General features: G+C 39.3%; 2 protein-coding genes across 10 annotated transcripts; one reads left to right on the top strand and one right to left on the bottom strand.

Moving 5' to 3' along the window:
* Nucleotides 1-426: 426 nt before the first annotated feature.
* HINT1 (histidine triad nucleotide binding protein 1) lies at nt 427-9,857 on the bottom strand. The gene is made up of 3 exons (XM_032259732.1): nt 9,464-9,857; nt 7,294-7,398; nt 427-747 (listed from the first exon to the last, which is right to left on the bottom strand). Exons 1-3 carry the CDS (start codon nt 9,572-9,574, stop codon nt 583-585), a joined length of 381 nt encoding a protein of 126 aa, XP_032115623.1. The 5' UTR covers nt 9,575-9,857; the 3' UTR covers nt 427-582.
* Nucleotides 9,858-14,529: 4,672 nt separating this feature from the next.
* Nucleotides 14,530-47,046, top strand: LYRM7 (LYR motif containing 7). Of its 9 annotated transcripts, XR_004263422.1 has the most exons (6): nt 14,561-14,732; nt 15,016-15,217; nt 25,891-25,963; nt 29,190-29,257; nt 34,147-34,228; nt 45,972-47,046. XR_004263422.1 is itself a non-coding variant. In XM_032260031.1 (5 exons), the coding sequence occupies exons 1-5, from the start codon at nt 14,715-14,717 to the stop codon at nt 46,040-46,042; spliced, it is 315 nt and encodes a 104-aa protein (XP_032115922.1). In that variant the 5' UTR covers nt 14,530-14,714; the 3' UTR covers nt 46,043-47,046. The 9 variants fall into 9 exon arrangements, 6 of the variants coding, with proteins under 6 accessions (XP_032115922.1, XP_032115728.1, XP_032115988.1 ...); XM_032260031.1 differs by lacking the exon at nt 15,016-15,217 and having other exon boundaries at nt 14,530-14,732; nt 29,187-29,257; XM_032259837.1 differs by lacking the exons at nt 15,016-15,217; nt 45,972-47,046 and adding an exon at nt 43,232-43,529 and having other exon boundaries at nt 14,549-14,777; nt 29,187-29,257.
* The last annotated feature ends 13,902 nt before the right edge of the window (nt 47,047-60,948 follow it).

Below are 60,948 nucleotides of genomic sequence, written 5' to 3'. Positions count from 1 at the left end.
TGACCAACAGGAGAAACCCCATCTCTACTAAAAATACAAAATTAGCCGGGCGTGGTGGTGCATACCTGTAATCCCAGATACTCAGGAGGCTGAGGCAGGAGAATCGCTTGAACCCAGGAGGTGGAGGTTGCAATGAGCCAAGATCACACCATTGTACTCCAGCCTGGACAACAAAAGTGAAACTCCATCTCAAAAAAAAAAAAAAAATTCTAATTTGGACCTATTTTAGCCTGGAAAAATATTTCAAAGTTAAATTTATAATCTCTCATAATTTGTCTTCAAAGACTAACAACACCATTAAGACAATGCGATGTTTATAGAGTCCTCCTTGGGAAGAAACCTCCAAAATTTATAAACCCACTTTCACATATTCCAACAAATATATTTCTAAAATAACAAATCAAAGGCAAAATGCAGAGAGACTACAAACCATGCAACAATGTCTTTTATTATGTATCCAGTTTGAAAATTATTTATTGAATCTCTCCATACACAGGCAAAAATAAGTGTGCCACTTAACATACTGGAACTTGCCCAACTTAATCATTGCCTAGAGAAGGGAAGATTTTCCCCAAAACGTGCTTAACCAGGAGGCCAATGCATCTGCCGACCTCCAAGAACATGGAGATGAACGTGATAGACAGACTGTCCACCATCTGAACCTTCATTCACTACCATTCGGTAACCCTTATTCAGGCCCAGATCTGCAGCACATTTCTTGCCAACAATCATTAAGTGTCCAAGAAGCTGGAAAAGAAAAAAAAGTTTCTTAGGCCCAGGCAATTTATAACTTTTTGCTATTACATAACAAACTGTCAAGCTGAAATATCAAATCTTAAAACTCTCCTTGAAACACACTCCTTTGAGCAAATACTTGGAAACTCTTAATCCCAACAGAGCATAATCTACAATTGGAGACCCATTAAGATTAGGTATTTATTCATTACTAATTTCAAGAAACAAATTAGACATAAAATCTGCTATTCAATTAAAGTTCGCTTTTTTTTTTTAAGAGACAGGGTCTTGCTCTGTCACTCAGGCTGGAGTGAAGTGGTAGGATCTCAGCTCACTGTAGCCTTGACCTCCCAGGCTCAAGTGATCCTCCTGCCTCAGCCATCCAAGTAGCTGGAACTACAGGCGCATGCCACCACACCCAGCTAATTTTTGTATTTTTTTGTTGAGACAGGGCTTCTCCATGTTGCCCAGGCTGATCTTGAACTCCTGAGCTCAGGCAGTCTGCCCACCTTAACCTCTGAAATGCTGGGATTACAGGCACAAGGCACTATACCCAACCAAAAAAAACTTTTAAATTATATTCCAAGTGGTGTTTAAGTTTTCTTCATAAAGCAAGACATCTTGCTTTCTTTATGACTTCCTTGTGACCATTATGGATTTTCTATGAACACTACCAGATCTAGTGCATTGTCTGGTGACTTGTAAGATCCTGTGGCAAATACCTAGTCTCATTCTGCGTCATCCTGTTTGTTTTTTGGTTCTACCTATAGTCAATTTGTCTCTATTTACACATGGAGTCCACTTGTGTGTTGCCAGCTTTCTTCCCCATTAAAAGTTAAAGCAGAGAAGGCTGGCAAGAGAAAAAAACTTTACCATTTCACTACTTATACTTTCCCACGGTGAGGGAAAAAAGTTGGGAGGGTTAACTTCAACATTCTAAAAAGCTCTCAGGAGAGAGAACTCCTTTAATTCCTATGGCAAGAAAAGAGGGAAAAGAGAGTCTTACATTTCTATTCCTCTTACCTTAGTAAGCCCCAGGATAGTGGACTCTGCTGCTCATGCAGTAAGGCCCATTGCACAGATGGACAATGGACAAAAATCGTTAAGTTGGGGAAATTATGATTTTTCAACTTTACATTGGTATGGAAACCATACTTCAAATTTTGATCTTTTTCCAGGCTGGTGATATGCAGTAAAATACTCTTACATGAGATATTCAACACTTTGTTACAGAATACACTCTGTATTAGATGCTTTTCACCAATTGTTGGTTAATGTTAAGTGTTCGGAGCAAGCTTAAGTTAGTGTAGGCTAGGCTACAATGTTCAGTAAGTTGGGTGTATTACATGCATTTCAACATACAATATTTTCAACTTATGGCTTTATCAGAATGTAAGCCCATCTTAAGTTGAGGAGCATCTATATAAAATTTTGTACAGCAGATATCTATGCTGGTCACAAAATTTAATTATGAGTTAGCACAGTTTTAAAGTTGGTTCAGTAAATATTTCCTGGCAAACGACTGTCTTCTATGTAAAAGAGCTGATCTTAAAACACTAATTTAGAATGTTAACTGAGTAAAAATTAAAATTTTATCTATTCTTACAGAAAAGAGTTGCATCTGAGTAAGAAGCTCTGACCTTAAAATGCGATGATTGTGTAATTATACTAAATGTTAAAATTTGTATTCTGGGGCTGGGTACAGTGGCTCACGCCTGTAATCTCAGCACTTTGGGAGGCCTAGGTGGGTGGACCACCTGAGGTTGGGAGTTTGAGACCAGCCTGACCATCAAGGAGAAATCCTGTCTCTACTAAAAACACAAAATTAGCCGGGCATGGTGGTGCATGCCTGTAATCCCAGCTACTCGGGAGGCTGAGGCAGGAGAATCATTTGAGCCCGGGAGGCAGAGGTTGCAGTGAGCACAGATTGTGAAATTGCACTCCAGCCTGGGCAACAAGAGCAAAACTCCGTCTCAAAAAAAAAAAAAAAAAAAAAATTGTATTCTGAAGTTTTAATGTTACTGCATATAAGACAGTATTTTACCATTAAGTACTCACTCTAATCTTTTAACTCTGATTTGTACAAATATATTGAATTAAAAATTAATGTCGTGAAGTTTCTAAGTTTCAGAAATAATGTCTCACTTTAAAAAGGTATCCCCAAGTAAATACAACTGACCCTTGTACAACATGGATTTGACTTGTGCAGATCCACTTATATTCAAATTTTCTTCTGCCTCTGCCACCCCTGAGAAAGCCAAACCAACCCCTCTTCTTCCTCAGCCTACTCAACATGAAGATGACAAGGATGAAGACCTTTATGATTCACTCCACTTAATGAACAGTAAATATATTTTCTCTTCCTTATGATTTTTCTTAACCACCTTTTCTTTTTTCTAACTTACTTTAAGAAGACAATATATAATGCATATAACATACAAAACGTGTTAACTGTTTATCGTAAAGCTGTTACTGTAAGGCTTCTAGTCAACAGTAGGCTATTAGCAAGTTTTGGGGGAGTCAAAAGTAATATGTGGACTTTCGACTATGTAGACTAGCATCCCTTACCCCTGCGCTGTTCAAGGGTCAACTGCAATTAAGATACTAAAGAGGCAAAATGTCCTTTTCTTAATTGCAACATTTTTTTAAATTTTATTGTAAAATACTATATAGAGATAATGTATAAAATATACAGTTTAAAGAATAATAAAAAAATATTTACATACCTACCAGATCAAAGAACAGAACATTACCATACTCTAGAGGCTTCCAAATGACCCTATTCTGTTACTTTCTCCACCTTCTCCCTTAATTCAGAAGCTACAAATCTCTTCTCAGTTTGTGGTTTGCCTTTTCACTCTCTTCATAGTAGAAAAGAAGTCCTTAACTTTAATGTGCTTAATTTAATCAATCTATTTCTTTTATGGATGGTACTTTATATTTATTGTTAAGGAATCCTTCCAAACCCTAAGGTCATAAAGTTATTCTCTAATCTTGACTTCTAAACAAAATCATTCTTAATAGGTCTTTAAGGTACCTGAATTGATGCTTATACGAAGTATGAGGTTAGGGTCCAATTTCATTTTAATATGAACAATAATTATCTTAGCATAATCATTTACAAGTCCACCCTGAAATGATATGTCTATAACTTGCTTTAAGGAAAAAAACAAAAACAAAACTAGGGATCAGGGAAAATATGGATTAAGGATGAATATATTAATAAATGTTGAAGTTGGATGACACATAGCTGAGAACTCGTTACACTTACTATTCTCCCTTCTCTTAATGTCTGAAACTTTCCATCATAAGTAAGAAACAAAACAAAACGCTTCCTTTCCTCAGTCCTGATCTGGAATAGAACTGTCATACTGAAGATACACATATGTGAAGGTCTATGTTTGGACTCCGTGTTTTGTTCTAAAGGTCCACTATCCTTGCGTTGATACCACTCTGTCTTAATTACTGAAGCTATTAAAAAAAAAAAAAAAAATTCAGACCTATCTTGTTCTTCAAGGTTTTTTACTATTGTTGAACTTTTGCACTTTCCACAAATATTCTGGAATCTGAATTTTGACAAGTGGTTGTCAAAATTCAAAATGTTCATTTTAATTGAATCTATAGTTTTAAACTGAGGGAAATAACATCTTTTTTTTTTTTTGAGATGGACTCTCACTCTGTAGCCCAGGCTGGAGTGCAATGGCGCGATCTCAGCTCACTGCAAACTCCACCTCCCTAGTTCAAGAGATTCTCCTGCCTCAGCCTCCTGAGTAGCAGAGATTACAGGTGTGCAGCACCACGCCCAGCTAATTTTTGTACTTTTAGTAGAGAAGGGTTTTCACTGTGTTGGTCAGCTTGGTCTCGAACTCCTGATCTGACTGCCTCAGCCTCCCAAAGTGCTTGGATTACAGCCATGAGCCACCACACCCAGTCTTACCTTTTTTTTTTTTTTTTTTTTTTTCCCCCGTAAGAAGCAGTGTCTCACTCTGCTGCCCAGGCTGGAGTGCAGTGGCATGATCATAGCTCACTGCAGCCTTGAACTTCTGGCCTCAAGTGATCGTCCCATCTCAGCCTCCCAAAGTGTTAGGATTATATTGAGCCACTGCACTTAGCTGACATCGTCATATTTAAGTCTTCTAATCCAGGAACATAGAATATCTCTCCATTTACTTAGACTGTCAACAGTCTTTTAATAAAAAAAAAAAAAAATTGGCAGTAAGATTTGATATAAAATGGACTTTCCATCTTGCCTATCACTCCTAGGTTTCAGTAATAATGTAATGAACTCTTTTACGTCCCAGGTCTGGAGCCTTAATAACTCTAACAGGTTGCCTCTATTCCTACCTCAGGCCACATAACTTTCTTAAGAGTCAATAGTCGTAGTGTAGCTATATTACTTATGAAATTGTATGCAAGATTGAGTCCAGACTAAGAAATAAATATACATGGTTAACCCCAGACCACAAGAGATAAAGGCCATATCCAACAAGTAGGATGTCAGATAAAATGCTATTAGAAGGCTGGGCATGGTGGCTTATGCCTGTAATCCCAGCACTTTGGGAGGCCAAGGCAGGCAGATCACTTGAGGTCAGGAGTTCAAGATCAGCCTGGCCAACTTGGTGAAACCCCGTTTGTACTAAAAATGCAAAAATTAGCCAGTTTTGTGGTGTACAACTGTAGTCCCAGCTACCTGGGAGGTTGAAACAAGAGAATTGCTTGAACCTGGGAGGCAGAGGTTGCAGTAAGCCAAGATCACACCACTGCACTTCTAACCCTGGGCAATGGGGTGAGACTCTTGTCTCAAAAAAAAAAAAAGACAAAATGCTATCAGAAAACTGAATCACTCTTTGACAAATTGTTAAGAAGTAAAAATAGAGTTGCCTTATTTACTTGCTTAGAATAAGAGTATATGATTGATAAATACTAAACATATAGCTGAAATGAGACATCAAAAACATATCAAAGAAAATTTAATATTAAGAGGTCTCGAGGCCAGGTGCAGTGGCTCACACCTGTAATTCCAACATTTTGGGAGGCTAAGGCAGGCAGATCACCTGAGCCTAGCAGTTCAAGACCAGTCTGTGCAACATGGCAAAACCTCATCTCTATAAAAAAATACAAAAACTAGCCAGGCATGGTGGCATGTGTCTGCGGTTCCAGCTACTTGGGAGGCAGAAGTGGGAGGATCACTTGAGCCCAGAAGGTTGAGGCTGCAGTGAGCCATGACTGTACCACTGCACTCCAGCCTGGATGACACAGCAAGACCTGTCTCAAAAAAAAGGATCCCAGCTACTTGGGAGGCTGAGGCAGTAGAATTGCTTGAACCTGGGAAGCAGAGGTTGCAGTGAGGCAAGGTCATGCCATTGCATTCCAGCCTGGGAGACAGAGCAAGACACTGTCTCAAAAAAAAAAGGAGGTCTCTGTCTTCTTTTTTTTTTTTTGAGACAGAGTTTTCCTCTTGTTGCCCAGGCTGGAGTGCAATGGCGCAATCTTGGCTCACTGCAACCTCCACCTCCAGGGTTCAAGCAGTTCTCCTGCCTCAGCCACCCACGTAGCTGGGATTATAGGCATGTGTCACCATGCCCGGCTAATTTTTTGTATTTTTAGTAGAGACAGGGTTTCACCATGTTGGCTAGGATGGTCTCGATCTCTTGACCTCATGATCCACCCGCCTCGGCCTCCCAAAGTGTTGGGATTACAGGCGTGAGCCACCGCACCCGGCTCTGTCTTCTTATACAGTGTATTTCCCTAACTTTCGAGGCTAGAATCATGATCCTCCTTAATTAGTATCATCCCCCGCGTCACTGGTGTGCCAAGGCCTGACTGAAATGCAGACTGATCTATCTGCAAAGGAATGATTGAAATTTAGCATACATTTTAACTTCAATTAGGACAAACTGAACATGTACTGGCTTTTCCAAAATAAACTGGAATTTCAGTACTTTCTACAATTACCTAGGAGTAATAATAGAAGAACTTGTGTGTCAAAGATATTGCCAATACAGGCAGGCCACTACTTTTAAGGAGACAGAGACCCAATTAAGTATACACCATTTGAGTTAAAATTAAGAAACAGGAAGAATAGTATCTCCTTGGCCAGAGAGACTGAATTAAACTGGGACACTCCTGAGCTCATAGATTATATTAATCTGGATTAAACTAAAATGTCTTATATGATACAACATAGATAATTAACACAAGAAAAAAGATAGTTTGGAAATAGTACCTTAAAAGTCTACCTACTATTAAGAGAAATGCAAATCAAAACAAAATGAGATACCATTGCACACTTAATAGGATGGCTAGAGTCAAAGATAATAGCAAGTGTTGATGAGGATTTGGAGAAATTGGCACCCTCATTCATTGCTGGTGGGAATACAAAATGATGCAGCAACTTTGGAAAACAGCTGGCCAACTGAAGTCCTCATCGTTTTTCTATTTCTCTTTAGTAATGACCTTAGGAAGATGAAATTTATCTTTAAGGACAGCACTTTAAAGATAAAATTAATCTCCCAATTTAAAAAGCAAGAAAATAAACCATGTTAGAAATTTACTTACACTTTCATCATCATCTTCTGCTGCAGAAATTTGGGATATATGTTTCTTGGGTATCACCAGAAAATGGGTTGGTGCTTGAGGAGAAATGTCGTGGAAAGCAAGGCACTAGGGAAAAGGGACAGTAACAAATAAATCAAAGTTTTAGCATATTGGTAGGCTAAAACTTATTTCAACAAGTATTTACTGAGCACTAACTATATGCTAGAGGAGGCACTAGATGCTAAGAAAACAGAAATGTACACATTATGAATGGTGCCATGGTCCTTTCCATAGAAGTCTTATGGGAAGACCAACTCTAAATAAAGGTAATAATCACCAAAGGTCATACATATTACAAAGGAAAAGTAAAGGATAATATGAATGATTATCACAGGAAAAGCCTGATTTTGATTAAGTGTTTAGGGACGACAACTCTGAGGCAAAATTGGGAGACAATGGATGCATAGAAATTGGCCATGCTAATCCTTGTCTACCTCTCCACATCTTCTGCAACTCTTCACATCAAACTGTCCTGAGATCTCTGCCCTCAGGACTTTTTCAATGATCCTCTCCCCCTCCAAACACCAACTTCTGTCTAACTTAAACTGCTGGTCATTCCTCCATTCCATTCCCAGCACATATATTATTTCTGGGAGGGAAAAAAAAAGAGAAAAAAAAACTCTGCTTCCCCTCCCCCTCCCATTATTCCCAGGTCAGAGCAGAGTCCTAGTTGTGCAATTTCCTGGGTTTTTTTCTTTATGGTAGCAATAAGTTTTGTAACTACATATTTGTCTGATATTTGATTAATATCTATTCTCACTTAACTAAGAAATAAACCTATTATTTGTGTATTTAAATTATTTAGCATTTAGACAAATTATTTACCACAGTGTCTATAAATACACATAGTGCATGAATATTTTTGCATTTCTTGCTCCCTGTTGAAATGAAAGCTGTTTTAATAAAACCCATCCACACTTGTCTCAGGAGTAATTCTACTGAGTCCTCCCTACAAAATGCTGATTCATTTAGAATGCTTCCTGCTGTTATACTGTTGGACTTCGGTGGTTCGAATGTAAATTTTTCAACCATTTCTCAAAGGCAACTACAAACTTTACAAATAAGTATTTCTTCTAAAAGAAAAGAATTTTCCCTGACTAGCGACAAAGTATTTTTTAAAAATTCACCTGGAGGAACCTAATTAAATCTTAGATAATGTTATCCTAGTAGAATAAATGTTTTTCTATTTCATATTTCCTAAATTTAACAAAATGTTTACAAAATTTTTCCTATCTAAATCAGCCAATCTTCTACCCAGCTTTATCTGAGATCCAATCCCCAAAATACAACTGTCCACTAAATAATTTACACAAGATGTCTCAAAGTCACATCAACTGGGATTTCACCTACGAGGAAGTCAACAAAAACTAGTCTTAGCCTCTTGGCATAAAATTACTTCCTGTTGATAAAAGAAATCATTCCCCTGTTTGTAAGTCCAAAATGTTGAGCTGGAGAGGTCAACGGAAAGCAAATCCCAGGCGGGCCCGCTTATCGCAGGAGGGAAATCGCCTCGCTGGCCCAGGGTGGACCTTGGGGTGGGGACAGGGGTATGGGTAGGGGTGAGGGTGGCAAGCCGCAACCCGCGAAATAAGCCGGCAGGCCCAGCAGGTCCCCGCGCCTTCCCGCGACCCCGGGGCCCTCGAGAACAATAACGCGCCGAGCAGCGCCCAGGAACCCCAGGCCCTGGCAGGCCGGCTGGCTGTGCGCGGGAGATTGCGGAGATTGGCCCTGAGTCAGGGCGCGATCGGGTTTCTCTCTGTCAGGCAGAGCGCTGGCGAGATTTCGAGATTCCTGACACAGGCGAGGTCTGAGGCAGCCGGGAAGCCGGCGGGCTTCCACGCGGGGGCCCCAGTGCGCCCCGACACGTGCCCAGGCCCCGCGGTGCGGCACCCAGGGCGCCCGGCGGCCTGGCCCGCGCCCGGGGCAGATAACGCGTAACCGGAGCGCTGGCACGCGCCAGCAGGCCGTCTCCGAGTGCCCGGGCCCTGCCCGCTGGCGGGGGGCCCGCTCGGCCAGATCGGCCGGGTCCCCTCGGTCCCCTCCCTTCACCGCGGCACTCGCGGGAAACCAGAGGATCCGCGGGCTATACCCCCCGCCTCAGCAGGCGAGCGAAGCGGTGCCTGGTACCCACCTGGTCATCCTCAAAAATGATTTTGGCTGGGATTTCCTTGCGGATGATCTTCCCGAAGATCGTGTCGCCACCAGGCCGAGCGACCTGAGCCTTGGCGATCTCATCTGCCATCTCTGCCTCTCTCCCGCGCGGCGGCCAAGGGAGAGGCTAGGAAGAAGGGAGGAACGCACGGAGCGTGCGGCGCGAGAGCGCGCAGCCAAGCCTGCGCAGGGAACCGGGCTCGAGAGCTCCAGCGAATCCTGCGCGTGCGCACTGGCGACCTGGGCTGCGCGTGCAGCCAGCGCGCGAGAGCTCTGCAGGAACTGCGGCGGGGACTCACTGGAGGAAGGTCCGGATCTTTAGCTCCAAGGAGATTCCTGAGTCGTTTTTCTATCTTCCTTTCTTGTCTCCTGGGGAATGGAGTTACTGGTATAAACCCTTCGTCTGCCTATGGACGCTTGTAGGAAAAGCTGGATACTGTAACTGACAAGATTTGATCATTCAAGTGGTGCTGGCTGACAACTTAGCACTTATTTATTTAAGGTCTTGCTCCGCGGCAGATTTTTTTTTTAATCCTCTCTTTAGATTTTTTTCTCTCTCTACCAGTGGTTTACAATCTTGACTACACATTAAAATCACTTGGGGGGCTTTTAAATATCCCCGTGAGCCTGGCTGATCCATTAAATCAGAATCTTTGGAGATGAAACTACTCCAGGCATCCGTAGTTTGTAAACCTCCCGAGACTGCTCTGCCAAGAATTGTTCCAAGAACCTAATGTATTAATGGCCCACCTTAAAAGAACAAAACCTTACTTAATCCCACATCCCCCTCTGTATCTTTGCTCCTTTTAAAAAGGAGTTTTCTACATGCTGTGTCGGCTTTCTTATCTTTCTTTTTTGAGTCCATTTCCCTCTTGTCAAGGTCACTAAGAACATCAATTTATAAAATCCTATGGACAGTTCCAGTTCTCGTCATACTAGACCTTAGACTTCTAAGTATACGTATTAAGAAAAAGTTTACCTCTTCAATGCCTTTTTTTTCAGACAGAGTCTTGCTCTGTCGCCCAGGCTCGAATGCAGTAGCACAATCTCGTCTCAGTGTAACCTCCGCCTCCAGGGTTCAAGTAATTTTCGTGCCTCGGCCTCCCAAGTAGCTGGGACTACAGGCACACACCACCACACCCGGCTAATTTTTGTATTTTTAGTAAAGACAGGGTTTCCCTATGTTGGCCAGGCTGGTCTCAAACTTCTGACTTCAGGTAAGACGGCTGCCTCTGCCTCCCAAAGTGCCGGGATTACAGGTGTGAGCTCAACTGCCTTTTATGATTACACTCTACTACTCTGTCTTGGCAAAATTACTGACTGTGGTTCTCTTTAATCTCAAAAGTGTCCCATTGGTACTTCGGCTATCAGAGACATTACTGGGACAATTGGTAAAATTTAAATAATGCCTACAAATTAGATAATGGTTTTGAAGTCATGTTAATTTCCTTTCACAACCACAGAAAAATTTTCAAAATCAGTTGGTCTGGGGTGGGGTCCTAAAAGTTAGGTTTCCAACTTTCCAGGTGATACACAGTTGCAGCTGGCCTAAGAACCATAGAACTAGTGATACAAGGGAATGACTTTGTAGGAAAAATCCACCGAAGTATTTAAGGGTATGGGTATCATGTCTGCAACTTACTTTCAAACAATTCAGAAAAAAAGTGTCTGTCTATAGATAAGTAGAGGAATAGAAAAGAATAAAACAATTATAAAATGTTAACATTTGGAGGATCTGAGTGAAAGTCATATACAAATTCTATGTATTATTCTTGCAACTTTTCTGTGTCTGAAATTGTCAAAATAAAAAGTTAAAATGTGTGCTGGTTTGGATAATAAATCCTATGGTCAGCTTTCACTCTGTCTGAAGGCTTTATCATCTATGGAGTAGTGACTCTCAAGTATTTGTCTCTTGACCTACCTCTCCCCTTAATTCCATCTAAGTGGAGGTGGTCAGTAGGCTGTGATATACATCACAATGATATACATCACAGCCTACTGACCACCTCCACTTAGATGGCTACCAGGCATTGCAATTTTATTTTGACTCCCTCCACAACAAACAAACCAAAACCTCCTTTCGCAGTATATCTGCTGTACCACCATTCACCCAATTACTCCAGCCAAAAGGCTTGAAATTATCCTTAAATCTTCTCTCTGTACTTTCAGCACACATCACTAAGAATCTAATCACTTCTTACCTCCTCTACCTCCACTACTGTAATCCAAGCTACTAACACTTCTTTCCTGGAATACTTTGAAAGGCTCCTAGTTGGAGAACCTCTCTGCTTCCATTGTAGTTAATTGGCCACACAGCACCCAAAATGATCTTTATAAAATATAAATCATAATGTCACTCTCTTGCTGGTAATATGCTAGAATATACCATCACAGAATAAAATCCAAAATCCCTTCCTTGGCTTATAGGACACTATGTGATCAGGTCCATTGCTGCTGCTTCTATCTCATTTCTTTCCATTTCAACCTTATTTACTGGCATCATCCAAACTCAGTGTGCTAGGCAGAAGATGCCCATGTCCTAATCCCTGGAATCTGTGAATATGTTACTTTACATGGTAAGTGGGATTTTGTAGATCTGATTAAGTTAAGGATCTTGGAATAGGGAGGTTCCTGGATTATCCAGTTGGGCCCAAAGTAATCACAAGAACCCTTGTAAGTTAAAGAGAGACAAAAAAGAGTGAGAGTAAGAGGAGACGTGACCACAGAAGCAGAGGTGAGAGTCTGAGATTTGAAGATGCTCCATTATTGACTTTGAAAATGGAAGGAGCCAAAAACAGGTAGCATTTTTGGAAGTCAAAAGTCCAAATTGAGTTTCACTAAGCTAAAATCAAGTGTTAGCAAGGGTGCATTCCTCCTGGTTGCTGTAGGGAAAAAACCATTCCCTCACCTTTTCCAGTTTCTAGAGGAGGCCTGCTTTCCTTGGTTTGTGGCCCCTTCCGCATCTTCAAAGCCAGCAGCAGAACATCTTCAAACTTCTCCCTGACCTGTTTCCTTCTTTCACTTATAAAGATCCTTATGATTAGAGTCCACCAGACAATCCAGGATAGTCTTCCCATCTCAAAATACTTAATTTAATGACATCTTCAAAGTCTCTTGTCATATATAACATAGAGGTTCCTGGAATCTGAACACATCTTCTGAAGGCCATTATTCTGCCTACTACATAGCTTTGTGAACTTACATGATGAACATGTTGGAATTTCCTGTTCAGTTCTGCAACTTATATTTTGAGATACAAACTTTAAAAAGAAAATGAAATTTTAGAACCTTCCAAATTTATTAAGCCGAGGGAGAGAAGTTCAGCCCTGAAAACTGAGTCGTGTAATACAGCTGTTTTTCTTCTCTGGTACATGACTGTTGTTACTTCCTGACCTTTATGTTGAAATGTTATATATTAATCGGACTCCCTATTCTTCATTCAAACCTAGACTACATAATATTGGAGCTGTAGACCCTTGTGATTGTTACTTTCTTACAAAAAATATTAAGCAACCACCTTAGAGTGTAATCAATAGCAGTCAATCAGATCTTAAATCTGGATGATATCTGTTGTTTGGAAGATGTTGTAATTCTTATCGGCATCTCCATTTTTGTCTTCTATAAACAATCTTCACTTTTCCTCACACTGGAAGCACGTATCACCATTTTTTGGTGTCTACATGTTCCCATGTGACTGCCCTCATACTTTCCAGTTGAATAAACCCTTTTAACTGGTTCCTTAGCCTTTTGATTATTTTAGGGTGACAAGACAAACCAGGCCATGTTCCCAGAACAACTAGGATAGTAAAGAGCCCACCTGGTATGCAGAACAGTTAAAAGAGTCATGCAGATTTATCTAAGAAAAGAAGGGCCACAGAACTAAACTGATTCTGTCATTATACGAACTGTTTTCAAATATCAGCAGATGAGGGGTTTTGGTTAACTACATACAGGACACTAGCTAGCAAGAAATCATCACAATAAGTTATGAATTTTCAGGAAGCTGCACTATTATTCTACAGTGAAAATGGGGGAGCAAGGATGGGACATCTTTTAAATCACTGTCAGCATTCAGGAGATACAATGCAAGGTCCAAGATCATCTAATTTATTGTTTCCTAGATAAAAGACAATATCCAGTACACTTGGTTTAATTGCTTCCTTACGTTAAATGTTCTGCAAATCGAATGCACTTTAATTTTTAAAAAATCAATTATCTTGCTATTCTCAGAATGACTTGCAATAATTCAGTAAAATAACATTGATCACATAGAAGAAAAAGGGCCTTGGAAATCCATTGGTCCAGATCTTTCATTTTCAATAAGAAGTAAATTTTATCTAAAAGTTAACCTGAAAGGCTATAGGGGTAGGGAAGGAGAACAATTACGCAATAGGAACAATAGGAAAAGGTTGTGGCACGTTAGTAACATGCCTAAAGAGTTTTTTCTTGATGCTTGCAAAGTCATAAGTTAAAACGCACTGAAATAAATATGATTGTTTCTGATTATGCTGTTGCTGATTAATTACCTATTTCCTACCTTTTTATCAGCAAAACCAAGAAGTTGAGAGAGTTGAATAGGCAAAATGTAAAAGGTAAGACTAGGCTTTGCGGTCAGGCGTAGTGGATTTGCATCCCAGATGTCCATTTACTAGCCATGAGAACTTGAGAGAGTAATTTAACCTCACGTTCTGGGGAAATAAATCAGAGACTATACGCATACAATTTTTAGGGGTCAGCGTTCCAATCAATCCCTGCTGCAGTTGTTAGGACTTGGCTTTTATTCTGCACATTTCCAAAGAGACAGTAGCAACTGGGAAACGCTAAAATAAGGGTTCTTTTACAGACGATCCTAAACCCTCAACAGAAGGTAACAATAGGCGGGCGCCGATGCCGTCCGCTAAATACAAACCCAGTCTGGGTTACAGAGGCTCCCTGCGCCGGAAGTGACTCTGCCCCAACTAACATGGCGTCCAGGCGATTTCCGCTCTCTTCTGGACAGTAATTGGGCTCTGCGGCTTCTCGCGGTTTTTCCAGTTGCCATCCGTTTAGCATACGCCGCCAGCTTGGTCCTTTTCGAGGAGGGCGGGGCTAAAACGTAGACGCTGCATGGTGATTGGTTGTGGCGCGTTAGAACGCGGCTACTGAGAATTGGACAATTCAGGCTTTGCTTGGTTGCTGAGAGGCGGGGCTCCTCGACTGCTCCGGAGGTAGCGGCCGCGGGGAGGAGAGCCATGAACCAGGCAGCCAAGGTGACAGGGCCCGGGGAAGGGGTGGGTGCGATGCGGACGGGGAGGGTAAGTTCGCGGACTTGAGAAAATTGCCTGAAGTCTCTGGAGGCTGGGGTTCCGGACCCTTTACGGAGTATGTGGCTGTTACCCCAGAGAAGTCAGATGACCAACTCCGAAGGGCAGTTGCGGGTTTGTGCAGGTGCGGAGCAAAGCGGGAGGCACCAGTGTGGTTCAGTACGAGGTACGCAGTGTTTATCCAAGATACAAGCCCGCGACTTGAGTTCTGCCCCCATTTCATCTTCAGACCGAGTATTTGTCTGAGGGACCCCTTTCACATCCCTGGGAAGTATAGGAGACGCCAAAGGCAGACCTAAGCAACAGCAGTTCAATGAAGTGAAAAGTTTATTTGAATAAACAGAAGGTGCACAGAAGTCTAGCAGCCGAGGAAACCGAACCCCAGCAAAATTACTTGTCAAAAGTAACACAGCAAGACAGAGCAGGGGCTGGTGACACCTGAGTTCACTGAATGAGCTTGGCATGTGCTGGCTGTGCTCGGATCATCTCTCTGAGTACTTACCTGATCTCAGATTCATTCCTCACACCCAAGCATGATGCATGTTCCTGCCCGGTGCACAGTTCTCATTGGCAGCCATCCATTAACGTTTACTATCAGCGTGGCCATTTGGGACCTGTAGTTGTCACTGGCTGAAACATAAACAAGGAAATGTGGAAATGGCCTGCTATAACATGGTGAAGAAAAGCAGTGTTTGCGCTTGATCAATAATACGGAGCCACCAAACAGTCCTCGTGTACTTTTGTACATAATGCCACAGCATCAATAGAAACAGAACTGCTCAGGGTTATTCATTAAAAAAATTATTTGAATGTCCATAATAGTTATTATTATAGCCAACAGCCAACATCTAGCCTATATTGTCTAAGCATATTGGATGCCACAATAAACTGAACATCCTTGCCTTCATAAAGAAATCTAGCAGGTAGGGAAACTTTAAACAGTTATTTCATTATGGTTGTAATAAGTGCTTTGATTTGAAAATACAGTGTTTTGTGAGCATATAAATAGGATTTAACATATCTGGAGGGACTTTAAAAGGTCTCTCAAGGGGCCAAGTGCAATGGCTCACACCTGTAATCCCAGCATTTTGGGAGGCCGAGGCGGGAGCATCACCTGAGGTCAGGAGTTTGAGACCAGCCTGAGCAACATGGTGAAACCCCCTCTCTACTAAAAATACAAAAATTAGCTGGGCATGGGGGCAGATTCCTGTAATTGCAGCTACTCAGGCTGAGGCACAAGAATTTCTTGAACCTGGGAGATGGAGGTTTCAGTGAGCCGAGATTGCACCACTGCACTCCAGCCTGGTGACAGAGCAAGACTTCATCTCAAAAAACAAATAATCTCTCAAGGAAGTTCAGACCTGAAGTTTGATTAAAAATTAGCTAGAGGAGAGAAAAAAAGCATTCCTGAAAAGGCAGCTAGCACATGGAAAGTCCTTGAAGTGGGGATTTGGTTGGAAAACTTGGATACAAATGAAATTAAGTAGGATTCGTTCCAAAAACACTTTTGGTAAAGCCTATCATGTATAGAAGGCACTTATGCAACATGTGGAAAGATACAAAAGTGACCAATCCAGCCAGGGTATCAACAAGACCCTGTCTCAAAAAAAAAAAAAAAAAAGTGAAACCCAGCACAAAAATTATAACCCTTAAAATCAAGCCATTATTCAAGAAAATTGAGGCCAAAAGGCTACTTGTCCAAGCTTACATTAAGTGTCAATCTCAGATTCAAACTGATCTGACTATAAAGAATCCACTTTTCATATACACTGCCTGAATTTGTCCAATCAGTATAAGTCAATGAGGAAAAGAATACAGTCTGTGACCTGGCTTTCTGCATTTAATAAAAGTTTATCTGCTCCAAGGTAATGTTAACTGCAGTAGTGCTATGGCAATAATAATAACATTTTCTTATACTAGTCCTCTTAAATTAGGGATGCTAATTTGTTGTACTAATGGAGTCATCTGTCTTCTTTAAACAGCATGTAAAATCATTAGGTTTACTTACTTCTCACTTTTTTTAACCCCATGCAACCTGTGTCTGCTCCTGCAGTATTAAAGTCCCTGGGATTCTATGATGCTTGCAAAGTTCGTATTTTTACCAACAATCTTTTCAAGGCAGTCTTGGCTTTTACTATCAAGCACCTCAGAATTATCCCAGCCTCTTCACATTACTCAATTCCAAAGCCACTTTCACATGTTTAGATACAGGCATACCTAGGTGTTGCGGGTTTGGTTCAAAGCCATGGCAACAAAGCATATATTGCATTAAAGCAAGTAAAACAAGTTTTTTGGTCCCAGTGCATATGAAAGTTATGTTTACACTATAATGTAGTCTATTAAGTGTGCAATAGCATTATGTCTTTTGAAAGTACATACCTTAAATTAAAAATACTTTATTGCTAGAAAATGCTAACAGTTATCTGAGTTTTCAGCAAGTTGTAATCTTTTTGCTGATGAAAGATCTTGTCTAATGTTGATGGCTGCTAATTGATCAGATTAGTAGTTGCTGAAGGTTGGGATGACTGTGACAATTTCTTAAAATAAGATGACAATAAAGTTTACCACATTGATTGACTTTCTCTCTCACAAAAGATTTCTCTGTACCATGCGATCCAGTTTGATAGCATTTTACGCACAGTAGAGCAACTTTCAAAATTGGATTCAATCCTCTCAACCCTGGCCACTTATCAACTAAGTTTATATAATATTCTAAATCCTTTGTTGTTATTTCAACAATGTTCACAGCATCTTCACCAGGAGTGAAGTGATGTGAGTGATGATCTTCATAAACTCAAGAATCCACTTTCTTTGCTTATCCATGCAACCCCTCATGCATTTAAGTTTTATCAAGATTGCAGCAATTCAGTCACATCTTAAGGCCTCACTTCTTATCCGAATTTCATTTTCACTTTCCACATATCTGCAGTTAATTCTTCCACTGAAGTCTTAAACCCCCAAAGTCATCCATGCGTATTCAAATCGGTTTCTTCCAAATACCTGTTATTGTTGCTTTTTTTACCTCCTCTCTTGAATTCTCTGAACGGCATTTAGAATGGTGAATCCTTCCCAGGAGTTTTTCAATTTACTTTGCCTAAATTCATCAGAGGAATCACTATGGCAGCTGTATCCTTATGAGTCTTTTAAATATGACTTGGAAGTCTGGCTCCTGCCTTTAATCCCAGCATTATGGGAGGCTGAGGTGGCGGATTGTTCGAGTTCAGGAGTTCAAGACCAGCCTGGGCAACATGGCAAAACCCATCTCTACAAAATGTACAAATATTAGCTTGATGTGGTGGCATGCGCCTGTGCTCCCAGCAACTTGAAAGGCTGAGGTGGGAGGATCACTTGAGCCCAGGAGGTCGAGGCTTCATCAGTAAGCCATGATTGTACCACTGCACTCCAGCCTGGGTGACAGTACAAGGCCCTGTCTCAAAAAAAATAAAAAGGACTTGAAAGTCAAAATTACTACTTGACCTTGACATGTGGGGTTGCAAAATGGATGTTGTTTTGACAGCAATATTAATTTGAAAGCAATATTAATTTCATGAAAGCAATATTAATTTCCTTGCACATTTCCATCGGAGCTCTTGGGTGATGAGGTATGTTGTCAGTGAGCAGTAATATTTTTAAAGAAATCTTTTTTTCTTCTGAGAAGTAGATCCCTACAGTGGGCTTAAAATATTCAGTGAACTATGCTTTAAACAGATGCGCTTTGTTGATTTGTAGAGCACAGATAGAGTAGATTTAGCATAATTCTTTTTTCTTTTTTTTTTTTTTTTTTTTTGAGACAGAGACTTGCTCTGTCGCCAGGCGCCAGGCTGGAGTGCAGTGGCGCAGTCTCGGCTCGCTGCAACCTCCGCCTCCTGCGTCAAGCAATTCTCCTGCCTCAGCCTCCCAAGTAGCTGGTACTACAGGCATGCGCCACCACGCCCAGCCATTTTTTTTGTATTTTTAGTAGAGACGGGGTTTCACTATGTTGGCCAGGATGGTCTCGATCTCTTGACCTTGTGATCTGCCCGTCTCGGCTTCCCAAAGTGCTGGGATTACAGGCGTGAGCCACCGCGCCCGGCCTTTCTTTTTTTTTTTTTTTTTTTTTTTTTTAATAGACAGAGTCTTGCTCTGTGTCCCTGGCTGGAATACAGTGGCGCAATCTCTGCCTCCCGAGTTCAAGCCAGCCTCTACACATTACTCAATGTAACGTGTAGCACCTGCCTCAGCCTCTTGAGCATCTGGGATTACAGGTGCCCACCACCACGCCCGGCTAATTTTGGTATTTTTGATAGAGACAAAGTTTCACCATGTTGCCCAGGCTGGTTTCAAACTTGCAACCTTAGGTGATCTGCCCACCTCAGACTCCCAAAGTGCTGGGATTACAGGCATGAGCCACCGTGCCCAGCCATTAGCTCTTCTTTGGGTTTTGGGGGGTGTTTTTGTTTTTTGTTTTGTTTTGAGACAGGGTCTTACTCTGTCACCCAGCCTGGAATGCAGTGGTATCATCTCAGCTCACCGCAACCTCTGCCTCCCAAGCTCAAGAGATCCTCCCACCTCAGCCTCCCAAGTAGCTGGGAACACAGGCCACCACGACTAGCCAATTTTTCTGTTTTTTGTAAAGACAGGATTTTTCCATGCTGCCCTGTCTTTACAAAAAACGGCTGGCTACTCCACTACGCCAGACTAATTTTTCTATGTTTTGTAAAGACAGGGTTTTGCCATGCTACCCAGGCTGGTTTGTTGTTGTTGAGACAGAGTCTCACTCTGTCACCTAGGCTGGAGTACAGTGACATGATCTTGGCTTACTGCAACCTCCACCTCCCAGGTTCAAATGATTTTCCTGCCTCGGCCTCCTGAGTAGCTGGGATTACAGGTGGCCGCCACCACGTCCAGCTAATTTTTTGTATTTTTTAATAGAGATAGGGTTTCACTATGTTGGCCAGGCTGGTCTTGAACTCCTGACCTCAGGTGATACGCCTTGACCTCCTAAAGTGCTGGGATTACAGACGTGAGCCACTGCGTCTGGCCCAGGCTGGTCCTGAACTCCTGAGCTCAAGGGATCCACCCACCTCAGCTTCCCGACAGGTTGGGATTATAGGCATGAGCCACCGTGTCTGGCCTGCATTAGCTTATTAAGAGCTAATTAAGCTCTTATTAATACAGATATTTTGCATTTTACCTCCCTGTTGATGGGTTGATGGACATTTAGGTTATTTCTACTTCATCGTTATTATGAATAATACTACCATGAACATTAGTGTACAGGTTTTTGTGTGAACATGTTTTCATTTGTCTTGAGTATGTACTTAGTAGTAGAATTTCTAGGTCATAAGATAACTGTAGACTTAACTTTTTTTTTTTTTTTGAGACGGAGTTTTGCTCTTGTTACCCAGGCTGGAGTGCAATGGCACGATCTCGGCTCACCGCAACCTCCGCCTCCTGGGTTCAGGCAATTCTCCTGCCTCAGCCTCCTGAGTAGCTGGGATTACAGGCACGCACCACCATGCCCAGCTGATTTTTTGTAGTTTTAGTAGAGACGGGGTTTCACCGTGTTGACCAGGATGGTCTTGATCTCTTGACCTCGTGATCCACCCGCCTCGGCCTCCCAAAGTGCTGGGATTACAGGCGTGAGCCACCACGCCCGGCCAGACTTAACTCTTTTGGTAACTGCCAAACTGTTTCCCAGAGCAGCTGTACCATTTTAAATGCCAAACAACAACGTATAAGAGTTCCTATTTTTCCGCATCTTTGCCAGCTCTTGTTATTGACTGTCTTTTTTTATGGTAGCCATTCTACTGGGATGAAATGGTATCTCATTGAGGTTTAGATTTGTGTTTCTGGATGGCACATGACATTGAACATCTTTTCATGGCTTATTGGCCATTTCTGGGGTTTTGTTTTGGGGGGGAGAAATATCTGTTCAAATCCTTTGACTATTTTTATTTTTCTTAATTTTATTTTAGATTCAGAGAGTACAAATACAGGCTTATTAATTACATGGGTAAATTACATAATGGCGAGGTTTGGCCTTCTAGTGAACCCATAGCCCAAATAGTGAATATTGTACACAATAGATAATTTTTCCACCCTTTCCTATCCTCCTCCCTTTTGGAGTCCCCAGTGTCTATTACTTCTATCATTTTATCCATGTGTACTCATTGTTTGGCACCTACTTATAAGTGAGAATATGCAGTATTTGATTTTTCTGTTTCTGAGTTATGGCATTTAGGATAACGGTCTCCTGCAGCTGCTGCAAAGGACGTGACTTCATTTTTTACAGCTACATGGTATTCCATGACACACACACACACACGCACACACACACGCGCGCGCCCACACACACACACACACACACCACATTTTCTTTATCCAATCAGCTGTTGATAGACACTTAGGTTGATTCCATGACTTTGCTATAGTAAACAGTGCTGCAATAAACATATGAGCACAGGTGTCTTTTTTATAAAACCATTTATTTTCTTTTGTGTAGTTACCTACTAGTGGGATTGCTGGGCTGAATTGTAGTTCTATTTTTAGTTCTTTGAGAAATCTTCGTACTGATTTCCATGGAGGTTGAACTCATTTATATTTCCACCAACAGTGTATAAGTGTTCCCATTTCTCTGCATCCTCACCAACATCTGTTTGTTTTGTTTTGTTTCATTTTGGGTTTTTTTGAGATAGAGTTTTGCTCTTACTGCCCAGGCTGGAGTGCAATGGCACGATCTCGGCTCACGGCAACCTCCACCTCCCAGGTTCAAGCATCTCCTGCCTCAGCCTCCCAAGTAACTGGGATTATAGGCAGGTACCACCACGCCCAGCTAATTTTTTTGTATTTTTTTAGTAGAGATGGGGTTTCTCCACACTGGCCAGGCTGGTCTTGAACTGCTGACCTGAGGTGATCCACCAGCCTCAGCCTTCCAAAGTGGTGGGACCACAAGCATGAGCCACCATGCCCAACATCTGTTTTGTTTTGTTTTTTTCCTTTTTAATGGTCATTTTGGCTGGTGTGATATGGTATTTCCTTGTGGTTTTCATTTGCATTTCTCTGTTGATTAGTGTTGTTAAACATTTTTTTTCCTTGTTTGTTGACAGCTTGTATGTCTCCTTTTGTCTTTTGTCCACATTTTAATGAGGCTGTTTGGAATTTTTTGTGGTTGATTTGTTTCCATTCCTTATAGAATCTGGATGTTAGTCCTTTGTTGGATATACAGTTTGCAAATATTTTCTCCCATTCTGTAGGTGGTCTGCTTGCTCTTTGATTGCTTCTTTTGCAGCACAGAAGCTCATTAGTGTCATTAAGTTTCATTTGTCTACTTTTGGTTTTGTTGCATTTGCTTTTGAAATCTTAGTCACCAAGGCCAATGTCCAGAGGAATTTTCCCTAGGTTTTCTTCTAGGGTTTTTATAAGTTGAGGTTTTAGATTTAAGTCTTTAATACATCCTGAGTTAATTTTTGTATATGGTGAGAGATAGGGATCCAGTTTCTTTTTACTAAACATGGCTAGCCAGTTTTCTCAGCAGTATTTATTGAATAAGATGTCCTTTCCTCATTGTTTATTTTTGTTCACTGAGTTCAAGATCAAATGGCTGTAGGTGTGTGGCTTTATTTCTGGGTTCTCTATTCTGTTCCATTGATCTATGTGTCTATTTTTGCATAGTACCTTGCTATTTTGGTTACCGTAGCCTTGTAGTATAGTTTGAAGTCAGATAGTGTGATGCCTTCAGCTTTATTTTTTGTTTGTTTGTTGCTTAGGATTGCTGTGGCTATTCAGGCTCTTTTTTGGTTCCATACGAATTTTAGGATTTTTTTTTCTAATTCTGTGAAAATGACATTGATAATTTGAGAATTGTATTGAATTTGTAGATTGCTTTGGGTAGCATAGTCATTTTAAAGATACTGATTTTTCCTGTTGATGAACATGGAATGTTTTTCCAATGTGTCTGTGTCATCTATGAATTTTTTCATCAGTGTCCTGAAGTTCTCCCTGTGGAAATGTTTCACCTCCTTGGTTAAATGAATTCCCAAGTATTGTGTGTTTGCTTGTGGCTATTGTGAATGGAATTGAGTTCTTGATTTGGTTCTTAGCTTGAATGTTTTTGGTATATAGAAATGCAACTGTTTTATGCATTAATTTTGTATCCTGAAACTTTAGTGAAGTTGTTTATCAGGTCTAAAAGTCTTTTGGAGAAATCTTCAGGGTTTTCTAGGTATAAGATCCTGCCATCTGCAAACAGAGATAATTTGACTTTCTCTTTTCCAGTTTGGATGCCTTTTACTTCTTTTCCTTGCCTGATTTCTCTGGCTAGACTTCTGGCACTATGTAAACTAGGAATGGTGAGCGTGGACATTTTTGTCTTGTTCCAGGTTTAAGGGGGAATGTTTTCAACTTTTCCCCATTCAGTGTGATGTTGGCTGTGGGTTTGTCATATATGTCTTCCTATTTTTATATTAGGATTTAAAAATTTTATTACTGTTGAGTTGTAAGAGTTCTTTATATACTCTTGATCCTAGGCCCTTATCAGCCATATGATTTGCAAACATTTTCTTCCATTCTGTGGGATTTTTTTTCTTTTACCCAAGTTTTCTTGATGCTCTCATCTGTGAGGTTTTTTCTTTTTTCTTTTCTTCTTTGACCCAAAGACAAAAGGGTGTTTTTCCTGTTTTGATAATGCTCTTTCCCTTTCTCTTTATAATATAAATTTTTATAAGTATAATAAATGCATAAAGTTTAAGAAGTCAAATAATGTTACATAGAAAACCATTAGGTGCCTATTTCCTTCTACCTACTCTCAATTCCTGCTTCTTAGTGATAAGCACTTTTAATCATTTTAGCTATTTCTTGTGGAATTTATCTCAATGTTTCTAAATAACATATTTAAACTGCTATTTATTGGCACTTCTTTTTAGAGATATTTATCGACTTTTAACTATGGAAGATGAGGACTAGCTCCCCCTTACTCACTAACTCTTCAGTATATAAATATTGGTGAATTAGCTTTTATCTTTGATGTTATTACTATAAAAATTACCCACAGCTGAGCCCTTTAGTACTATATATGATTACATTGTCTTTTTTCCCAGTTCTTCATCTTTAAATTAATAACTGCCTTTTAAAAATTATTACTTTTTAAAAATATTCTTTAATAGATACCCTAGATATCTATTTCCAAATTCTAGACAAAAAGAGCCTGCCAGTTTCATTTTTCCTAGCAATACCTTTTCTGGAGCAATTCAGCCTTTTGCTATAGTCCTGACTAGTTGCTTTCTAGTCTGGCTGCACAAATGTTGACTAACATTTCTCCTTCCCCGTGGTCTTTGCTTCTCCCACATTAGACCACCTGTCTCCTGGGTTCCCATGTCTTTTCCTTTTGTGGTTCATTTCCTTATTTTGGTGGAGTATGTTCTTCTGTAGCTTTCCAATAAACTGTGTATGACAGATAAGAGACTTTGTGTTTCTGAAAATATGTATTTACCCTTGTCTTTGAGTGATAGTTTGAGTATCTATGGTGTTCTAAAGCAGACATTTTTTCAAAACTTGAATAATATTCATTATTCCACTGTTTTCTTACAGTGATGCTATTTAGAAATCAGTTGCCATTCTGATTTTTTTTCTTTACATGTGAATTGTTTTTTCTCTGAGATTTTATCATTATCAGCATCACACTGAACTTACATTATGCTGTGCTGTGGTATAACTTTTATGTTGGGCACTTGGTGGAACCCTTTCTATCTTGTAACTCATGTGCCTTATTTAGTGAAATTTTTGTTCTTCCCTTTTACCCAAACATGAAGTGAAATTTTTAAAATTTCTTTCCTCTGTTTTCTCTTTTTTCTTTTGTTGGCCCTTCTGCTAATCTAACTGTTGGGCCTTCTCCTTAATTTTCTTATCTTTCCTCTCCATAATTTCTATTTCTAAACTTTTATTCTATATTCTGGGCAATTTTTCTTACTTAATCCTTATTCTCACCTGTTTGATAGCCAAGTGCTTTTGGGAGTTTTCTGATTGTTCCTTTTTAAATTTACTATAGCTTTTCATGGATGTTATTCCATCTCTGCAATAACATATTTTTGAGAAGGTTTTTTATGGCTGCTTGGTTTTTGTTCTATTTTTAAAGTTTTTTTGCTCTGTCTTTTGTTTCTGTTTTTGCATCTGCCTTTTATGTTATAGGTTTTCTAATACATGTAAAACACTTAAAATGGTGTCTAGCACACAGTGTGCTTAGTAAATATTAGAAATTATTTGTAGAACAGACTGGAGGAGAGGAGGATGTGGTGGCAAAATGACAAACCTTTGAAAGTAGTCTAAGAGATGGGGAACATCTGAATGTAAGTAGTTTTGTTGATAGAGGATGTGAGAAAGATTATAGAGACATTCCTAAAGTTTCCACAAGAAGAGTAAGTTGGATTAAAAGGATGACCTACAGATTTCTGGCTTCAGAAACTTGGTGGCCTCCAATAACTAAAATAGAGAATAGTGGAGAAGAGCAATATTGGAGAATAGTATTGAGTACTTTTTTGGACTTGAGAACTGTGAAGTGACCTAAGCCTATCACTAAAGCCTCTTCACAATCTGTCTTTTACCAAATGCCAGGATCTCTTCTCTTTTTTTAAAAAAAAATACAGGCTCAGAATATTCATAAGTCTCAACATTTCACTTGTCTTTTATGAAATAGCAATTAAAAGGGCCGGGCTTGATGGCTCACGCCTATAATTCCAGCACTTTGGGAAGCCAAGGCGGACGGATTGCCCTGAGGTCAGGAGTTCGAGACCAGTTTGGCCAGCATGGTGAAGCCCCATCGCTAATAAAGATTAGTTGGGCGTGGTGGCCTGTACTTGTAATCCCAGCTACTCGAGAGGCTGAGGAAGGAGAATTGCTTGAACCATGGAGGCAGAGGTTGCAGTGAGCTGGGATCACGACCAGCCTGGGCAACAGGGTGAGACTCATCTCAAAAAAAATTTTTTTTTTTTTGTAGAGATGGGGTTTCATATCACCCAGGCTTGTCTCAAACTCTTGGACTCAAGCAATCCTGCTACCTCAGCCTCTCAAAGTGCTGGGATTACAGGCATGAGCCACTGTGCCCGGCCTTGAATTCTGATTTTCTTAACAGGTTTTACAGCTCTTTAAAGCACTGCACAGGACCAGACAACAAGTTTTTAGAAATGATGCCAGAGCATTAGAAGGTAAGTATGTTCTTTACCTCTTTGGAGCCAGTCTGCTTTTTAGATGACTACTCATCTATCTGAGAAACCCTGTGTGGTTAAGACCCATCTTAGGGAATGACCTTCACTACCTTTCCCTAATATCCTTTTATAAAGATTAGCTTATATTACACTTTTTTTTTTTCTTTTTTAGAGACAGAGTCTTGCTCTGTTTCCCAGGCTGGAGGGCAGTGGCATGATCTCCGCTTACCGCAACCTTCACCTCCCAGGTTCAAGTGATTCTCCTGCCTTGGCCTCCCAAGTAGCTGGGACTACAGACGCCCGCCACCACACTCATCTAATTTTTTGTAGAGACAGGGTTTTTACAGAGTAGAGTATTTTTAGTAGAGACGGGGTTTCACCATGTTAGCCAGGATGGTCTCGATCTCCTGATCTCATGATCCACCCACCTCGGCTTCCCAAAGTACTGGGATTACAGGTGTGAGCCACCATGCCCAGCTATATTACACTTATTTGAGGAATATCTACTTAAAGAAAAATTTTTAAAGATTAAGTCTTCATAAAGAGTCAGTTAAAAGGCAAGGGACCAGAATTTCAGTGTTTACCATTGCCTGCCTTATATTCAAGTCATTGAACTTTCTGTTACATAATCAAATTTTCACACTCTCTAGGACTATATATTACCATGTTGTTATGTCTTATGTCAGTCTAAAAGAGCAGCTGTAAAAGAGAAGCCATCCCAAATGATTTCAGATTCAGTATCTCACTGTTTTAGGTAATTTCTATCTTACCTGGAAGTCACAGGCTCTGAAATTTAGGTTCTGTGATAGTCATGTTCAATTCCACTCCTCATACGTTTCTATTTTTTATTTTTATTTATTTATTTGTTTGTTTATTTTTGAGACAAAGTTTCACTCTTCTTGCCCAGGCTGGAATGCAGTGGTGCCATCTCAGCTCACCGCAACCTCTGCCTCCCAGATTCAAGCAATTCTCCTGCATCGGCCTCCCTAGCCGCTGGGACTACAGGCATGTGCCACCACACCCAGCTGGTTTTGTATTTTTAGTAAATACAAGATTTCTCCATGTTGGTCAGGCTGGTCTGGAAGTCCTGACCTCAAGTGATTTGCCCACCTCAGCCTCCCAAAGTACAGGGACTACAGGTGTTAGCCACTGTGCCTGGCCCACTCCTCATACATTTCTAAACCTCCTTAAGAGTGTACCTAGGAAAAGTGTCCCCACTGTTTTCCAAGGATTTACGTTTTTGTAACTCGTCAAAAATAATTTCTGAATGATTAAGATATATGTATTGTATGTACTTTACATGAATTCCTCATTTAATTCTTACAACATTTCTGTGAGATGGTTACTATTATAATGGCTGTTTTTGCAAATGAGAAAATTGACAAAATGTGAAAATATTTGTCCCACATCATACGTAGTAAGAGGTGGACCTGGGATTTAGCCTAAGCTGTCTGATTCAAAAGTCCAAACTCTAGGCTGGCCGTGGTGGCTCACGCCTCTAATCCCAACACTTTGGGAGGCCGAGGTGGAGGGATCACAAGGTCAGTAATTCGAGACCAGCCTGGCCAACATGGTGAAACCCCATCTCTACTAAAAATACAAAAATTAGCCAGGCATGGTAGTGTATGCCTATAGTCCCAGCTACTCAGGAGGCTGAGGCAGGAGAATCGCTTGAACCTGAGAGACAGAGACTGCAGTGAGCTGAGATCGTGCCACTGCATTCCAGCCTGGGCGACAGAGCAAGACCCTGTCTAAAAAAAACCAAAAAACAAAAGTGCAAACTCTAAACCACCTTACATATTAAAATATATGCAACTAGGCTGGGCACGGTGGCTCACACCTGTACTTCCAGCACTTTGGGAGGCCAAGGCAGGCAGATCCCTTGAGATCAGGAGTTAGAGACCAGCCTGGCTAATATGGTGAAATCCCCCCTCTACCAAAAATACAAAAATTCACCAGGCATGATGGCACACACCTGTAATCCCGGCTACTTGGGAGGCTGATGCAGGAGAATTGCTTGAACCCAGAAGCAGAGGTTGCAGTGAGCTGAGATCGTGCCACTGCACTCCAGCCTGGGCAACAAAGCAGACTCCATCTGAAAAAAAAAAAAAAAGAAAAAAAAATATATATAACATATATATGTATATATATACACATACAACATAGAAGAAAGTTTTTATGGTAATTATCAACATGGAATATTTTTGTTGCTTTAAATTTTTTAAGTGGAATAGTTATAAGGACAGCTAACAATTTGTGGCATAATTGCTAAACACTCTATATGGATTGTTCCATCAAATGCTCACAGCAGCACAATAGGGCCAGTGAGATTCCACCAAAGTAGGCTACTGTGATGATACCAAACTCTCAGAGGTATATGTGAACAAAAGTTTTATTTTTCACTCGATTTATATGTCAGCCAAGACACTTAAAATTTTATATATATACACATATATCCTGTTTACTACCAATCTTTGTGTATGTATATAGTTTAACATGCTTCTATTATTGAATTTTACCATCTTAAAAAAAGCATTTTAATAGAAATCCTTAGATTTGTAAAAATAAAACATTAGATTTATTAGAATTCAATAGCTATAGGTATACAAATGAATTTAAGAGTAAAAATCAGTGGAAGAAAAAGTATTAGGGTGCCAAAGGTTTATAGTAGGTTTTCTTACAAATTTGTCAGCCTGTCAAAAGTCCTTCAAGAGACTTCATTAATAAACTTCTTATTCTTTTTTTTTTTTTTTCTTTTTTTTTTTTTTTCCTTTTTTTTTTTTTTGAGACAGAGTCTCGCTCTGTCACCAGGCGCCAGGCTGGAGTGCAGTGACATGATCTTGGCTCACTGCAATCTCTGCCTCCTGGGTTCAAGCAATTCTCCTGCCTCAGCCTCCCGAGTAGCTGGGACTACAGGTGCATGCCACCATACCCAGCTACTTTTTGTATTTTTTAGTAGAGATGGGTTTTCACCATGTTGGCCAGGATGGTGTTGATCTCTTGACCTCGTGATCCCCCCACCTCATCCTCCCAAAGTGCTGGGATTACAGGCGTGAGCCACTGCACCCAGCAAACTTCTTATTCTTATGCTTTGTTCTTCATGAGGGCAAAACTATTTTCTATACTAGAGAAGTAGCCATTCATAATTAATAACATGTAAATTATTGAGATAGGAATTATAGATTACAAAAGCAAGTAACTATATGTATTTTTCTTTTTGTAGCAGCCAGAATAAAGATAAATGAAGAATTCAAAAATAATAAAAGTGAAACTTCTCCTAAGAAAATAGAAGAGGTACAGTAATTTTTTCAGTTACAGCAAAACTTATACAATTTTTTTGACAAAGAGGAAATGATGAGGATAGAGAGGTTATGTGAAATAAAAAACATTTCTTGATAGTTAAGGCCATCACAACTGTAGGTAACCTTCACTTATTTGGTGTGGCTCACCTCGTCAGGGTCATCTGCCAGCACCCAAAATACAGCAAGGTGCCCCATAAACAGAACATAGAAATAGCCATGGTCAAAACCAGAGCAGCTGAATAAACCCAGAAACCCATGGAAATTCTATCTTCACCTAGAGCAAGTGACTGAAACTAAAGAGAATGAGTGATGTAGTAACTCAGAATTACAGAGGGAACTTCTACTCTTTTAGCTGAACTAAGCAGATATTTATTTTTAATCCCATCTTGGCAATGACATAAACAGTCACAGTATGAACTGTTCTTGCTTTGCTTTCTGTATTTGCATTTTGGTCACTTGTTCTAGTTGAAGACACTGTACAGACACTACTCTTTCAGCTCCCTAATACTCCTAGTAAAAGTTGATTGAAAAAAATGCCCAATTTTTCTTTTCCTGTATATTATGTGTTCTGGCATATACACATTATCTCTGTCCTCAGCTTCCTGTGTCTAACTGTATAAAGGTAAGGAAAGGAACCTTAGGAAGAAAACCAAAAAATGGAAAATAATTTACAAGGTAGTTATGGTTACAAGAATTGATTTGGTACAAAGGAAGGTACAAACTAGAGAAGTTCTTCCATGTTTAATGTAATTTCCAAATTAAAAAAAATGCATTTATATTTAGTGGAGAAAAGTGCTATTGTTGAAATAGTAAATACCTGTAATAATGAAGCTCATGAGATAGCCTAAGTATTCCCTCTCTGTAAAATAAACAAAATGAGAAAGATTTTGCTGAAACATATGATAGGGCAAATAGGGAATATCTAATTTTTATTCACAGCAGACATAGAGATGACAGTATAATCAAGTCATGACTTGAAGGGAGGTTAAAGGTATATGAAGAAATTTGTACTGTTTGTTATTCAGTAAACTGATTAATAACAATATGGTAATTATTTTTTAATTTTGAAATTATGATTAAAGATTTGTAAATTGAGGTCTGGGAAAATGAACTACAGTCTCGCAAATTGAACTACAATCTCCCAAATTCATTTTACTTACAGAGCATTAGTTTAACATTAAGCAATCTAGAAATTACATATTTGTTTTTTTGAGACAGAGTTTCGCTCTTGTTACCCAGGCTGGAGTGCAATGGCGCAATCTCGGCTCACCGCAACCTCCGCCTCCTGGGTTCAGGCAATTCTCCTGCCTCAGCCTCCTGAGTAGCTGGGATTACAGGCACATGCCACCATGCCCAGCTAATTTTTTGTATTTTTAGTAGAGACGGGGTTTCACCATGTTGACCAGGATGGTCTCGATCTCTTGACCTCGTGATCCACCCGCCTTGGCCTCCCAAAGTGCTGGGATTACAGGCTTGAGCCACCGCGCCCGGCTACATATTTGTTATATACAAATGTATATTTGTACTTTCTGCAACTCTGAAATATTAAGATTTTAGTAGTTTTTAAATAATTGCGTTGTTATTAGAGGGCTGATAGAGTCTTGGTACTAAAAAGGAGTCAGGCATCCTCTCTAGACCAGCAGTTCTCAAACTTGGTGGTCTCAAAGAACCTTTACAATCTTAAAAATTGAGGACCCCAAAAAGCTTTTGTTTATATCAATATTTACCATATTAGAAATATAAACTGAGACATCTTTAAAATATGTATTAATTGATTTTAAAATAATAATTTCTTATATATTAATAAGTAACATAGTATTTATGAAAAATAACTATTCTAAAAAATTTAGTGAGAAGAATGGTATTGGTTTTTTGCTGGGTTTTTTTTTTTTTTTTTTTTTGAGACGAAGCTTCACTCTTGTTGACCAGGCTAGAGTGCAGTGGCATGATCCAAGCTCACTGCAGCCTCCACCTCTTGGGTTCAAGCGATTCTCCTTGAACCCAAGAGGGTTCAAGATTCTCCTTGGGAGGCCTCAGCCTCTCAAGTAGCTGGGATTACAGACGCATACTACCACTCCCAGCTTATTTCTGTATTTTTAATAGAGACAGGGTTTTGCCATGTTGGCCAGGCTAGTCTCAAACTTCTGACCTCAGGTGATCCACCCACCTCAGCCTTCCAAAGTGCTGGGATTACAGGCATGAGCCACTGCACCTGGCCCCCTGCAACATGTTTTTTAGGTTGAAGTATATGAAAAAAATTCAGCCTCACACAGATACGTAGTTCAAAAAGAGTAGAAGTATAGAACAGGCTTTTAGGTAATTGTGATTTTTTTCATTGTATTTATTTTTTTGGTAAAGATGAGGTCTTGCTTTGTTGCCCAGGCTGGTTTCAAACTCCTGGCTTCAAGTGATCCTCCTGCCTTGCCCTCCCAAAGTGTTGGATTACAGGCATAAGCCATATAATTATGAATATTTTTTAATAATATACCCTGACGTGTGGTAATTTCTTGAAGATTAGTTCCAATGCAGAACTCTATCTGTCAGACCAATGGAATTTTTTTTTGAGGTGGGTGGTCCAGGATTCATACAGACTGCCTTCTCCTCATCATCTCTGGTCCCCCCCAGTCCCTTATTCCTCAACTAGCCTTGTTTCCAGCCTTGTATCTAGGACTTGACTCAGTTTATTTACCTCCAGTGGGTGAGGAGACCCATTATTTTCTCCTTCTCTTCCCTGCTAAGCCCCTTCCCCAGTGTCAGGAGGTGAGGCTTTGCTCTCCCACAGCCATCTCCATGGCAGTTAATTCCAGCTTTCCTTTTGATGCTCAGACTAAAAACCTTGGTGCTTTCTTGACTGCTGTCCTTCTCTCACACTTATATCCAGTCTGATAGCAAATCCTGTTGGCTTAAATCTCAAAATATTAATATATACAGAACTCAACTACTTCTCATCCTCCCTGTTATTATCTCCGAGTCCAAGCCACCATCATCTCTCTTGTTACAACAGCCGCCTCCTGCTTCCAGCCTCACTCCCTACAGCCTATTCTCAGTAGTTTTAAAGACAGAATAAGCATTTTAAAAGGCATATCTCAGCACTCTACTACTCACAACCCCATGACTCTTCATCTCATTGAAGAAAAATCTAAAGTGCCTAACATGAGCTACAAGACTGTCTGTCATCTGACCTTTGTTACCTTCCCACCTCAACTTGAACCACATACCCCTCACTCTTCCAATCTCAGCACCTTCTTTGACGGTCCGTGAATTTACCAAGAAGTTTTCTCATTAAGGGTTTTTATGCTTTTGCCTATTCTTGTGATATTCTCTCATGTGCCCTGAAAGCTTCATTTAGGTAGACTAATGGACTTTAATAGAAATTTCCCTGTGAATGGATTTTTTACTTATGCATGATTTTGTAACATCATGCAGTAATGATTTAGAAAGTACAAGTTCAGTAAATACTACAGATATTCTAGATATTGACATAGTTCATTACATATTTTTAAATTACATCTATCAATACTAATATCCATCACATCAGAAAAATCTTTAAGTCTGGGCATGGTGGTTCACACCTGTAGTCCCAACACTTTTGGAGTCTGAAGTGGGAGGCTCATTTGAGCCCAAGAGTTCAAGGCTGCAGTGAGTTATGATAGCCTGGGTGACAGAGCAAGACCCTGTCTCAAAAACAAAGAAAGAAAAAAATATTTAAGTATTGTGAGGTTATCAAGCTTACCCTGGCAGATACAAGTTCTCCAGAATTCTGATTTTTGCTTGAAAGCCTCAGTTTTGTCAGCAAATACTGTCAGTTGTTTTCTTTGAAGTGACACATTCTACTTTTTCAAAAAGTGTTTGCTAAATAGCTAAGTCTGAATAATCTTAATTTGTCAGTGGTTCTGTCAAATAAAGAATGGTATTTTGATGGAGAAAGCTCTACTGCTCACAACTCAAACCATGCAGAAGACTATAGTGTTTTGAAAATAATTTTGACCTTACAGATGCCGGAAAGGTCCTCAAAGTCTCCCAAGTACATAGTATTTGATGAGGTCTGAAACTCAGAGAGTAGGGGATTAACCCAAGGCCATACACTTAATGATAGAGCCATAGTTGGAATTCAGGTGTTCTGAACATCTAACTCTATAAAAGAAAGATTCAACTGCCCTTCCAAAAATGTTCATCTTACACACACTTAAAAATACGCATTGTAACAAAAAATACTCTAAATCTGTTTTGGAACAAAATACAGAATTGATAGATAAAAGTTAAAACTATATGCATATCTGAGCTTTCTATGCTACCTGTAATGGTAAAAAAGTTAAAAGCAGTATAGTAGTCCGCCTTTATCCTTAGAGGATAAATTCTAAAATCCTCAGTGGATGCTTCAAATCTCTGTACCAAATCCTACATTTTATTATATATGCATACCTATGATAAAGTTTAATTTATAAATTAGCCATAGTACTCTTATGCTTTGGAGCTATTAAGTAAAATAAGAGTTACTTGAATATAAGCACTGCAGTGTGACAATAGTCAATCTCGATAACTGAGATGGCTACTAAAGGACCACAGGTAGACAGTGTATACAACATAGATATGCTGGGCAAACAAATGATTCACATCCCGGACAGGGTGGAGCAGATGGCATGAGATTTCATCATGCTACTCAGAGTCACATGTGATTAAAAACTTATACATTATTTACTTGGAGAATTTTCTATTTAATATTTTCAGACTATAGTTGACCACGGGTAACTGAAACTGTAGATAAGGAGAAACTACTGTATTACCTGAAAAGAAATTATAGTAAAACCATCATTTTCAAAAACAGTACATCCATATGAAACACCCAAACGACTTAATCTATTTGTCTGGTTTTCTTAACAGCTAATGAAAATAGGTTCTGATGTTGAATTGCTACTCAGAACATCTGTTATACAAGGTATTCACACTGGCCACAATACACTGAGTAAGTAAAATTAAAGAAAAATGGTTTCTAACTGGAATGTGTTTTAAAATATTGAACAATTATAGCTCATGTAATGGTGAGTGGTAAAACAGCTTGATTTTGCCAGGCAATGTAGTATATAGCATATATATTTTATAAGGTTATAGTCTATAATACTGAATTATGAAACTTTGTTTTACCACGTTTGTTTCTTTTTAATTAATTTTAATTTTTTTATCTTGTTATATTACAAAACTAATTACAAGGACAGTACTACTATATATTTTTATCATATTTATTTATAGTCCTTAATTTTTCTGGCATCGTTTATCACTTACCTAGATATTTCTTTACGTTTTTCTCTATAATTAGTTTTGTTTTTTGTTTTTTTTAAATGAAGTCGTACTTTGTCCCCCAAGGCTGGAGTGCAGCGGTGCGATCTTGGTCCACTGCAATGTCCACCTCCTAGGTTCAAGCATTTTTCGTGACTCAGCTTCCTAGTTAGCTAGGACTACAGGCCCACACCACCACACCCAGCTAGTTTTTATATTTTTAGTAGAGATGAGGTTTCACTATGTTGGCCAGGCTAGTCTTAAATTCCTGACCACAGGTGATCCACCTGTCTCAGCCTCCCTAAGTGCTGGGATTACATCCATGAGCCACTGCACCCAGCCTGTAATTAGTTATTTTAATTCAGAAGATTTAGGATTATAGGAAATGAAAATATAGTTGAGGATCCTCTTTTATGCCTCGAGACTCTGGATGGTGCTTCATAAAATTTCACATTATATTTTGTTTTTATTCTCTAAAAAATCTTTGGGGACAGTAACAACAAAAAGATGATGTTCAAAATTGTTGGCCACATGCAGTGACTCATTCCTATAGCCTCAGCACTTTGGGAGGCCAAGACAGCAGTCTCAATTGAGCCCAGGAGTTCAAGACCAGCCTGGGTAACATGACAAAATCCCACCTCTACAAAATATACAAAAATTAGCAGGATGTGGTGGTACACACCTGTAGTTTCAGCTACTAGGGAGGCTGAGGTAGGAGGATCACTTGAGGTAGAGGCATTAGTGAGCCTTTAGTGAGACTTTAGCTTCACCAGGAGGTTGAGGCTTTAGTGAACCGTAAGTATGCCACTGTACTCCAGCCTGGGTGACAGAGTAAGACCCTGCCTCAAAAAATATACATATATATTGAAAGGCTTTGTTTTTTAAGCAGACTATGGAAGTGTAGCATGCAAACAAAAAAGTACTCAATTTGTAATTGTATAGGTCAATAAATTTTCATAAAACGAAATACTCATGTAACCAACATGCACAACAAGCCACAGGTTAAAAAAAAAATTAGCCTTTCTGATGGATATGTGGTGGTATCACATTGTGATTTTAATTTATATTTCTCTAGTAACTAATGAAGTATGAGGACCTTTTCAGTTGTTGAGTGGACATTTGGATATTCTTTTTTATGAAGTACCTGTTTGAGACTTTTGTCCATTTTTCTAAGGGGTTGTCTGCCTTTTTATTGTTGATTTAAAGGATTTCTTTATATGTTTTGAATATAGAATTTTTGGTGGATGTGTGTATTACAAGAATTTTCTACTTTGTGGCTTTCCTTTTCACATTGGTAATGTTATCTTTCTATGAGAAGTTCTTAATTTTAATGGAGTCATATTTATGAATTTTTTAAATAATTAGTACTTTTGAATTCTATTAAAGAAATCTTTGCCTAGCTCAAGCCAGATCATGAAGAGATTCTCCTATGCTTTCTTCCAAAACCTTTATTGTAGGCTGGGCATGGTGGCTCACGCCTATAATCCCAGCACTTTGGGAGGCTGAGGCGGGTGGATCACCTGAGGTCAGGTGTTCAAGACCAACCTGGCCAACATGGTGAAACCCTGTCTCCACTAAAACTACAAAAATTAGCTGGGTGTGGTGGTGCATGCCTATAATTCCAGCTACTCAGGAAGCTGAGGCAGGAGAAGCACTAGAACCCAGGAAGTGGAGGCTGCAGTGAGCCAAGATCACGCCACCACATTCCAGCCTGGGCAACAGAGTGAGACTCCATCTTGGAAAGAAAAAAAAAAGCTATATTGTTTGATGTCTTCCATTTGGTTGTTTATATCAACTAGAGTTGGTTTGTATATGGTGTGAGATAAGGGGTCAAGATTTATTTTTTTTACATGTGACTATCCAGTTGATCCAGCAAAACTTATTGAAAACACCACTCTTTCCCGTACTACTCTATAGGATCACCTTTGTCATAAAATCAAAGAACTATATATGTGTGCATCTGTTTCTGGACTTTATAATCTCTTCCATCTGTTTTTCTGTCCTGCATCACATGCCATAGTGTCTTGATTATTACAGCTTTATTCTAGGTCTTTCTACCAGGTAGTGTAAGTCCAAAGGATTTTTAAAGTTACTTTTAGTTAATGGGGACTTACCAGAAATTATTAGATCTTGGGCTGGGCACTGTGGTTCTTACCTATAATCCCAGCACTTTGGGAGGCTAAGGCAGGCAAATCACCTGAGCTCAGGAGTTCAAGACTAGCCAGGGCAACGTGGTGAAACTCCGTCTCTACCAGAAATACAAAATATTTGCCAGGCACAGAGATGTGCCCATCATCCCAGCTACTCAGGAGGCTGAGGTGGAAGGATCACTTGAGCCTGGGAAGTGGTGTTGCAATGAGCCGAGATTGTACAACTACACTCCAGCCTTGGTGACAGAGCCAGACTCTGTCACAAAAAAAAAAAAAAATTATTAGATCTGAGTTATGTTTGTTTTGGGGGTGGGGGTGGTTTCTGTTTTGGTGGGTTTTTGTTTGCTTGTTTGTTTGTTTGTTTTTGAGACACAGTCTTGCTGTGTTGCCTAGCCCAAAGTGTAGTGGCTTGATCTCGACTCACTGCAACCTCCGCCTTCCAGGTTCAAATGATTTTCCTGCCTCAGCCTCCTGGGTAGCTGGGACTACAGGCACCTGCCACGATGCCCGGCTGATTTTTGAGTTTTAAGTAGAGATGGGGTTTCATCATATTGGCCAGGCTGGTTTCCAACTCCTGACCTTGTGATCTGCCCACCTTGGCCTCCCAAAGTGTTGGGATTACAGACGTGAGCCACCGCGCCCGACCTGCCACTTCGGTCTGGTTTTTTTTTTTTCGAGATGGAATTTCGCTCTTGTCGCCCAGGCTAGAGTACAGTAACACGATTTCAGCTCACTACCACCTCTACCTCCCAGGTTTAAGTGATTCTCCTGCCTCAGCCTCCCCAAGTAGCTGGGATTATAGGAGCTTGCCACCATGCCCAGCTAATTTTTGTATTTTTAGTAGAGATGAGATTTCACCATGTTGGCCAGGCTGGTCTGGAACTCCTGACCTCAGGTGATCCACCCACCTCGGCCTCCCAAAGTGCTGGAATTATAGGTTTGAGCCACTAAACCTGGCTGATCTGAGTTATGTTTATAAGGGCAGCAAACGTAGTTAATCCTAAATCTAAAATGTGTAGTCATCAGCTTTTATCATAATAATGATCTTTAGAGTTTCTGTGTAGTATAGACAACATTTTTTACAGGCAATCACAGATATGTATTATTTTTATTATATGAATAAAGTTTTAGGTTATTTCAAATAACTAAAATTTAGTATCTATATTTCAAATACCTGGTTTTAGATATAACAATATTGAATATTGATTTAGATTTATTTTTATCCTTTGGTTTTATGTATATTTTAATTTTCCCACACAATTAAATATTTTGACTCTTTTAGGAGTATTAATATCGATTGCCTTAATAATAGCCTCATTCTTTCTGTGTGGGTGTATGTGTCTGTGTGTGTGTAAATACACACATATATATCTTTTTTCCTACTTTATTTGTATAGGTCCAAAATGTAACAAATTTGATTCCTTAATCTCTCTTTCTAAAAGTTACTTTAAGCACAGTTCCTCAAAATATTTTAGCAGTGTTTACACTGTCTCATAGAAATGACAAGAACTAAAATTCTGCTTCTTGTTTAGAAAAATGGAGAATTGTGATTGTATGTTTCTAAAAAATATCATATAATGCCAGGCTTAGTGGCTCATGCCTGCAATCCCAGCGCTTTGGGAGGCTGAGGCTGGCAGATCACGAGGTCAAGAAATTGAGACCACCCTGGCCAACATGGTGAAACCCCATCTCTACTAAAAATACAAAACTTAGCTGGGCATGGTGGCACGTGCCTGTAGTCCCAGCTACTTGGGAGGCTAAGGCAGGAGAATCGCTTGAACCCAGGAAGTGGAGGTTGCAGTGAGCCGAGATCGCGCCACTATACTCCAGCCTGGCGAGACAGCAAGACTTCATCTCAAAAAAAAAAAAAAAAAAAAAAAGTCATACAATATCCCAAAATAAAAATAATAGAAATTGAAAGTTATAAAACGAAACTTTGTTTGGAAGAATAATCACCTTATATGCATGAGTGAATTCTAAATCCATCTCTCTTTTTCTTTCATTCAAATAATATCTGTGGTGGAAATTAAATGTTGAATAACAGCGGGAACTCCTTATCTTAAGTAACCTCTCTTTTTTTTTTAAAATCACTTCCAGACATCTCTCAAAAGGTGACATACAAATGGCTAACAAGTATATGAAAATACACTCAGCATCACTAATCAGGGAAATAAAAATTAAAACCACAATGAGATATCATCTCACCCAGATAGAATAACTATTGTCAAAAAGACAAAAGATAACAAATGCTGACAAGAATGTGGAGAAAGGAGAACTCTTATACACTGTTGGTGGGAATGTAAATTAGGATAGCCATTATAAAAAACAGTAAAGATGTTCCTCAAAAACTAAAATTAGAACTATAGCATGATCTAGTAATTCCTCTACTGGGTATGTATCCAAAGGAAAGGAAATCACTGTATTCAAGAAATAGCTGCATTTCCATGTTTATTTTGGCACTATTTACAATAGCCAAGATACGGAATCAACCTAAGAATCCATCGACAGATGGACAAAGAAAATGTAGTATATCTGTATATATAACAATGGAATAGTATTCAGTCATAAAAACAAGGAAATCTTATCATTTGTGACAACAAACATGAACCTGGGGGACATTATGTTAAGTGAAATAAGCCAGGCACAGAAAGACAAATATTGCATGTTCTCACTCATGTGGAATCTAAAAAAGTTCAGCTTACAGAAACAGAGAGCAGATAGTGGTTACTAGAGCCAGGAAGGGTCGGAGGGGGATAGCCAGAGGTTGATTAATGGGTCCGAAATTAGTTAGCTAGGAGGAATAAGTTCTAATGTTCTATACCACTGTAGGGTGACTATAATTAACAATTTATTGTATATTTTCAAATAGCTAGAAGAGCAAATTTTGAATATTCCTAACACAAAGAAATGATAAATGAGGTCATAGATAGCTAATTACCCTGATTTGATCATCACACATATACATGTATTGAAATATCACTCTGTGCCCTTTAAATATCCATGTATTATAGTATGTATCAATTTAATGAAAAGAGGCCAGGTGCAGTGGCTCACGCCTGTAATCCCAGCACTTTGGGAGGCTGAGGCGGGCAGATCACGAGGTCAAGAGATCAAGAACATCCTAGCCAACATGGTGAAACCCCATCTCTACTAAAAATACAAAAATTTGCTGGGCATGGCGGCGTGCACCTGTAGTCCCAGCTATTCGGTAGACTGAGGCAGGAGAATCTCTTGAACCCAGGAGGTGGAGATTATAGTGAGCAGAGATCACGCCACTGCACCCCAGCCTGGTGACAAAGCGAGACTCCATCTCAAAAAATAATAATAATAATAAAAGGAAAACATTTTTTTCCTTTATCCCTGCAGGTGAATTCAAAGTTATTACAAGGATAATTCATCATTTGAAATAATTCCTTCCATTTAAAATCTTTAAAAAATATTTTGGAAACTATTTTTATTTTCAAATGTTCTCTATTTTTTCTGTTTTTCATGTTACCCTTAGGTGCAGGAATCTATATAAATCATAATTTTTTATTCATATCACTCATCATTGGTCTAGCATAGCCTTTAACTATGAGTTAGGAAGATACTCAGATTATTCATTATTCTATACTTGCTTTCTATTTGATTACTGACATTTGTCAAAACCCTGTTTCTAATGTGCATATTAGTCACCTGGTTTCAATGTTGTCCTTTGACAAACTTGTATATTTTAATTCATATAAATTTATGGTAAAGATGGTCCCAGGAAAACCCAGGACTTCAGGTCATTATTTTTTATGGTACTTAGTTTTTTAGTAAAATCCATATGTTTTAACTTCCTCTCTGGCATTTATGTAAGGAAAAATAGGGATGTGCTTCTAAACGAATGATACAATTTAAAAAAAAATCTCTAAGAAGTCATTTTTGAGATGTATTTTAAACTTCTGCCTTTTGGTTTATTTAGATTTGTCATTGCCTAAAGCTATCTTATGGTTTGTGTTCTAAGACATATTAATGTGACTCAACAAACAATGAATCACTATTATGCCAGATGCCAGGGATAGAACAATGGGCAAGACATATCTGGTTCCTATCCAGTGAAACTTAGAGTGCTATGTAAAAGACAGACAATTAAATGTACAGTTCTAGTTCTTTCAGTGACATGATAGGAGGCAGAGATTTTTGAGGCACATAAGCAGAGCTGCAGATCCAAACTTGAGGAGTTAGGGAAAGGTTCTTAGAAGAAAATACTTTTGGGTTATAGTTTCCTTAATTTGAAGTTATCATTTATATAATATACATAATGTGCTTGAAATATTTAGAAGTGTTTCTGGAATTTCAGTGTGAAATATTTTAATGTCCTTTAAATTATTCAGATTCAAAATATCTCTGTGATTGTCACACTATTATAAACTATGCTATACATAATAATTTATTTTAAAATCTTTATCTAAATTTTTATTTTGTTCCAAAATTGAGATAAAGACTTTATTTCAAGGAACTGCTTTTTATTGATATATTTAGTATGACCAGAGTAGATAAGGCATTTCAAGGGCTTAATGTACAGGAAATAAACCATCATCTCAATGCAGTTCCTTTTTAAAGATCTGTCATAATCAATAAACTAATGCTGTTATACTACTCAGTATCTAATGTGGAGAGCAAAGTCAGGGATTTTAAAATCAATAAAACAAAATTAGAGTGAAAATAGTATATTTGTGGTACATTTGGCCTAATTAAAGAGTTAACAGTTAATAGATACAGAATAATTAAGTTGTAAAATATCTTTTGATGCCAAAGATTATTGAATAAGGTTAATTGGGTAAAGAAACAGAATAGTGGATATTTGACAGGTTTTCTGGTTATTTAGTACTCTTCAAATAACCCGGCTTTGTTTTAAGACTTTCCATCTGCCTGAATTCTAAATCTCTAAAACAGAATCTAGAAAATTTCAGTTCCTCAGTTTCCTTTGTAGCTCAGGCATGGGCATTTGATTAGGTGAAGCAAACTCACCTGTATTCAGCACAGAATCTGTTTTGCTAGCAGGAGTAGCATCATTGGTTTCCGGATCAGGTTCCTCATGGAGAAGAGAAGTAGCATTGGTATGGTGGCAAGAGCAGACATAGTAAAGTTGAGTTTCTGGCAACATCAGAAGTGTGGCGTCTTGTGTTCCATGAGGGTAAAAATGGCGGCAGTTTCTTCTGGCACCCCACAGGAGAGCAGCCGTTTTTATCATTAACCTATTTTGGGGTATGGCTTTGGTCATTACCCCTAGAAGGTTAGTCTCAGGCCTGCCTGGTTCTTGACAATTTGAAACAACCTGTTTAATGCCTTTTCAGCTTCTAAGCAGCCAGAGGCTGGTTCTGTGACTTGTAACCAAGACTGACAGTTAAAGCTTTTATAGTCCACTTCCTGGTGATGTGAGTTAGGCAAAATAAAATTGTCTGGGCACAGTGGCTGATGCCTGTAATCCCAACACTTTGGGAGGCCGAGGTGGACAGATCGCCTGAGGTCACGAGTTCCAGACCAGCCTGGCCAACATGGCAAAACCACACCTCTACTGAAAAATACAAAAATTGGCCAGGCATGGTGGTGGACACCTATAATCCCAGCTACTCGGGAGGCTGAGACAGGAGAGTCACTTGAAACTGGGAGGCTGAGGTTGCAGTGAGCTGAGATTGCACCATTGCACTCCAGCCTGGGAGACAGAGGAGGTTCCATCTCAACAATTAATAATAATAATTAAAATTGAAAAGGAGGATGAATGCAGATTAAGCTAGTCCGCAAAGCAGAAATAGAAAGAAATATTTCTTTGCTAAAAGGCACTCTCCTGTCTACAGCCTAGAGCCTAATTGATTGAAAAGTCCCATAATTTAGAACCTTGGAGAGTTAAAAATGCTAATTGTTCTTATCCGCTAAAACTAAAGCCAATGCAAACAGGAGAATTCTGAGCTGTAACATGAAATAAGATCAATGCTTCAAGACTTTCTTATTCTTCCAGACAAAGATTAGATGTATGATTCATTTACTCACTGGAGCTTATTATTCTTCACTACTTTAAGAAGTGGCCACTAAGGTAAGGGTTAGGGGATTGGACAGAATGTAGAGGCTGTTACAAAGGATGACAGTCTTCATGCTTATATTTCTGTGGCTACTAGTGCATGGAAATGACTGGAAACTAATTTGAAGCTCATAAAATTTTTGAGTGAATTTTATTGCCAAGAAACTCCAGGCCTGACTAGCTCTTTTCACTTGTTAAGGCCAAATCTGGCCCCCTAAACTCGTGTCACCAGGAAGTAGACTATGAAAGCTTTTAAAGACCCAAAGAAGGGCATCTTCCCCAATATCTCCATCATAGAACAATGAGGCTCAGCAGGACCTTCTGGAAAACTAGCACTGTAACCAAAAATACTTTATTTCAGTCTGGATGAGACCTTAGGGGACAGGTAGTAAGTGGATGTATTCTACAGATGGAAAGAAGGATGCATGTTGCGTAGCCAAAAGGGTGGTGCTTGTTGCCTCTCCAGTATCTATTCTCCTGTTCTTTTTTTTGGAGATAGAGTCTGCTTCTGGCACCATCTCAGCTCACTGCAACCTCCGCCTCCCGGGTTCAAGTGATTCTTCTGCCTCAGCCTCCTGAGTAGCTGGGACTACAGCTTAAGCAATCTGACCACCTTGGCCTCCCACAGTACTAGGATTACAGCCGTGAGACACCATGCTTGGCTTCTCCTGTTCTTTTTTACTAACTGAAAAGTTGTGTTCAGGGTGCAATGTACCTAGCAAAAAAAAAAAAAGTTATTTTCCAGACCATGTGACACCTTTCTGGCCTATATAAACCCTATCAACTGGGTGTTACTTCCAAGAAAGTCACTGTTTTCCTGTTTAAAAGGAACAGACTGAGCTGGCACTCTTCTTTTACCCTTTTCTCTTCTCTCTTCCCATGTGGAGTGCAGATGTAATATGGCAGCAGCAGTGAAGACAAAACACTCATGGAAGGTAGCAGAACAAGAAGAGAGAAAGAGCCTGGGTCTTTAGTATCACTAAGGACAACACTAGCCCAGGACTGCCTTAATCTGTATTTCTTGATAATGTGAGAAAAATGAAATCCCTTATTTAAACCAGCTTGTTGAACTTTGGGTTGAATTTGTTTTAGTGCTTTTTTGTTGTTGTTGCTGTTGTTGTTGAGACAGAGTCTCTCTGTCTCCCAGGCTGGAATGCAGTGACATGATCATTGCTCACTGTAACCTCAAACTCTTGGGCTCAGGCAATCCTCCTGCCTCAGCCTCTAGAGTAGCTAGGAATACAGGTGTATACCGCCATGCCTAGCTAATTTTTTAAAAAAATTTTTGTAGAGACAGAGTCTCACTATGTTTCCCAAGTTGGTCTCAAACTTGTAGCCTGAAGCAGTCTTCCCACCTCAGCTTCCCAAAATGCCAGAATTACAGGCATGAGCTGCTGTACCTGGCCAGTATTTATAGATATGTGTGTGTGTATAACCTGTATATATATAACCTATATATAAATACATATATATATATATGTGTGTATATATAACCTATATATAAATACACATATATATATTTTTGTATATAGTGTGTGTATATATATCCCTATATAGTATGTATGTGTGTGTGTATGTATATACATATAAAGGTTTTATATATATATATGTATAGGTTTTAAATATATATAGGTTTTATATATATATATATGTATAGGTTATACATATGTGTGTGTGTATATATATGTATAACCCAGATTCTACAAGTGCTAACATTTTACCATATTTGGTTTATTATGTTTTCCTAATTTTTTCCCTTAACTTTCTGAGAGTAAGTTGCAGACATAATGCCTATTTACCCCAAAATGAGCATTTTTAAAATTATGATAGCTCATTTGAGTTTAGAGCTTCTGGAGAAATACTTTAGAGTATATTTCTTTAAAATATTTCAATATATATTTCCTAAATATACAGGGACATTCTCTAATGTAACTGCAATATAATTATCAAAACTAGCGCATTAACATTGATGTAATACTAACATTTAACCCTTTCTATTTGTCTTAATAATGCCCTTTATGACAAAATGAAAAAAAAAAATCCCTGTGACCAGTATCCTATTGGGGATCACATGTTGCATGTAGTCATCATATCTCTTTAGTCATCCTTAATCTAGAGCAGTCCTTCAGTCTTTCTTTGTCTTTCATGACCATGATGTTTTAAAAAGTATAGGCAGGTTATTTTTTTAAAAGGTCATGTGAGCATTTTTTGAGTATGACAGCTCACCTAGGTTCAGTTCTTCTGGAGAAAAGAAGAAATCACGTATCTCCTCAAAAATTTATATCTTTTCTTTTTGAGATGGAGTCTTGTTCTGTCGCCCAGGCTGGAATGTAGTGGTGCCATCTTGGCTCACTAGAACATCCACCTCCTGGGTTCAAGCCATTCTCCTGCCTCAGCCTCCCAAGTAGCTAGGACTACAGGCATGTGCCACCACGCCCCGCTAATTTTTTTTGACTATTTCGTAGATATGGGGTTTCACCATGTTGATTAGGCTAGTCTTGAACTCCAGACCTCCCATCTTAGCCTCTCAAAGTTCTGGGATTGCTAGCGTGAGTCACCATACCTGGCCAAAAATTTGTATTTTAAGAGCTTTATCTTGACTCCAGCAAGATATCTTACCTAGGACTTAACAGGTTTTTGTTGTTGTTTTATGATGTTTCTCAACATGGGCACTATGGGCATTTTTTACAAGACAGTTCTTCGCTATACCAGACTGTCCCACACATTACAGGAGATTTAGCATCCCTGGCTCCTGTCCTCTAAATTCCAGTAGCATTCTCCAGTTGATATGACCACCCAAAACACCCTCTTTTAAGAATAATTGTTCTATGAAATTTTGAATCTTTAAATTAGGAGACCAGTCTCAATTTTCATATAGTAGATAGTATAAGCAAAATTTCCAATTGTTTTCATTATCAGTAATTGGTAATTAAATGGCTAATACTAGAAGTTTTAGCTGAATTCTGTTCAGTTATTTAATTTGCTATATTTAATAAATGATAAAGGGTTAAATTGATCATATATGTTTTTATATAATCTGAAATGAGAATGCCATTAATTCTAATTAGAGTCCAGGACTCCACCTTAGATATCAACTGAAATAAAATATCCCTGGAAGATTTATCTTAAAACTAGACATTTTACTATTATAAACTTCAGGGGGAAATGAGTGTCCTTGCATTTAATTCTAATTTTAGTGATGTTAATTATTCTCTGTTTTTTTTTTTTTTTTTTTTCAGAACTGGTCCCTAGGAAAGACCTTTTTATAGAAAATGTGCCATATTGTGACACACCAACTCAGAAGCAATGAGTTTTCTAGGATAAAATAAGTCTTTGCACTTTTTAACATTAAATTCTATAACACTGGCAAAGTCCTGGAAATGTAGACATCTTTCTCTGAACTGGCATATTGAAGATGAATGAATTACAGAATAACTTCATATTTAAATTTCATGTTGAAAGGTCATTACTGAGAACTGAAGAACATAATTACATATTTCTAAAGGAAATTAGATAAGAAAACATTTCATTTTCATTGAAAATCAAATGCCATAAAGCAAAATAAATGCTTAGGGAGATATATTCTCTTCTCTCTGACCTTGATGAATATTTGGTCTTGCCATAGCTATTTGACAATGTGGTGTTTTTATAAGTTGGTCAGTTTTTTTCCCATATGAAATGCAATTATTAGATTTAAATTATTAGATTAAACTGATATTTAGTCCTGAAAAATATTAAATTGTTCCAAAAAAAATCACAGTGTGTGCCAGCTCTCTGCAGAAGTGGCCTTTGTTTTCTAAAGCACTGGGATTTTTTCTGCAGCTAATATGTAATTGTACAGTTTCTTTTTGGAGATACAGAGTATCTCTGTATTCTTATAAAAACATTTTTATCAGTCTTCTGAAAATAGTTGAATAAAATATTAAAATCACCTAGGGTCACTATGAAATAAAGAAATCCTAATTTAAAGTGGAAATAGTGACCCTTGATTAAACTATTTAATATGGCTGTAGTAGAATTAGCTGTATTTAGACGAAGTTAGACTTTCTTGTGAAATGTAATAGATGGCTACATTCTCTTTGTTTTAATTAATGAAACTTAAATGTCCTCTCTTCTTCCACATGTCCTGTCCTTGACAAGATGGGCAGTATCACAAAGGGCCAGGCATTCTATCATCTAACACTAGGAACTGTAAAATCCTGTTTAATATTTTTCTTGTTTCTCTTTTATCTGTATATCTTTGCCATTCTGTTTTCTCAGTTAATAGTATGTTTTCTCCCATTCACTGATAAATTATCTCATTTGATGATGATACAGGGTTTTAAATTTTTGAAAGATTCTCGATGCAAGCATTGTTATGTATCTAGAAATTATACCTAGAGAAAAATGAAAGTTGTTTCAAATTTGAAATTTGCCTTTATAAGAGAATACTGAATGTCATCACAGTATATAATCACTGTGTAAATGTGCTGACTTACAGTTATTTTAGTATCTGAATGACATATTTAGAGGAAAGTTAGCTGACATTATTTAAATTTAATATGTATTCTATATTTTAGTATTATTGAATATTTTATCACTGAGCTTTTTTTCTTTAACCTGAATTCTCTGGTACCAGTTTTCATTCACATTAATTTAAATATCTCCAGATTTCTTTCTTATAGTCATCATTAGTAGCAGATGAGGCTAATAATTTACATGTTTATTTTTTTTTTTATTTTTTTTTTTTTTTTTTTTTTTACATGTTTATTAAAGATAGTGGCTTAGAGATTTTAAGATATATTGATATAGGTAGGTAGATGCGATAGTATACTTTCATGCTGTAAGGCTATACAATAAAGTTCCTGTGAAGTACATCAACGTGTCAACAACAGGCTCGACTGTCACAAAATTCTGAAAGATGTGGCACTGTATTCTTATATAGCATATACTTATTTATTTATTTTTTGAGATTGAGTCTTGCTGTGTCGCCCAGGTTGGAGTGCAGTGGCGCAATCATGGCTCACTAAAGCCTTGACCCCTGGGGCTCAGCAATTCTCCCACCTAAGCCTCCCAAATAACCAAGACTAGAGGCATGCCCCACCATACCTAGTTAATCTTTTTTATTTTTAGTAAGGACAAGGTCTCACTATGTTGGCCAGACTGGTCTCAAATTCCTGAGCTCAGGTGATCCTTCCATCTTGGCTTCCCAAAGTGCTGGGATTATATGTGTGAGCCACCGCACCCTGCCTATTCTTATAAGCATTTATTTATATTTCAAATGCATTTTAACTGGTTATTTAATAGTTTAATTAGATAAAGTAATTCATGAGTTCTTGGCATGTTACAAAATAAAGATTGAGAATCAGTATTCTAAAAAGCGAAACTCCGTCTCTATAGAGGGTTTTTTTAAAAAAAAAAAAAATTTTTTTTTTTTTTTTTTTTTTGAGACGGAGTTTCGCTCTTATTAGCCAGGCTGGAGTGCAATGGCGCGATCTCGGCTCACCGCAACCTCCGCCTCCCGGGTTCAGGCAATTCTCCTGCCCCAGCCTCCTGAGTCGCTGGGATTACAGGCACGTGCCACCATGCCCAGCTAATTTTTTGTATTTTTAGTAGAGACGGGGTTTCACTGTGTTGACCAGGCTGGTCTCGATCTCTTGACCTCGTGATCCACCCGCCTCGGCCTCCCAAAGTGCTGGGATTACAGGCGTGAGCCACCGCGCCCGGCTCAAAAAGATTTTTTTAAATTGAAACAGGGTCTTGTTCTGTCATCTAGGAAGGAGTACAGTGGCAGGATCTCAGCTCACTGCAACTTCCACCTTCTGGGCTCCTCCTGCCTCAGCCTCCCAAGTAGCTGGGACCACAGCGTGCACATCACCATGCCTGGCTTTTTTTTTTTTTTTTTTTTTTTTTTTTTTTTAGGAGCGATGGGGTTTCACCATGTTGGCCAGTCTGGTCTCAAATTCCTGAACTCAAGTAATTCACCTGCCTCAGTCCCCTAAAGTTCTGGGATTACAGGCACGACGCACTGCACTCGGCTATGTAAACTACTTTTTGAAATGTTGAGGTTGATGATTAAGTACCTAAGTTTTCTGTTGTGTAATGTCAACATTTAATTAAATCTGTGTGTGTGTGTGTGTGTTGGGTGTTTTGTTTTGTTTTGTTTTGTTTTGTTTTGAGACAGAGGCTCTGTCACCAGGCTGGATTGCAATGAATGGGTCGATCTCGGCTCACTGCAACCTCTGTCTCCTGGGTTCAAGCAATCCTACTGCCTCAGCCAGGTAGCTGGGACTACAGATGTGCACAAAATTAGCCCAGCTAATTGTTTGTATTTTTAGTAGAGACAGGGTTTCACCATGTTGGCCAGGATGGTCTCAATCTCTTGACCTCATGATCCGCCCACCTCAGCCTCTCAAAGTGGTAGGATTACAGATGTGAGCCACTGCGCCTGGTCTTAAATCTTGGCACGGTGGCTCACGCCTGTAATCCCAGCACTTTGGGAGGCTGGGGCAGGTGGGTCATCTGAGGTTGGGAGTTCAAGACTAGCCTAGCCAACATGGCAAAACCCTGTCTCTACTAAAAATATAAAATTAGCTGGGTGTGGTGGCGCATTATGAATTCCATTATGAATGTGTGTCTCTATCTTTTGTCCTCTTTCTTTTCTCTGTTGAGTTGTCTGGCTTTTTCTGACCAATACTTTATATATTCTGGATACTAGTCCTTTGTTAATTATTATCTTTTTCCAATATGGGATTTGTCTTTTAGTTTATGATAAACTTGACTGGGCTAAGGGATGCCCATGTAGCTGGTAAATATTGTTTCTGGGGTGTCTGTGTTTTTCTAGAAGAGATTATCATTTCACTTGGTAGTCTGAGTAAAGAATATCACTCTCACCAATGTGGGTGGGCATCATCCAATTTTTTGACTAGAATCAAAAGGCTAAGGAAGGGCAATTTACTCTCTCTGCTTGAACTAAGACATCTATCTACTGATATCACTGCTCCTGGTTCTCAGGCTTTCAGGTTAAGACCAGGACTTAACACCATCAGCTCCCAATTCTCAGGCCTTTGGACTCAAGCTAAATTATACCACCAGCTTTCCTGCTTCTTCAGCTTGCACATGGAAGACTGTTGAACTTCTTAGCCTTTGTAACTGTGTGAGCCAGTAGCTATAATGGATTTCCTTTGTCAGTCAATACATAGGCATAAATATACATATATCCTATTGATTCTTTTTCTCTGGAGACCTTGACTAATACTATGTTGAAAACAGAGTAGGTTTGTGAAGACAGGAGTTCTGGCATGTCTTGATTAAGATGCTTATTAGATATCAAAGTGGAGATATTAAAAGGACATTGGATATAACATCTGGAGTTCAGTACATGATCTGAGCTGGAGATATATATTTGGGATTATTAGCATAGATAAAATACTTAAAATTATGACATTGGGTGTTATCATCAACAAATCTATTGAAAAGTCAAAAATTAGGTCCTGGGGTGCTCTGATGTTAACAGGTTAGGAGAATGAGGAGCAACAAGCACAAGAGACAGAAAAGGTAAGGTAAGGATTAATTAAAGATAGGATTAAAACAAGGAGAATGTAGAGCAAAAGTTGGTGAACCATAGCTCACAGAGACCAAATCTGACTTGCTGCCTTTTATTTGTTTACATATTGTCTATGGCTGTTTTCACACTGTAGTCAGTACAGAGTTGAGTAATTGCAAAAGATACTATAAGGTCCTCAAAGTTTAGAGTTGCTATCTGGCCCTTTCCAGTAAAAGGTTGGTGATCTCTGGTATAGAGTCCTGGAAACCAAGTTTCATTGAAGAGGAAATGATACCCTTTGCCAAATGCTACTGAGAGGTCAAGTAAGATTTAGATTAAAACTTGCCTGTTGGATTTAGCAACATGGAGGTAACTGATGACTTTGGCAAGTCAGTTTCAGTGAAACACATGGAGAAACACTGTAGGCTTATGTTGATTCTCCCCTAAATTGACCTCTACCTTGACTGTAATTGCAATTAAAACTCCAGTAAGATTTAAGGAACTAGTAAAATTCAAAACTTTAGGAAGAATAATAAAGGTCTGTAAACAGCTAAATCAGTCATGACAAAGATTAAAATTAGATCTCCATATCTAAAAAAACTTTGACCCATACCTCATACCATATACAAAAATTAAATAAAAATCAATAATTAGAACTAAATGTACAACCATGTGAACCCCTGAAATTTGTGACAGGTCTCAATTAATTTAAAAAGTTTACTTGCCAAGGTTGAGGATGCATGCTCATGACACAACCTCGGGAAGTCCGGAAGCTATATGCCCAAGGTAGTCGGGCAAACCTTGGTTTTTTACATTTTAGGGACACATGAGACATCAACCCACAGACTCAAAGGTAGCATTCTTTTGAGTTTCTGCTTAGCCTTTCCAAAAGAGGCTATCAGATATGCATTTATCTCATTGAACGGAGGAATAACTGAACAGAATGGGAGGCAGGTTTGCCCTAAGCAGTTCCCAGCTTGAATTTTCCCTTTAGCGTAGTGATTTTGGGGGCCCAAGATACTTTCCTTTCACACCTAAAACTACAAAACTACTTGAAGTAAACAAGGGAAAAATCTTTGTGACCTTTTTTAGGAAAAGATTTTTTAGGTATAACACCAAAAGCATAATACATTTTTTAAAAACTAACTGAACTTAATAAAAATCTTTTGCTCTGCAAAAGTAACTATTAACAGAATGAAAACACAAGCTACAGACTGGGAGAAAGTATTTATAAATTGTGTATCTGATAACTTTTACCCACAATAGATAAAGAACTTTCAATAATAAGAAAACTCAATTTTTAAAATAGATAAATATTTGAACAGACACTTCCTCCAAAAAGATACACAAGTGAAAAGTAAGTATATGAAAAGTTGTTCAACATCATTAGTCACTGGAAATTAAAAATTACAATGAAATACTACTACATATCTATTAAAATGGCCAGTATTAGAATGGCTGACCATACCAAATGTTGGCAAGTCTCATGTTTCAGCCTCCTTAGTAGCTGGGATTACAGGCGTGTGCCACCACACCCAGCTAATTTTTGTATTTTTAGTAGAGATGGGTTTCACCATATTGTCTAGACTGGTCTCAGACTCCTGACCTTAAATGATCCATCTGCCTTAGCCTCCCAAAGTGCTGAAATTACAGGCAGGAGCCACCACACCTGGCCTGGAATGTTCTTAAGTTGCTGATGGGAATGTAAAATAGCAGAACAACTATGGAAAACTGTTTAGTGGTTTTTTTTTGTTGTTTTTTTCCCCCCCAGACGGAGTCTTGCTGTGTCACTCAGGCTGGAGTGCAGTGGCACCATCTCAGCTGCAACCTCCACCTTCCGGGTTCAAGCAATTCTCTTGCCTAAACCTTCTGAGTAGCTAGGATTACAGGTGCACACCACCTAATTTTTTTTTTTTTTTTGTATTTTTAGTAGAGACAGGGTTTCACCATGTTGGCCAGGCTGGTCTCAAGCTCCTGACCTCATGATCTGCCCGCCTTGGCCTCCCAAAGTGCTGGGATTAAAGGTGTGAGCCACTGCACTCAGCCGTTCAGTTTCTTAAAAAGTTAAACATATACCTCACATATAATCCAAATTTTTTACTCCTGGTATTTACCTAAGAAAAATGAAAGCATTTATCCATGCAAAGATTTATTTATAGTAGCTTTATTTGAAATGGTCAGAAACTGTAAACAATCCAAATATTATCAATAGATGAAGGGATAAATTGTGGTATATCCATACAAATTCATACAATGGAATACTTCTGAGGAATACAAAGAAATAGCAATATCTACTGCAGTGCCATGGATGAATCTCAACATATTTATCCTGAGTGAAAGAAACTAGACCAAAAAAAAGGTATATATTGTATGACTCCATTTATATGAAATTTTAGAAACTACAAACTAATTCATAGTGTTACTGGCAGATGCCTTGGATTCTTGCGATCCCGCAGTGTAGAAATCAAGAGAGCTGGTTGCAGTGGCTTACGCCTGTAATCCCAGCAATTTTGGAGGCTGAGGCAGGCAGATCACCTGAGGTAAGGAGTTTCAAGACCAGCCTGACCAATATGGTGAAACCGCATCTTTAAAATAATAATAATAATAATAATAAATAAATAAATCAAGAGAGATCACCACACATTGCAGCAAAGGAGAGTTTATTCAGTTTGTGCACATGGAAGCCAGCACCATGAAAGCAAAAGGAATGGGCTGCTTCCTGAGGGTAGTGTGTGGGTTAGTTTTAATGAGTCTTTCTATAGGGAAGGTTTGGGTCAGGGCATATATGGGAGGGGCTTTTCTAGAACTTGCACAGTGGTTCTACATGCTTCTTCATACATCCTGTGTAGCATTAGCATTTTAAATCTCCATGCCCTGGGTGTAATTGTTAGCATTAAAATGAGAAAGGGATAACTGTAGGTTGGAGTTGAAGCCTGACTGCACATGCAGAGCCCTGGGCAAGTCCCTGGCTCCCTGAGGGAGGAAGTTGTTTTTAATAGTTTTTTAGGCATTTGTTGCTGATTGGCTGAGACATAAGCTTGCACTTAGGCAAGGGGCTTTTGTTCTTTTCCTCCAGACCACAATAAAATGGAACTAATCATACTGCCTGTCTCAATAGTGACAGAAAGCAGATCAGTGGTTTCCAGAGATGAGGGCAGGGGGACAGGTGGCCAAGAGCGATTAAAAATGGGCATGAGGAAAATTGGGGAGGATGATGTAGTTTGGATATTTGTTACCTTCAAATCTCATGTCGAAATGTAATCCCAGTGTTGGAGGTGGGGCCTGGTAGGCGGTGTTTGGATCATAGGTATGGATCCTTCATGCATGGCTTAACCCCATCACCTTGGTGATGAGTTCTTGCTCTGGTAGTTCATGAGAGACCTGTTTGTTTAAAATAGCATGGCACATCTCCCCCTCTCTGTTGCTCCTGCTCTTGCTCTGTGATAAGTTGGCTCCTTCTTCACTTTCTTTCATAAGGCTTCATCAGAAGCAGAGCAGATGCTGGTGTCATGCTTGAACAGCCTGCAGAATGGTGAGCCAGTTAAACTTCTTTATGAATTACCCAGCCTCACATATTCCCTTACAGCAATGTAAACAGACTGATACAGAGGTGATAGAGGCAGTTTCTTCTAACATATTTGTTAATCTCCTTATATTTAATTTCACCTTTCTTTTAACCACTCCCTATTAGTCATTAACTTTTCCATTTACACTAAATGCTTATTAAAATATAATTACATATTCAACATTTTCTTTGTTCACCATTGCTTCTTGAATCCTCTTTCCTTTTTGAATTCAACTTTCTCCTTCTTGAAGTACGTTCTTAATAGTTCTTTCAGTGAAACTGTCCCTGAAAATATTTATCTTCATCCTTACTCTGGAATAGTAGTTTAGTGTAGAATTCTACATAGGCTTTATTTTCCTTTAACACTTCACAGATAATATTGCATTGTCTTTTACCCTCTCATTTTACTGCTGAAAAGTCTGTTATCTCTCTTCAAATCCTTTTGGCTAATCTACCCTTTCTTTATGATTTCTTGTAAGATTTTTGTCTTTTCTTTGGTATTCTAGGTAGAGGTTTTATTTTTATTTATCTCACTTGACACTTAGTCTGCTTCATCTTACTGTGAATTTATATTGTGCATCAATTCTAGAAATTTCTCATCCATTTTCAAATACTGTCTCATTAAAACTCTATTTTTCTTTTTCTTTCTTTTCTTTTCTTTTTTTTTTTTTTTTAAGACGATTCTCACTCTGTCGCCCAGGCTGGAATGCAGTGGCGGGATCCCAGCTCACTGCAGCCTGCTCCTACTAGTTCAAGTGATTCTTCTGCCTCAGCCTCCCAAGTAGCTGGGACTACAGGTGTGCACCACCATGCCCAGCTAATCTGTGTATTTTTAGTAGAGATGAGGTTTCACCATGTTGGCCAAGCTGGTCTTGAATTCCTGATGTCAAGTGATCCGCCCTCCTCAGCCTCCCAAAGTGTTGGGATTATAGGTGTGAGCCACCATACCCTGCCATCTCTATTCTTTCCTACAGGAACTCCTGTTAGGCATCTTTCATTATGCTTCATTCTGGTTAATTTACTCAATTTCACAAATTTGGTACCTGCTCTAATTCACTACTCTCCTCAGTTGTGTCTCATCAGCTGTTTATCTACCCCATGTATTTCTCATATAATTTCATTGAGTTTATTTTTTAATTGTTACATTATTAGAAATAAATTGTTAGAAAAATACATTAGTGGTTTGTTTAATTTTGGTTCCTCATTTTTTTCACCAATTAAAGACTTTAATTTTATACTTTCTTTCAGAATGTCCTAACCTATCAAGTACTACATGGTCAATTCTCCTCTTTGCTCACCACACATTCTTTCCTTATGTGTCTTGTCATTTTTGATTGTGGATACATCTTGAATGGCAATTATTAATTCTATGAAGATATGTTGTGTTGTGGATTATGGGAATGTCCCTCCAAATAGATTTTGTTCATGCCTGTGCTAGGCACCCTGAGGGTATCTTGGAGATTTCCATACCACACAAATAATTTAAAACTAAACTGCCTGGTACAGTGGCTCATGCCTGTAATCCCAGAACTTTTGGAGGCCGAGGCAGGAGGATCGCTTAAACCCAGGATTTCAAGACCAGGCTGCGCAACAGGGCAAAACCCCATGTCTACAAAAAAATTTAAAAATGCGCCGGGCTCAGTGGCACATGCCTATAGTCTCAGCTACGAGGGGGGCTAAGGTGGGAGGATCAGGGAGGTGAAGGCTGCAGTGAGCCATGATGGTACCACTGCACTTCAGCCTGGGTAACAGAGGGAAACTCCATCTGAAAAAAGTAAATAAAAAGTAAAGTAAAATAACTATTTAATTAAATTTAAATAATCTAAATCACCCCACAGTATGGCAATTTTTTTTTTTTTTTGAGACAGCCTTACTCTGTTGCCTAGGCTGGAGTACAATGGCACAGTCTCAGCTCACTGCAACCACCAACTCCTGGGTTCAAGTGATTCTCCTGTCTCAGCTTCCTGAGTAGCTGGGACTACAGGAGCCTGCCACTACACCTAGCTAATTTTTGTATTTTAGTAGAGATAGGGTTTCACCATATTGGTCAGGCTGGTTCTGAACTCCTGACCTTAGGTGATCCACCCGCCTTGGCCTCCCAAAGTGCTGGGATTACAGACATGAGCCACCATGCCTGGCCTGGTGTGACAATATTTATCTCTGACCAGTGATTTTTTCCTCTACCCAGAGTACCTGGAACCTTTCTGTCCTTAGGCTTATGGGTAGAGTTTCTCATCCCCCTTTGATGGCACTTACAGTATTTTGAAGGATCCTAGATTTATCCCAAGCCAAAAACTTAGTTCTACTCCCTGCTACACTCAAATCCAGAAACTCACCTCTTATGGATATGTGTAGCTGTTAGGGTTTATTTCTAAGTTCCCTAATTACCTCCAGGGCTACATCAGTGTCAATGTACAGTTATGCACTACTTTGGTTTCAGATCTCTTTTCATTCTGGCACATACTACATGGCTGACTTTACAAGAAAGGAAATCCCCATATGCCAGAAAGAAAAGAAATGACAAAAGATTAGTGGGATCATGTTAAAAGGACACAGAAGTCAGGTTGAAGGAAGACTTGCTGATCAAACTTGGGACAACTTATGCATCAAAAATAATGACCATGATAGACTAGCACCTCTCTACTAAAAATACAAAATTAGCCAAGTGTGGTGGCACATGCCTGTAATCCCAGCTACTCAGGAGGCTGAGGCAGGAGAATTGATTGAACCCAAGAGGTAGAGGTTGAGGTGAGCTGAGATCATGCCATTGCACTCCAGCCTGGGCAACAAGAGCAAAACTCTGTCTCAAAAAATCATCACCATCATCATCCATGAATTCATAAAGAGAGAAAGGGAAGAAGGGGGGAAAGCTCTTTTTTGTTCTCCAACTTTTTATTTTAGCTTTGAAGTTTTTCAAAATAAAATGTTGGATGAAATTAAAATTGAATCTCATACATAATTTTATGAGTAGGATTCTATTAACTTAGTCTACATGTTGCCAAACTCAGAATTCCAGATACCAATTCTTTTTTCTTTTTCTTTTCTTTATTATTATTTTGAAACAAGGCATTGCTCTGTCACTCAGGCTGGAGTGTAGTGGCACAGTCATGGCTCCACTGCAGCCTCAAATTCCTGGGCTCAAGTGATCCTCTTGCCTCAGCCTCCCAAGTAGCTTGGACTACAGGTGCACACCACCACACCTGGCCAATTTTTTTTTTAGTTTTGTAGAGACAGGGTCTCACTATATTGCCCAGTCTGGTCTTGAACTCCTGGCCTCAAGTGATTCTCCCACTTCAGCCTCCTAAAGTTCTGGGATTGATTACGAGCATGAACCACTGTACCCAGACCAGATACTGCTTCTTTTTGAAACGAAAAACAAGTTTCTAAAATGTCTTTCTGGCAATTCATTGTTAATATCACTAGTCTTCTGAGGATAAGAAATCTTATTCAATGAAACATGATTTGGGCCTTTAGGATTTTTTTTTCCGCTATAATCTTTTCCACAATTTCAACTGAATGCAATCTCTTTATTTATTCAACCAAGATTAACTGAATACTTGCCCAGAGTCAGTCTCAAAGATAGGTGCTAGTGACTTAAAGACAAGACTGTCTAGTATGGAAGACCAGCAAGGAAGTAGGCAATTTCAATGAAACTAGTGCTAATTAGCAATTAAGTACAGTGTTTTAAAAATATAAAAATAATGGACTGGGTGCGGTGGCTCATGCCTATAATCCCAGCACTTTGGGAGGCGGGTGGATCACCTAAGGTCAGGAGTTCAGGACCAGCCTAGTCAACATGGTGAAACCCCGTCTCTACTAAAAATACAAAAATTAGCTGGGCATGGCGGCAGGTTGCCTGTAGTCCCAGCTACTCGGGAGGCTGAGGCAGGAGAATTGCTTGAACCCAGGAGTCAGAGGTTGCGGTGAGCCAAGATTTCGCCATTGCACTCCAGCCTGGGTAACAAGAGCAAAACTCCATCTCAAAAATAAAAAAAAATAAAAAAATAAAAATAATGTATTAGAACAACTTTGTAAAATGTAATAAAGACACAATATGATGTATTTTTAGCGTCTTAAAGAAATAACCTGGTATGAAATAATTCACACCCAACACCATTTTTTAAAATGTAAATTGGAGGTGAGTTTGGGTGACATGTGCCTGTAGTCCTAGCTACTCAGGAGGCAGGTTACTTGAGATCAGGAAATTCAAGTCCGCAGTGAGCAGTGATCACATCTGAGAATAGTCATTGCACTCTAGCCTGGGCAACACAGTGAGACCATGTCTCCAGAAAAAAACAAAATTAAAAATATATAAATTGGAAAGAGAAACACAGGATTTTGTTTCTGCAGGAGGAGTACTTTGAGGGATCTTAAGCTTCCTGCCACAAACTGCTCTATGTAGCCTTTTTTTTTCCTCTTATCTTTTTCTTTGGCAATGGAACAGTAAAAAGTCTACTGTTTTAGATAGGATTCCCAGAGAAACAGACTGATACAGAGATTTGTACACAGGAGGTTTAAATTAGGGAGTGCTCTCAGGAAGTGAGGGAAGCAAGATTGGAGTGAGTAGTTGAATTTCGATGCAGCTGCAGAGAGGGCCTGGAGCTGAAATGACCTTCAGAATTGTTTTGAATTGAGTCGGGGACCAGGCTTCTGTTCCCTAGCATTGAGGGCAGGCCTGCCCCAGGGAAGAGACATAACCTTAGTGAGACAATTCCCATCAGTGGGGCAACTCTTAGAGCCATATCTGTCCGCTTTTGCAGCCAACACTCCCAGGAGCTAGGGAAATAAATGCCTGTTTCTGAAGGGGACATCTGGATGGTACACAGAATCCATTACACCAAATAAGGCTTTTCCATAATTAACTCAAATTGCTGAAGCAGGAGAAGCAAAACTGTAAAACTGCGTGTTTCTCTTTTGGCCAGTAAGGACCTCAGGGACAGTCTGTTACCTACCCAAACCAAAAGATGTCAAATCCATTCAAAAAGAGCTAATTCCAAGTTTAAATTCAAGGTGAGTTCATTGAATAAATGTCAGACTAGCATCACCTGGAGAAAAGCCTGCCAAAGAGGAAGGAGACTGAGTTCTAGTCACAGCTGTGTTGCTGAAAATAGGGTCTCTGAGCAAATCATTGATCATTCCTGGGCTTCTGTTTCTTTTCCTGTACAATGAGAAGTCTGGACTAGATGATGCATTAGTTAGAATTATTTTAAGTGCAAGTAACAGATACTCGTTTTAGCCAGCCTTAAAAAGAAAGGAGAGAGAGAAAAGAAACAGAAAATGGAGGAATTGGTTTAAAGAATAAATTGTGTCTTATAGACCTAGGTGTTGGAGCTGGGCTTACAGAACCATCTGGAATGCTCTGGGCAGCCTAGCGATGTCCTGCACCCCTAACTCTGCTCTTTTGTCATTCTTCACTATTGCTGCAGTCCAGCTTACTCTGTGGTTGTTTTTGTTTGTTTGTTTGTTTGTTTTTTAGTTTACATGATGAAAACAACTGACAGTCACTCCTGAGGTTTTTTTTTTTTTTTTTTTTTTTTTTTTTTTGTTTAGCTGGTTAAAATTTGTGCCCGGCCCTCCTGTGGTTTTTTTTTTTTTTTTTTTTTTTTTTTTGTCTGAGATGGAGTCTTGCTCTGTCACCAGGCAGACATCGTGCAGTGGAACGATGTCGGCTGACTGCAACCTCCACCTCCCAGGTCCAAGCAAGTCTCCTGCCTCAGTTTCCCAAGTAGCTGGGACTACAGGTGCACACCACCACACCCAGCTAATTTTTGTATTTTTAGTAGAAACAGGATTTCACTATGTGGTCAGGCTGGTCTCGAACTCCTGACCTTAGGTGATCCGCCTGCCTCAGCCTCCCAAAGTGCCTGAATTACAGGCGTGAGCCACTGTGCCCGGCCACTCCTGAGTTTTCAACTCCTCTACTCAGCAGAGCAGCCACGCTGAAGCTAAAATCTCTATCTGAATTCTATGTTGTTTGAGAACAGAGTTCATTGACCTTGTTTTAGATCAGCAGAACAACCTCTCATTCAAAAACCTGGGTCTGGAAAAGGAACTCAGCAGAGGAGAATTTTCCAGAAAAGATTTAGAGGAATGTTTGGCAGCCAAGATGTTCACTGTGTTCTCTGTACAATCCTCTATTTTATTTTTTTAAAGAATTAACTACTTAAGTAATAAGATTTAATTACTTTCTCACTGCTCCTTAAGCGATGCTTTAACTGTCTTTTTCAAATTATCATGGCTAATTAAAATATATAAATTGCTATTGGAAATGTGACAATAAATGAGGAAAGCTGAAGTAGAAAACCCACAGCAAAATTCATTGATAAATTCAGTTTTCTAAGGCCGGGCACTGTGGCTCATGCCTATAATCCCAGCACTTTGGGAGGCCAAGGCGGGCAGATCACGAGGTCAGGAGTTCAAGACTAGCCTGGCCAATATGGCGGAACCCCATCTCTACTAAAAACATAAAGCTTAGCCAGGCGTGGTGGCGGGTGCCTGCAATCCCAGCTACTCGGGAGGCTAAGGCAGGAGAATCTCTGGAACCCGGGAGGCAGAGGTTGCAGTGAGCCGACATCATCCCATTGCACTCCAGGCTGGATGACAAGAGCAAGACTCCGTCTGAAACAAACAAATAAAAAATTCACTTTTCTGTTTAGACCCATAACAAACCTGATAGGGTTCACCTGGTAATAACACATCAAGCAGTATACAAAGAATATTTTCAGAGAAGGAATATGCTCAGTGTTTAAGCCACTTGGTAGTTTTTCCTGATTCCTGATTGGTTTATGGCTTAGGCCAATTTCTGACATCCCCTTAAAATGAAAGTCATAGTCTAGGCCAAGCACAGTAGCTCACTCCTGTAATCCCAGCACTTTGGTAGGCCAAGGCAAGTAGATCAGATCACTTGGGCTCAGGAGTTTGAGACCAGTCTGGGCAATATAGAGAGACCCTGTCTCTATAAAACAAAAATACAAAAAATATTAGCCAGGCATGGTGGTGTGTGCCTGTGGTCCCAGCTACTTGGGAGGCTGAGATGGAAGGATTGCCTGAGCCCGGGAGGTCAAGGCTGCAGTGAGCTGTGGTCACACCACTGAACTCTAGCCTGGACAACAGAATGAAACCCTGT

The sequence above is a fragment of the Sapajus apella genome, unplaced genomic scaffold (genome assembly GCF_009761245.1).
Source record: "Sapajus apella isolate SASKATOON/1434 unplaced genomic scaffold, GSC_monkey_1.0 scaffold1, whole genome shotgun sequence".
Classification (NCBI taxonomy): domain Eukaryota; kingdom Metazoa; phylum Chordata; class Mammalia; order Primates; family Cebidae; genus Sapajus; species Sapajus apella.
This window is presented reverse-complemented; position numbering and strand designations above follow the sequence as displayed.

Excerpts from the sequence above, each read along its gene's own strand:
- HINT1 (XM_032259732.1), bottom strand. The coding sequence starts at position 9,574 with ATGGCAGATGAGATCGCCAAGGCTCAGGTCGCTCGGCCTGGTGGCGAC. Across the intron at positions 7,399-9,463 it reads TCATTTTTGAGGATGACCAG|TGCCTTGCTTTCCACGACAT; the intron begins GTGGGTACCAGG and ends CCTTTTCCCTAG. Across the intron at positions 748-7,293 it reads CAGAAGATGATGATGAAAGT|CTTCTTGGACACTTAATGAT; the intron begins GTAAGTAAATTT and ends TTTCTTTTCCAG.
- LYRM7 (XM_032259837.1), top strand. The coding sequence starts at position 14,715 with ATGAACCAGGCAGCCAAGGTGACAGGGCCCGGGGAAGGGGTGGGTGCG. Across the intron at positions 14,778-25,890 it reads GTGCGATGCGGACGGGGAGG|GTTTTACAGCTCTTTAAAGC; the intron begins GTAAGTTCGCGG and ends TTTTCTTAACAG. Across the intron at positions 25,964-29,186 it reads TGATGCCAGAGCATTAGAAG|CAGCCAGAATAAAGATAAAT; the intron begins GTAAGTATGTTC and ends TTCTTTTTGTAG.